The sequence below is a fragment of the Falco biarmicus genome, chromosome 1 (genome assembly GCF_023638135.1).
Source record: "Falco biarmicus isolate bFalBia1 chromosome 1, bFalBia1.pri, whole genome shotgun sequence".
Lineage (NCBI taxonomy): Eukaryota > Metazoa > Chordata > Aves > Falconiformes > Falconidae > Falco > Falco biarmicus.
The window spans coordinates 4,669,292-4,726,456 of record NC_079288.1 but is presented as its reverse complement, the minus strand read 5'-3'; the positions used below and the strand labels follow the sequence as shown (position 1 = coordinate 4,726,456).

General features: G+C 38.6%; 2 protein-coding genes across 2 annotated transcripts; one reads left to right on the top strand and one right to left on the bottom strand.

Moving 5' to 3' along the window:
- Window positions 1-918: 918 nt before the first annotated feature.
- On the bottom strand, window positions 919-13,913 carry UTP6 (UTP6 small subunit processome component). The gene is made up of 19 exons (XM_056334295.1): window positions 13,754-13,913; window positions 13,568-13,652; window positions 12,858-12,899; window positions 12,682-12,774; window positions 11,986-12,033; window positions 11,124-11,187; window positions 10,448-10,566; window positions 9,777-9,854; window positions 9,293-9,374; window positions 8,039-8,120; window positions 6,603-6,784; window positions 5,256-5,335; window positions 4,574-4,651; window positions 4,225-4,404; window positions 3,242-3,322; window positions 2,297-2,406; window positions 2,144-2,210; window positions 1,780-1,852; window positions 919-1,211 (listed from the first exon to the last, which is right to left on the bottom strand). The coding sequence occupies exons 1-19, from the start codon at window positions 13,843-13,845 to the stop codon at window positions 1,054-1,056; spliced, it is 1,794 nt and encodes a 597-aa protein (XP_056190270.1). The 5' UTR covers window positions 13,846-13,913; the 3' UTR covers window positions 919-1,053.
- An 11,714-nt stretch (window positions 13,914-25,627) lies between these two features.
- SUZ12 (SUZ12 polycomb repressive complex 2 subunit) lies at window positions 25,628-56,955 on the top strand. Its single transcript, XM_056334283.1, has 16 exons — window positions 25,628-26,092; window positions 28,954-29,000; window positions 29,086-29,150; window positions 33,926-33,994; window positions 37,153-37,202; window positions 39,986-40,071; window positions 41,489-41,720; window positions 42,491-42,593; window positions 45,009-45,114; window positions 46,756-46,933; window positions 51,596-51,687; window positions 52,139-52,282; window positions 52,945-53,102; window positions 53,575-53,773; window positions 54,308-54,387; window positions 54,710-56,955. Exons 1-16 carry the CDS (start codon window positions 25,771-25,773, stop codon window positions 55,053-55,055), a joined length of 2,277 nt encoding a protein of 758 aa, XP_056190258.1. The 5' UTR covers window positions 25,628-25,770; the 3' UTR covers window positions 55,056-56,955.
- The last annotated feature ends 210 nt before the right edge of the window (window positions 56,956-57,165 follow it).

Sequence of the window (57,165 nt, the reverse complement as noted above, 5' to 3'; positions counted from 1 at the left end):
TGGAGTGATGCCAGACACAAGACAGCTGGACTGGTGGGGAGGTTGAAAAGGGCCTGGCTAAAAGCTTAGGAAAGATGGAGCTTCAGATGTCACCGGAGCAGTCGTAAGAGGCTGTTGCTCCAAACCTTGCTTCCAGCTACTCAAAAGTTACTGGAATTCATTGCTTGAGAGAAGCTGCAGTTTCTACTTGTGTGAAAAAATGTTAAATATTTCTCTGTATTGTCATTATGCCACCAGTCACTGGGAAATGAGATAAAGGAATTACTGATGCACGTTCCTGTACTCTCCCCTGGGTATCTTCTACTGGTCTAAGGATAGCATTTATGCTGATTTAATGGGTCTGAAACAGGAAAACACAGCTCTGCAAACAGCCAAAGACAGTACTGTCTCAAAAACCTGTTACCCATTTCTCAAGCATTGTGGACATGAAGTGTAGATCAGAACTTTATACTGTCACATGAGGGACATTTGTAACCAATTTCAGCTCCCCTCTACATTTCAGTCACTCAGAATTACAGGTTAGGATGCAAACACCAAGGTGGTTGCAGAGGTTGCTTCTGTTTTTGAAAAAAGGATTACAGATGTCTTCAAGGCGAGGAAGCAATAAATGCCATAATTTTAGAGATTGTTTCTCCAGTGTTCCACTTTGCATTATTCAACTTAGTAAGATAAAAAGATCTCCCACAGGTGTAGTTTCCATAGGGTTGGAGGTTTTTTTGCATTTATGTGCTGTAATATTAGCTCTCCAGAGTGTTAAAGCTGATGCATGATGACTATTCCATCTGAATGATTAGGCAGGTGGAAGAGTTTGCTCTCAGAAGTCTCAAGGAAGAACACCCTCAGAGAAGCCTCTGCTTTCTCTTGTAACTGTGCACTTGAACTTGCTCCTGGCAGAAGCAATACTAGAAACAACTGCAATAGGGTAGATTATTCTTTTTTTCCACATATACATGAATGTAAAGGCGGCAGACTTTAATAAGACCCAGAAACTTATTTACCTTTGCACAGAGGAATGAAAAAAAAAAAGCACAGTCATGTTGTAACTATAGTTTTTCATAAATGTCCTGTTTGCAATAAAGTGTATTTGGAAACAAAGTCTTCCACCAAGTCTCCCTGTAACATCTTCATAGCTCTCCAGTGAATGTTCCCACAGTTTTCTGGTTTGCCTTGGGGATGACTTAGCTCCTCTTTGATATAATCCAGCCAGAGATCTTAAAAAGAAACACAGAAATTCTGGCGTTAGATTTTGATTGGATATTACTTAACAAATATTCCAAAGCTAACCTAGTAACTCTCTTTTTGTAAGTGTCCTTGATGTTAATGCACTAAGGCTTACTTTGTGAAATTACAACCATCTGCCCCTTGAGGACCAAAAGCCTGGGTTCTATTCCCAGTTGGAACAGTGATGTCTTAAGAAATAATGCAGCAATATTGACCTGTTTACTTTCTTAAAAGGAATACTGCAGTAATCTTGATTATAAAAACATAGCTCCATACTGTTGACAAACCCAAATAAAAGGTGATACACATTTCTTACGCCAATGTCAAAACCTTATTTGCTAGTAGTTCAGCTGAAGCCACCCCACTGTGAACAACAACCCTGGACTGAAAGTGAAGGGTCGCTCCAAAGTGTCATGCACTTAACAGCACAGAAGAAATAAGCTCCACGCTGCATGACAGCAATCACAAGGACAGAACAAACAGCTACCTTTTGAAATGGATGGAAATAAAAGAGGCAGGAATGAATGAATGAATAAATAAGTAAATAAATCCTCTTACCAGAATCTGTTGAACCAAACTCTCTCAAGGCACGTTCATAGTATTCTCTCAAATGAAGCATTTTGCAGGATTCCTAACAAAGGAAGGTATTAAAAGGCCATTTATTTTGTACAGAAGCGAATCTGCAGCTTGATTAGTTTCTTACAAAGAGAGAGAGTCATGGTAATTACACGCGCACACGCACACTGCCAAAGATTAGTTACCATGGAACTTGGTTTTGTGTTACATGCTAGACATAGAAGACAAATATGAACTCATCACAAACTAAGGACGCTACTCATAAGCCCTCTGTTTCCTATTTAAATCCAAAGTTTGCGGTGTATTTTACTAATACAAGGCAGTAATTGGATATTCAACAACTTACTTGCTCCTTTTCTATTTGGATCATCTTCCTGAAGAAGTCAAGTGAAAATGGACGATTTTCACACAGCCTGTAATAAAAACCTAATTAACTTTAGACTTCAAGCCTTTTAACATACACCCTAGAACAACCTGGTTTGAAGGTTTTATTTGTCACCTGGTAAAGGCTCTCTTAACTTTCTTATAACCGCCATTTCTGTAAGTCCAGTCAAGATACATTTCTTTCATAGTCACAGATTCAGCAGGAGTTGTGGCATGTAAGGATCTCTGCAAGTTTAAAAGGGAAAAACCAAAAAACAAACCAACCACATAAGCTACAATTAAAAGGCAACAAGGGAGAAGAAATCAAATACTACCTTCTCCCTAATTAGGCATCTGACATAAAGTAGATCTCATAAGTGAGACACAGTACTGGAAAAAAGCATCCCAAAGGGTGTCTGAAAGACAGCATTAGGTAACACATCCAGTATTTTTCAAATTAAAATATTAGTTGTAACCTAAAATACGTGTCTCTTCCACTACTTCATACAGCTGGTAAATGGCATTTCCCTAACATCCTTCAGGTGGAGGGTTTCACAATGCTCTACAAACAACTGAATTCAAGCTTCCACCTGAAATAGATGGTTTATGTTGTAAACAGGGAGGAAAAAAACCCACAACCCAACATGCCAGGCAAAGAGGAAACATTTTTCCCTAAGCTATTTCAAGAATTTACAGAGATTAAAGTCCCAGTTTGTCCTTGAGTTTTCTGTAACGAGGCTGATGTTTATACAGATAGAAAAAACACTTTTCTATGTTCAGACAGGCATCTGAAAACGGAGCAAAAGTTCTAGACCACAAAGTAAAAGAACAGCAAGAGTCCAACACTGGTTGCGCTTACAAACATCTACATGTCTTAGAAGCATGGGGACAACGTTTGTGCTGATGAGCCCATATCCAACTGAATTTTGGTATCGTACAGAGTTCTACTTGAAATTCTTTGATATCAATGCATCCATGAAAGAACTGCAGTATAAACCATTTGTTACATGTTCCATCCACACACATTGTTCCTGTTTATTTAAATGCTGTCATAAAAAGTAGATTTCTATTAGCTAAGTACCTGGTAGAGAGCTTCTGTGTCTTCCTTGCTGTTTGTGCCTTCACTCCATTCCACCCAGAGGATCCACAATGGCAAACTGCCCTGTAAGGTGAGCAGATAAATCCAATGACTGAAATACAGGGATTCTGATTTACAGGAACAGCACACATCCACCGGGTTCTGTATTACAGCTGCTGTAAAAAAAGTCCTTTAGACATAGCTCTTAGAAAGACAACTTCAGATTGAACATTAAAATCACTTCTTGTTTCCTTCCTCACAGGACAAATACTGCTTAGCTGGATAACTGCAAGACACGTTGCAAGGGATGACAGAGAAGTAGTTCTGCGTCACCAAACACTCCAATGCAAAGGGAACTTCCAAGAACAAGGAGGAAAGAAACAATCACCTCCTTGTTTCCTCTCCTCACTCCTCATGCCCACAGTTTGAAATGGAACAGGAAGAAAGCACATAGCTAACTCAAGGCTTGAAATACCACACAGACAAACTGTATCAGGACAGTGAAGAACAGGAGACACCTGACTGCTAGAAGAGTACACAAAATGTCACCTGTGAGCCATTCAGACTTTAAAACTGTTAATTTGAAGTGAATTTACAATTCCCAAATGCTCCTGAATGCAACATGCATGTGAAATGTCAAGTTATTATTTTTTACTTTTAAAATGGTTAGGGACTTTGAATGCCTTGTAAAGGAAAAAAAAACACCTCAAATAAATACACTGGAAAATAAAAAAAATAAAACAAATAAAAACACCGGAACAAGTTTCCCAGAGAAGCTGTGGAAGGCCCCATCCCTGGCAGTGTTCAAGCCCAGGTTGGATGTGGCTTTGAGCAACCTGGTCTACTGGAAAGTGCCGCTGCCCAAGGCAGGGGGACTGGACTAGAAGATCACCTTTAAGGTCCCTCCCTATCCAAACCATTCTATGATTCTATGAAATATCAGAGGTTTCCAGCCCAAAACTAATGCATGCAAGTCCAGCACAGACCTTAGATTTGACGTGCTTAAGCGCTTCTTCAAAACACTGGGTCACATCATCACTCTTCAGTTGGATCAGCACCTGCAGCCTCATCTGCCATGTTTCCACTGACAGGCGGAAGCGCTCAGTTGCAGCTTCTGCCAGCTCCGTAGCCTCCTCAGGGAGATTGGACTCCAGTAACAGTTGAAGCTAAAACCCAGCAGACACAGCTAATCACCACAAGAGATTTGTAGTAGATTTGTTAAAAAGCAAGGTGTTGAAGACAGTATTACCTGCTTTTCTATCTACTCAAAATGTGAAGATAGGCATGCAAGCAATGCAGGACAGTCTCACAATCTGTATTTCTGTCAACTCTTACCCACTGTTTATAGAGAGCTTCTGGCAGCAAACTGGATTCATGGGTTTTGTTGAACACACTAAGTGTCCTCTCCAGCCTCTAGAACCAACAGAGAAGAAAAAGTAAAGAAAACAAGCATTATTCCTGCACATATCAGATCCCAGCATTACAAGAAGCCCGGCGGATTAGTGTATCAACATGTCACTGAAATTCAGTACAAGTAACTTAAATACTTTAGGTACCTGCATACATTCCAAGATAAAGGGGAAATTTGAACATTTGAATTACATCTGTTCCTTAAGGAACAAAAAACAACATCACAATGCTCTTTTACTGTATTAAAAGGGAACCAAACTGCACAGGATAATTAGTTAAGTCAGTCATACCAAGCACAGATGCAGATGCCCACGTGCCAGCACCACACGGCTCAGACTTATTTGCAAAAGTCATTTTAATTCATCGCTTTCTTTAAACAAGCACAGGTTTGCAGGACTGACAAGGCTGGTTTATGCCCAAGTTATTCATGTTCCAGCAGGCCACATGTGAACTTGACAGTCAAAGTGATCCCCTTAGATGAAGGCTAATGACGCCCACAGGTACTTCTGATAAAATGTCAAAACATATTTGGTTCTTGTCTGATGCATTACAGAAGTGAGTTAAGATACAGATGACTTGTTACTATGATTTCCAAATCAGCTTTTACCTTTTGCTTTAATTCTTCACTGTTGGTTTTCCTGTTGTATCTCTCTAAGCAAAAGGTGATGTAGCATTTCCACATGTCCTCTGTAGAATCAAAGGCATAATATCACACTTCATAGAATTACAAGAGTAAGCACAAATATTAATCTTTAAGGAATAAGAGAATCCAAGCACTAACGGTTAATGCCTATTTTGTTTTAAAATGCTGTATTATAAAATAGGCCCTACATTTATAACATTTAAAAATTACTTCCTGATACAAACTGCAGACAGCTACTCTAGTAACGAGCATCAAGCTTAGTTCAGCTGAAGTTTCAGTGCATGCTGTCACTAATGCTCAGTGCACCCTGTGCCTGCACTTCTCAAAGGGCCTGCAAGAGTAAGGACACTCACAGGCAACTGAGAAAATCCTTCTTTGCCTGACTTTAGGGCCACAAAATCAGACTGATGGAATAGCTCTTCTATGAGGACAGGCTGAGACTTGAGGTTGTTCAGCCTGGAGAAGAGAAGGCTCCGGGGAGACCTTATCGTGGCTTCTCAATACTTAAAGGGGGCTTATAAGAAAGATGGGGACAGACTTTTTAGTAGGGCCTGTAGAGACAGGACAAGGAATAGTGGTTTCAAACTAAGGGAGGGCAGATTCAGACCACGTATAAGGATGAATTTTTTTAGGAGGGTGATGGGACACTGGAACATTTCACCCAGAGAGGTGGTAGATGCTTCAGCCCTGGGAACATTCAAGGTTGTATGGGATTCTGAGCAACCTGATCTAGCTAAAGATGTCCCTGCTCATTGCAGGGGGGTGGACTAAATGACCTTTTAAAGGTCAGTTCCGACCCAAACCATTCTATGATTCTATGACTTCAAAGGCTATATAAGCAGCAAGTTTGAGTCTGCTTCACCAACAGCCCCTTGATAGCTTCCTTTGAGAATAAGGACAATGCCAGATGTTGGGTATCCACTCCACTGGCAACTCAAAACATTGCTTACTCACAGCTAACTAGCAATATACTTGAGCTCTACAGGTTTCCTTTATTTCGGAAATTTTCTCTATTTACAACTCCCAAACTTTTGTTCATCTGTGGGCTTCTAATTCTCCTCATTGGTTAAGTCACATTAATAAAAGCAAACAAAAAGCACTTTCGGTTGAGCAGCTCGTTCAAAAGCAAGAATGCACTGGAAAATAACCCCATTAACACATAAAATAGATCCCCAAAAGGTAGCATCTAAAAATGGCTTGCTTTCTTTTACGTACAGTAGAGCCTGCCAACACCTACTTCAAACCTTTCACAGTATACAGTATGCTAAAGTACCAGGAAAAAAATGCTACAACGCAGGCAGAACTTGTCACCTGTTGGGACTGCTCTCACAGCCTCTTCAAAGACTGCACAGCACCGTTCCTCTCTCTGGGCCATTTCAGATACTTTCATCTGTTTTGTGGTGTGTTTTGTGGACTTCAGGGACCCCAGCTCCAGCTCACGACGGGCCATGTAATCCCATGTAAGAGGATCATCAGCATACTTGGTCTGCAAACTAAACACACTATGTCTGTAACAGTCCTCAACTACCATTCTTCCCTTGTAGACATGTTTAGAAGGGTTATATTGGTATAGAAATGTACTTAATTTCAGAGTACTCAAATGCCAGAGAAAAAACATCTTACCTTTCCACAAATGAAAAAGTATTAGCTTATTTTGGTTTTTTATTTAATATGGATATTCTCCAGTAATAGCATGAACTAGATAGGAAGCTTTCAAGAGACCTTTCTTATGAGAGAGGAACAACTGAAGAAGCTAAAGATCTATGTCCTGGTTTCAGCTGGGGTAGAGTTAATTTTCTTCTTAGTAACTGATTGCAAATCTGTGTTTTGGATTTAGTATGAAAATAATGTTGATACCACACTGATGTGGTTGCTAATTAACGCTTACTCTAAATCAAGGACTTTTCAAGTTTCCCATGCTCTGCCAGCAAGCAGGTGCACAAGCAGCAGGGAGGGAGGGCAAGCTGTCCAGCAAGACAGCTGACCCACAGCCAAAGGGATATTTCACATCATAGAACATCATGATGGGTATATAAACTGGGGGGAGTTGGCCAGGGGCCACTGACCACTGCTCAGGGACAGGTTGGACATCAGTCAGTGGGTGGTAAGCAACTGTATTGTGCATCACTTGTTTGGTTTTTTTTCCCCTTTGGGTTTAATTCCTCTCTCTCCTTTTAATGAAAGGTATTATTATTATATTTTCTTTACTTCAATTATTAAATTGTTCTTTCCTCAACCCACACGTTTTTACCTTTTTCCTATTAAATTGTTCTTTTCTCAACCCACAAGTTTTTACCTTTTTCCCCCCAATCCTCCTCCCCATCCCACCAGGGGGGGACAAGGGGGAGTGAGTGAGCAGCTGCATGATCCTTAATTACTGCCTGAAGTTACACCACAACGATGCAAAAGAACCACAAAATACACTAGCAAAATACATGGTTCCTGCAGTAAATTTATGGAAACTAAGTGTAGCAATTATTCAGCAACAACTATATTTTATCTAAATTTTTCTTAGCAGTTTCTCAAAGCTTTTTCTGAAGTTACAAGTATCTTTCTAAAAGAGCATGCTTGCCTCATGTTCTGTTTTTCAGGGATTTCCCATACACCTTAACATTCTTTTTCCCTAGAGGAACAGCCTTTGGTTGTTAACCTGTCAACCCACTATAAATTAGAGAAGTTATGAGAACATGTTTTTTACAAAACAAAATAATTTTAAAAAAACCCACCAAAACAAAAAACAACCTCACCTTTCAAGAATTTCTTTTTGCAAATCTTCAGTAAAATCAAAGAGCTTTGCAATAGAAAGTACAGCCAGATGGAATTCAACACCTACATTTCAGGAGAAGAAGAATAACCCTATCAAGTGGAGTATTATATCCATTACACACCAAATTTCTGTATCTTTGCAAGCTTTTGTCAAGACACAGATAACATTTAACTGTCTAGATAGATAGCCTTTTCTTTCCTGACTTGTTGCTTGCCTGACTATATTCTTTACGACTTCCATGTTAGGCAGTTACAAAAGAAGGCCATGAGAGACAGGACATTCCAGACTCCAAAGTGATGAACTAGGCCTGTCCTGACACGCTTACAGATCCTTCCAGCACGGTTCCACTCGCAAATGTAATCACCGCCTCCTCTACTCCTTCATTTGACTCTGCCATGAAAATACAGAAGGGTCCGCACCCAAGACAGACCTCTCCAAAGCCGCACATGGTATACATCAAGTAGTTATGTCCCTCCATCTTGTATCTCCACAACTTATCTTTGAAAATGCTAAGTGACATGACTTGACATAATTAGTTCATTGTGAATCCCTATCAGACATTACTCACCTCTTTATTTTTAGGTGCTTACAAATCATTTGTATGCCTATTTATTCAGGATATTTCTCCAGGTATTTAAATACCTGTAATTTCCTCTTATGTCCTTTTCCACCCACTACTTTTCAATGCTGCTGTTGTATTTTGACGATTGTCTTCCAAAATATCCTCATCGATCATGGTTTACCAAAGATACCTGCTACTACTTTATTATTTTACCCAATTCACTCAATAAAATGGGTGAATTTACCAAGCCTGGTTAATATAATCTGCTTTATTATTAGTCTGAATTCTTACTTCTTTGTCAGTAGTACTAGCTAATTAGTTGTGATCTAATGTTCAGTAGACAAAGCAAAAAAGGTGTGTAATTCTGAACTGTCCTCCCACTGTGGTTTTTTAAACAAAAAAGTCTTGAAACTGTAAGCCCAGCACCTGTGCCACTTCAGCCCAAAAGCTGCTGTACTGGAAGAGGTGTCAGCCAGCAGAAAAGTTATGAAAAACAGAACTATCAGCACTATTTATACTTCAGCATTATCTAGGTTCTACTGAAGAAATGTTATATTCGAAAACGTATCTTAGTATGTACGCTGGAGTTAAGTCTATCTGTATTACCTACTGGAGAGCGGAGTTAAAGGTGACAGCTTTCCTAGTAAGTAAGTACAAAAAATGTTAAATCACCTTTAATTTTCTGAGCAGCATCTCTGTAGATTATGCGAGCCATTTCCCCATTAAGAATCTCTTCAGAATAATTGAATTCCCCCTGCAATTATCAAGCAGAGTATCGTTAAAATGTCTTCCTTTCTCAGCTACCATTTTTGGAAACATTGACAAGACATCAGAAGATGGTATTAATGTTTTGCTTCACCCAAATCTATCTAATTTGTACAAGTCAACTATAAAGAAATAAGAAGCAGTATTACTAACTTTCAAACTGGGGGATGTAACAAAAGACTTTACAATTGTAAAGAAAAATCAATGTATGAAGTATTTGAGCTGAGCATCTCTTGACGCAAACACTTGAAAAAATTGACACAGGACATATACAAAAACTTTCTCTAACCTGCTGTCAAACAAACCATTGCTACAGATCCCTTGAAACTGTGCATTCAGATGTGTGATACACAAGCAGACAATAACTCTTCAGTAAGTTTAGCTGACCTACCAAGTCCATCTTTGCTCGTTCAAATTCTTTCTTTTCCTTCCTCTGTTTTTCAGCATGCATCAGCTCCATTCTGAAATACTGCAGAAGAGAGAATAAAATGAAATGATTGTGGGGGTAGGAATAATCTAAGTCCACAAACGTGGTAAAACAAACTACCTGAAGAGCTACAAATCAGGACCTGGCCAACATCCTATGTATGTCTGAGTGCCTTGGTTTTTAAAAGTGTGTCCGTAACAGCTATCTGCCCTACATATTTACTCAGGAGTTTCCCACATGTAGAAATTACCACTCCCTAGTCATTCTTTAAACCTTAACTTGTCCTCAAAGAAAACCATGTTTCCTAGCAAAGGCTTGGAATGCCAGATCTAATCCATAGAACGATGTCCTAACAGAGCTTACAGTACTTTAAAAGGGAATTCTGACACATTTCTCTTTGAACAGTGTAAAAACCTCATTTCACATAAACACACACAGTGTTTGCTAAACAACTGAAAAATGCTACCAGTACTAAGTTTTTTTGTTTCCAGGGGTTTTTTAAATCCTTCTGACATTTCCCCACTAATGAGAAAACAAGTTTTTTCCAGTTTTCACAGACTGATACGAGAAATATCCCGGACTCATTTGCTCTCATTGATAAAGTAACTGGTTGTAGAAGAAAACCAGGAACTCACTTCTTGATAAAGTTTTGGGCACTCTGGATGGAAGCGCAAAGCGCGAAGAAACAAGTGCCTAGCACTTTCTGATGAGAGTTGTGTCTCCATTTCCCATTTCGCTGCCATAATCCACAGTGCTGCAACAGGTGATACAAATAAATTCATTTTAAGGCAAAGCAAGTGGTTGGTCATGAGAACCCATTCTGAAGCTACTCTCCAGAACGCACAGGTTGTTTTTGTTTGATGTACCCACCCCAACATAATCCATGATCTCAGCAATGGAATAAGACTGATTATCTCCCACATAAAACTGAGTTAAAGGACAGATGTAACCAGCTAGGCAGATCCAGGAAGTTTAATCTGGTATAGCTACAGATCCAATGATGTACAATGTCATCTTCAAAAGCCAAAAAGCTGCCATGAGTATTCAAGATCTACCTCTGAAACATCTACCTAGTCCCCAGTCCACCTGGGAAATGGTCACTCAAACCCCGAGGACTCCTATTTCACACCACCTTTTGATTGCTCAGCACAATCCCTGTCAGAGCCCTTTTCTCCGAAGTAGCAGCAAAGCAAAGCAAAGCGAGTAGCAACTTTTACCCTAATAGCTTGAAACAGAGATCTGCAAGAACTTAAACCAACACTATACAATATATAGAGTCATTTATGCAGCATTCACCATTGTTTTATTTACCTGGTTTATTGGGATGAATGGCCAACATGGAAGAAAACACCTTACTAAGCTGATGTTTTGCATTCTGTAAAAGAAGTTTTGTTTTTAGTACCAAATTGAGCCACCAGCAAAGTTTCATTATGAACGGTTACAATTTGTAATGCAATTCTACTGGAAAAGACACTTCTCTGCTACTTTATTTTCAGTAGAAAGTTTCTCAGATTCAATGCTGACCAGCTTTTAAATGTGACCAGACTAGATTAGCATAGTTAACTCAAACCATTCTGAACTACACAGCTAACACAAATGTCACCTAACTCACAAATCCATAGTCTCACAGACACTTTTTTGAGTTAAAGACTGCATTTTAATTTGGCCACCTGCATTACTATGACAAGGTCACCTTCTTCAGTACAGGAAAGGCAATGACCACATGGTAATAATAATAATGTGAAGACTTGCACAGGTAAGTTTACAAAGCACACAACTGCCAAAACTACACTTTTCAGCATTGCCACTATAAGACATGTTTGTAACAAAATCACAATTCACAAACAGGTGATCCATTCATTCCAGAGAAGGTATAACCAATATTATCATTCCTCCAAACCAAACATTACTCCAGATTCTGTGCAATTAGCCTCACCTTTACCACCTGCAAGCATCAAACTTCATACTAATTCATTCTGACTCATACTCTACATTTATATGTATCAGTGAAAATCCCAGGCAGCTCCAATAATGCTATCAAAATCGTTTCAGTATGACAACATGGGGCAATAAAGTTTGTAACCCTGTCTTGTAATTCAAGTTCCAGATGCCTGATTATAAACACCAATCCAGTATCACAGCTCTGGTTAAGATTAGCATCTTGAAAACTCACCCACTGCTTGCAAAATGCAACATGTGAAAGCCAAAGCTGGACATCTTCCTGTCGGAAATGCAAGAGGGAAAGAATCAACCATACAGTAAGACAAGCACAAAATCACTTGCACATTGACAAGCAAATATGCCCTTGGTACAACAACTTGGCATGCAGAGAGAAGGAATTCTGAATCTCAAGTTGCCTTCTTTTTTTCCCAGATCTTCAAATTCCTGCAAAACACCCAAAGAAAACCAACCCTTCCATCTCATCATACACTCTGAGCCTCTCCAATCAGATCTACGTTACACTGAACTCAATAGAGAACTCACTGTCATGGTTCCTGAGGCACCTCATTTAGATCTTACCATGAAATGTATATCAAGACAATCTTTTCCCAAAGCCACTGAAAGTTCTTTTCATTCCGTTTCTAGACCTTGTAAGGAGTCAGACCAAACTCACATTGCAATATGTGGTTCCAGACAGTTGAGGACTAACAATTTTGAAAGCACAAAATATCATTTGTATACAAAATACATCTATCCGTTATGAATGATCCACTTCTAGGCTACTGCTAATTGTAAGAGCAAACATACACTTAATTTTTCTACTACATTATTCTGTATTACTGCAAGTATTTGGTGGCAACGGTATCCAGGTAATTTTACATACCAAAAGGGCATTTTTCAACCTACCTGTACAAATAAGCAAACTTACTTTCCATTTTCCTGTAGCACGGTTGAAGAGGCAATGGACTCTATGCAGAATAGAGTTCTCAATTTCATCCTTCTTGAATGAATATCCAATGCGCTAGGAGAGAAAAAAGCATTGATTTTATTGCAATAAAAATTTTAGCCTAAGTATTCTGCACTCTAAAGAACTGATAAACTTACTGCTCTTCTCTTCTTGATCAGTTCCAGCAGATTAATTTCATACTAGAACGGGGAGAAAAAAAAAATTAAAAGCAAATGAGAAGACAAGTAAGGAAAAAAAAATACAGATCAAGGCTTTTTTTATAGCTAATCAGGTGGACAATACAAATTACATCCAGGAAAACACAAGCAATAATTTTTTGGCCAGACCACTACATTTCTAAGGCTGACTAAAATTAAGCTTGAGTATTTGTATTGAACATATTTCAGACTTGAGCTGTTAGCAACCCCTATCTCTAGAATCATAATACACAAGGCAAACTTCTAACAGCACAAAAAAATTAATTACGCTTAACTACAATCTCCACATCACATCAAGGAACTGGGGTCTCTGCATCCCTAGAGAAACTACAGGAAAAAGTCACGAGAGACCCTCTCATCCCAAACTAAGGCTCCAACTCCTGGCTACACCTCATGCTCTGGTGTGTACTGATTGTAAGCCAACAACCGCTTCATGCGCTGGTGTGTATCGATACAGAGCCTCAGCCCGTAACCGCCCCATGCTCTGGTCGGTCCTGACACACAGCCTGAGCCCGTAACCGCTTACAAGAGCCCAGGCGAGGAGAGGCCTTCGGGAAGCCGCCCGGTTTCCACGTGTGTAACTACAAAATAACTCCTGAGCTGGCCCTACCACGTGAGTTAGGCTCGCTCTGCTCGTCAGTAGAGCCTACCTGAATATAGTTGATGAAATCCTCCTTCCGAAGCGCTCTCCGCTGTATTTTGTACTCCAGAGCCGAGGCTTTCCTCAGGACGGCCCTGCGGGACGGGGGAATCAGCCAGCGGAGAGATCGCGCCCCCGCTGCGTGTGCCGCCACCCCTCGCCGGGCGCCCGCCTCCGCGGCGGCCGCCCACCTCACCTGATCTCCCGACGCGTGAACAGCCCTACCCGCTCCAGCTGCTCCAGCTCCGGGATGCGGTCCTCCAGCCGCTGCTCGATGCGCTCCGCCATGGCGGCGGCACGGACCCCTCACGCCGGTGTAGCCCGCCGCCACTTCCGGCCGCCGCGCTGCCCCGCCCCCAGCCTTCCGGGACCGCGCCGCTCTACCGCCCCCTGCCGGCAAACGGCAACGGCGCAGCGAGGCGACCCCGGGGCGGGCAGGCAGCGCCACGGTGGCTGCTCACACCAGAAACCGGTACCAAACGGAACGGCCCCGGGGCAGCAGAGCCGTTATGGGTACGGACGTCGCGGGGCTGTCGTGACCCGAGCGCAGGGCCTGTCGCCCAGCCTCGCTGAACCTCTTTCACGGTTTAACCCCAGCCAGTAGCTAAGCATCCCAGAGGGATGGGGAGAAGAATTGGAAAGGGATGTGAAACTCGAGGGTTGAGAAATGAAATAAAACAAAACCAATAATAACGATAACAACAAAAACAATTATAATGAAAAGGAGGGAGAAGAGGAGAGGAATGGAATCCAAAGGGAAGGGAGAAAAGAAAACAAGTGATGCACAATACAATTGCTCAACACCTGGTGACCCGATGACCAGCCCCTCCCCAAGCAATGCCTGGCCGGCCCCATCCAACCCCACCAGTTTATCACCGAGCATGATGTCCACGTGTCCCACGGCACGGGATACCTCTTCAGCCAGTTCAGGTCAGCTGTCCTAGCTGTATCCCCTCCCAAGTTCTTGTGCCACTCCAGCCTTCCCACTAGCAAGGTCTGAGAAACTAAAAATTCCTTGACTTACATAAACTTTACTTGGCAACAACTAAAAATATCAGTGTTATCAATGTTGTTCTCACACCAAATCCAAACCGCAGCAATAAGAAAGAAATTAACTCTTATCTCAGCCGAAATCAGGACAGCCTCACACAGTTGGCCTCGGCCCATTGGTCCAGCCTGTCCAGATCACTCTATAGAACATTCCTACCCTCAGATTGATGCTCCCACCCAGTTTGGTGTCATCTGCAAACTTACAAATAGCGACGCTATTTTCCAAGAAGTGATCAAAACAGGAAAGTCACCAGGAAACTGAGAGGCACCTTCCAGTCACAAGACCAAGAACTACAGACTACTGCGTTCAGAGCTCAGTGACTGAGGCAGCTCTGAATCGCAGCTGTGTCATGTGAAGGGATCGGTTACCCACCTGGAAAGGACAATAGCCGTTCCTGATGTAGGCTGTCCACCCTAGAGGCTCCCATGTCCTACACTGAACTGCCACAGTCTATGGTTTTGTATATTACAGTGCTATCAAGTGCTATTACACCTTGATATGCTCGCATATTCACAATAGAATTGGCAAAATCCAGCAGCTGCCTCAGAGTACTTGAGCCACCCCTGCAGTGGAAAGAGGAGCTTCCCACAGCAAGGACAGCTGGAGAGTCAGAGGGGGGATCAGCACAGCCATCCCAGCGCAAGCCATCCCAGCACAAGCCATCCTTGCTTCTGAGCCAAAGCCTTAAATCTCTTGGGACCTAAATTTCAGTGAGTTCACCTCCCATTGAGTTCAGCTTTCAGTAAAGCAGACAACAGATAATCCTTCTCAAAGTGGTGGTGTAAGAGTATTATTCATAATCATCAGCAACACTTATTAATTATATCACATGTGACTTTTTTTTGAGGTGCATCAGCTCAAACAGATTCCCATGTAAGCCCAGACTTTATTTATTTTCATATTTCTGCATCTCATTGCGTGATTTTATATTACAAAAGCATTCTGTATTTAGAGCTTATCTATCATGGTGCACTTAGATCACAACATGTAAATGAGAACACCACATGCAGTGTAGGAGTGCAAAGCTTAAAAGGTAGATAGATGTCAGTCATTACCTGGAAACCTCTGGGATATTCTATTTCTATCTTCTTGCTCTCCTCATTCTTTAAACACTAAGCTCTCCTTTGGTTGAAAAACAGAAGCAGCTGCAAAAGAGAGATACAAACATAAACAGCAGTCTTCTCAAACTTTAAGGTTGATCGTTCTATCAGTCTGAAAACACTGTTTTGTGATCAGCCTACAGTGTTGTGCCACCTGCAGTCAGTTAGGAACTTTGAAACTCAAAGCCCACCACCAAACAATCTATGACTGTTTTAATCTAGATGATAGAGAAGTGTGTGTACCCTAAGGGGCAACAGCAACCTCCACCTTGAATTGTGACTCCAGGAGAATTCAGCCATATACACGTATCTGCCAACAGGTCTTTGATACATGCAAGTTATTCACATACTATCTGCATACCGGTAACAATGTGTGTCCAACAATGCATCTTAGAGTATTAAATCCCTTGTTAGCACTTGTCAAAGCCCCACAATATCATCCGATAGAGGCACACAGTCATAGCACAAACCACTCTGCAGGACCCATCACTGCGGGACTCAAAGAAAGAAAGAATGGTGTGCACCAAAACAATAGACTCCCCAGGTTTCTAGTTTAGAGGACTAGTATTTCCCACTGAAAACACACACACAGAGTGAGTAAGTTTAAAATACTGAACTTGTTGATGACCTCACAGGATTATTTACAAATAAAATAGATCACAAACTGATTGAAAACATTTTCTGTTCCCTCAGATATCCCCCCTTTCCTGTAAATGGAAAAAGTACAAAAATACAAATGCCTTTCCTCTTCTTCCCCCAGCAAAACAACCCTTAGAACAATTAACATAACGGACTGTCAGAAGTGTTCAAACCAAAGTGACAAATGCAGTGAATGGCAGGCAAGCCCAGCCCGACCCACCAGAACACTGCATGCTGGATTTGTCATGCAAATCAAAATGGAACCTGACATGTTCTTTGTTCATTTTCCTTTCAAAAAATCTACTTTAAATGCCTCCCATGTGCCTTGTTTTGGAAGCTGACATTCCAAATGCATCAGTGCAAATTAAGAGAGGGATCCATTTCCAATAAAGACGTTGTGATACAGAGTTTCAACAAACCTTGTTGGGAAGACTGGAGAGACAACTGATGCAGATTGCACCTGTAGGGTCACTCAATTTGCTGCTGCTGCTTCATTTATGAAGCCTCTTCAGAAAAACTCCATCAGTAGGTCCTTGCAGGAGAAGTTCTGGCAAGCTATTGCAGCTTAATATTTATAGAGTCTGCAAGCAATGGATATATTGTGAATTAGGAATAGTAAGTGTTTTTTCTGTAAGTCTTGCCTACATTAAAATGCATGATAGTGAATGTGTGTAAGGCAAATATTTAAATTATAAATAGATATCTATATCTTATTTATTTCTGCTATTTTACTGCCTGAATGCACAAACAATTACAGCTTTTTAGAAGATGCCACCAGATACACAGTATTTTATATATTAACTTATACTATATATGGAGATGCCTTTTAAACAATGAGAGTGATGTTCTGACCTCATGAAAATAATTGGGAAACTTGCACTGACTTCAGCTGAGCCAGTGGTTCATCATTTTTAACAAAACCCTCAAAACATATTACTGAGCATGTGGAGCTTTGGTTTAAAAATACATGAATATATCTGTTAATAAAGCAGCTTGGAATTTACTCTCAAAAAGAAACTAATCCAAACTTCAGACTATATTAACTTCTCTAGTTTTGTAATTAAAGCAATTTACATGACAATTTGGTTTTGCTTCTGCCAAACTTAGCAGTCAATCTGCATAAAAAGTGGTTTCACATTTCCACTCTGAACCTCCAATAATTTATATTTAAGACTATGCAATTGGTCAGTTGGACTGCTCCATACCTACATTAATACTGGTACATGTACCCATCCTACACAAATATTATTTTTTCCATTCTGATAGACAAATGCTTGTCTTTGCCAATGCATTGCTTTACTCTTACTGCTTGGCAGCCCTTACCCTGCAGCATTAGATCTGAATGCTTTCCAGAATTTCATTGACTCACTTATCTCTTCTGCATATCAATCATTGCTAAAAAGAAACCCCCAAAATAGTATTTTCATTCAATGCCTTAACAGAACTATTATGTGACAATTTACTCTTACATATAGTCTCTTAAAAAAGGCAAGACCTTTACTTTCTTCTCTGCATTAGCTCTGAACTTCAATTTTTATGAATCAGATTTTTCCTCCTACTCATTTTGAGGCTTTCTGTTTCATCTCAGTTGCCCCCAGATCTGAACATCCATATACAGGGAATTTTCAGTGAAGGGGAATGACGCTTCTGGAATTGTTTCCTTGCCAGTTCACATCTGGTACTCAATACAAGATCCATCTGTTTATTCAGAGTCTCCAGGGGCTTGTACAGTAGTGGCTACAAGTGTGCCTTTTAATTTGGTTTTGTCATTCGGCTGTAGAGTAGTTGACAGTCTGTCTAAATGCAGCAGGGCAGTTATAACTAGTCAGTCATCATATTCTAGTTGCCAATTCATAATCCAATGGAATGCCAGTCACATTTCAACAATTTAAAACTACATCAGTCATCTCCTCCTACATACTCCCAAACTGTCAACACCATGAAATGTATTGCTTAATTACCTTTAATTTAATTATTCCTTACACATACATTTGCACTCACGATTGTTGCCAGAGCTCTGGAGAGCAGTCTCATGCTAATCTTGATGCACCTCACTAACCTGCCTGGGTTTAAAGAGTAGATGAAATTGTGGCATGTCCTTAGGTGACCTAGATTGGGTGACCTTAGGTTACTAGCATAAGTAACAAGGAAGGTAAAGATAAAACTTGCTCAGAGCAAAGCCTTATATCTTTTAAACACAAAGATGTCAGTACCAGCATCAATTAAGCTGGAAAGACCACAAATTATGCCACATATACATTTATTTCTCCTTCCAAAAAGTGGGATTAGTATTGGTCACAATTTGCCTCCCGCTATGTTTCTCACGTCCTTCTGTGGAGATGCGTTTAGCATGGTAATAGCACTTCGACCACAGTCACGGCAACAACCAGTAAAACTACTTCAAGAGTATGGATAATTCAGATTGTAGCATGCAGAATTATGTATCCCAAGCAGCATTCTGAAAACAAGATAAACCCTTGTAAAAGCCTTCTGAAGCAACATCTAGCACATAAAACCACAGACAACATGTTAACTTTCATTTGAAACACTTAGGTAAACTCTCTTGTGTGTGAATTCTGTATACCTGTGTTAAGTGGAAAACATTGGGGAAATAGTTTCTGCCCTGATCTTATCATTTAAGTAGTTGCTGATGACAAAATTCAAAATTCTCATCTTATTAAGCTGTACTTGGTTTAGCCACAAAAAAAAAAAAGAATTGGTCCTGTTAAAACTTACCTCTTACTTAAAGCTGAAATTAATTTGTTAACTAATTAATCTGAGGTTTCATTTTACTATCTATTGGCATATTCTTTGATCCTCCTATTTTTCCTTTTGATTGACTGAAGCTTTCATTCTTGCCCTGTCATCAGACTTTTTGGTGAGAAACTTCTACTTTCACCTGTAACTGACTTAATTCTCCCATCTTCCATCAGTTTCTCCTCTGTATTTCTCAGTTTAATAATTAAGTTTCCATCAAAAGTTTTTCAGTTGCTGTATCTTTCACAGTTTCCATGACTCCAGAGAACACAATTCCTGAAAGTTCATTTAGAATTATTTTTTGATAGTTCTGCAGCAAGTACTACACATGCTGGATCTCTGAAATTACAGTATGAACTAGCATGAGTCCTGTTCCATTTCCAAGTATTAAGCATTCAAACTTCAAAATCTGGCATTTTTTTATTTTTTCTGTGTATTTTGTTTGGAATCATACATTAAACATAATCCAGTGTAGGTGTTTTTTGTGACCTGGAACTATAGAATCATTTAGGTTGGAAAAGACCTTTAAGATCAAGTTCAACCGTTAACCCAGGACTGCCAAGTCCACCACTAAACCATGCCTTTAAGACTTTATCATATACAGGAGATCTACAGATTTTCTGTCAAAAAGGCAAACAATTCTGGATTAAAATATTAAAAGTCTACAATTCTCTTTTCTGAAGCTCAAGTTTAAAAAGGGGGTTCACAACAAAGATCCACAGTTTCTGAGGTCAAAAGGGACGTGAACTTTTATATACCTCACCTCAAGCACCTTCCATTTTTTGAACACTTATAAATTTGATGAAGACATTCAAAATGAAGGGCACAGACCGACAAGTAAGCCAGATAAAGGTCTATTCCGAGTGTTGCGTGAGCAAAACTGAGCAACAACAGTCCTTCTACACAGAGACTCCATGAGTCCTTTTCCTACGTATGGAGTCTTCAGTGACACATGGAATTTATTCAGGTTTTAACACAGGTGAATAACATTACCTTGTTTTCTTTCAGCAGACACTTCCTTCTGATTTTGATCCAAACTTATATGAATACAGATCTTATTTTAGACTGTCTTTAAAACTAAGTGGATGTTATCCTGTATTTACTGCTTTTACCCTATAAACATTTTTGGTTTATTTCATTGTAGGAGATTTATTTTTCTGTAATTAATGTTTTTACTGTTGGTACATTTCTGGGCTTACACTTAAATTGATGTCCTGCCTTTCTAGAGCAAATTAATATGTTGGGCCTAGGCTTTTCATAATACTTTTGAAACAATTCTGGTATTTTTAGTCTACTATCTGAACAGTAAAGACAAACACTACTGCTATAAAGCTACCAATCAAAAATAAAACATTAACTGAAAATCAGGAAATAATTTTCACTGTAAAGAGTCATGAAAGAGACATTAAAACATCACTAAGAGAACTCCAACAAACAACTCCTGAGCACACACTTCTAGTAAGCAATAATGACAAATAGTTATCACACCATGTGAATGCAGAAGATAGGTTACTCAATGGTGCAAAACATACTGTGCATTCACTTTTCACTCTCTACAATAACTCAAGACACATAAGCAACCTGCTCACTGAAAGCTGTGCATTATGGGTGCATTAAGATTCCCTGAGGGCCAAGTTCCTGGAGTACTGTGCTCCTGGAATACATTTGAACAGCTCTGTACAAAAGCAGTCCTCAGCCAAAAACACATGAATGAGAATCACAAGTGGCTGCTCTGTCAATCTTCCGCACATACCACATTCATAGCTATACGTCAGAACACTTAGACTGCTGTGTAAGATCTTAGCTCATCCCTTTGCCTCGCTTCACTACAGCTGTTCCCTTACAAGTAAAGTTTATTTTCCCTTTTCTTAGTTCCCTGCTTATAAAAACAGGACAGCACTAGACATTAACGTGCAGAAAACCGAAGCGAAACAGAGCTGCCACCCAAACAGCAAATATGATCCTGCCATCCTAAATATACCCAGTACTCCACCTACGCACTCTCACGCTGTTATCCAGACAGCTGTAGCTGCTCCCTTTCTCCGGTTGCAATACTGCGTAGCCTCTGTTGACTACAGACTGGGAAAACACCAAGTGGGAGTTGACTTTTGCTTTCCAAGCAGGTAGGGAAGAGTAGCTTATCTAATTATTTCCATGGCCTGTTACTGCTGATCAACATTAAATTAATGTTGAAATAAAGAAGATGTCTTTATTCTGAAAAATGGTTTAGTAAATACTGCAGTTGGAATTAATTCAGCATCTAGTGAGGTTTGTTCATGTAAGTGAAAGAAAGGGATGCCACTGAAATGGATCTGTATTTGGAGTACAGTGATGCAGCTGTGGGACCCATATCTTCCATCTATGCATGAAGTCTCAGTTCTACTGCATTTATGCATTCTCCTTCTCTGGGTGAGAAACTGTGGAACACCTGGGTTTGGTGGGCTGGACAGAGTGGGAAGGAGAACCTGGAAGCATGAAAACAGAAAGTAGTAAAGTTCGGATGTAACCACAGAAGTGGAGTGTGTAAGGTCTCCTCCATCCTGGATGCCCTTGGATTCCACTGAATGTGGTCACTGGCTCGAGGCCAAAATAACAAAACGGAGCTACCCGGAGACACTTAATGTGGATTTGTTCTCCTCAGCAACACCCTCAATAGCAAACTTGAGTTCCTTACCAATGTGATGTAAGAGTGCTCCCTAATAAATACTGACGCTGGCTTTCATGATGGCCTGAATCTGTAAGCAATTTTTAAAAAAGATTGACCAAAAGTTTATCCCCACCTACTAAGCACTACTCTTTTGTTCCAGTTATATTTAAAAATAAGTTCTCAGAAGATAAGCTAGATCTGTAGTAGTATTTAGGTAGTTATTGACAATATAGACAGACCCATGTTTAAAGATGTGAGCAAAAGAGTATAATTATACTGACAGAACTTTCATTTAGACTGAGCTCCCAAGTACAGAGGTATTTATTTCCCCTTTAGAAAAGGATTTACTTTGTAAATATTCCTGTGCTGAGATACAGTAAGGATTTATTTTGTAAATATTCCTGTGCTGAGGTATAGTAATCTGGAGAACTGGAAGCTGGAAAGTTAAGTAGGATAGCTATAGGGGTACTACAGACAACGAAGAAAAGCATGTTACTATGAAATGAAGAAAAAAGTCATAAAGTACTATAAAACATGTGTGCACTTACTCATACATATCTGAAAAGGTAAAAATTGCTGCAGTTTAGCCTTTCAAGATGACAGGAATGCTGGGTAGGTACAGGCAGCAAAAAGCCTTAGGAAAAAGGGATTTAGAAGTAGCATATGCTGTCAATCTGCAGAAGACAAACCTGATCTTTGGGATATAAAATGCAAATCCCATTAACAGTACATGAAAACAAGAATGGATTGGCCATCTCAAGACATAAAATCTGATATATCATAAAAGCACCTCTGCCAGCTACTTCTGCTTTTACTACCATGGGTTTGTTCCAATAGCAACCCTGGTTTGCAAATGATTGTTTCTGCCATTTATCATATTAAACTAATTAAACTGCCCTTTTTTGCATTATTGTAGGATATTTTCTATACCTATAGCAAAAAAATACACTAGTTGTCATAATCCTTTACTTTTTTTAATTTTATGAGTTAATATCAATTTCAGTAAGGTACAATATATTTCACTGCTTTTTTTTTACTACTTTATTAGAAAACATATTTTTACTGGCTTGTAGCTATCCTGTCATTTGCTAAATACAGTCAACTTCTTTGTGTTACCTGATGTATACATAAACAAGAAAAAAATTTAAAATTATGTTTTTTTAACAAGTGCATTGTAAAATCTATAGGGGTCTATATTATCAGGCAGGTCAAGGACATAACAGTCTTATGCCACAGCTCATTTCTGAAGAAACCATAATGATTTCCACTTTCTAAAAAGGAATATGTATTTTCTTGCTTCTAACTCTGCAAGGTAAGTTACTTGCTATTTTATGCCCTGCACTCTTTCTAGCCATCCATACTATGAAGCCCCAAATATGACATTTCAGAGCTGTTGAGGCTCTTTCAGTTGAACGTATCAACCATACTCTATGCTCTTTAAGTACATATGAACAGCCCAGAGCAGCAGCAGATCTAAACAACTTTAAAAATGAAGGGTCTGTCTATTAACTAAGGAAAATGGGCTCAAGCTATCGAAGCTCTACTGTTTAACAGTTTCCAGAGGGCTCTCTGTATGTACTCATTTTGCGCTGTGATGTCCTGTCCCATTCAAGGCTAGAGTCTCATCCTTAGTTCTTCTGTTCACAAGCATATCCGACTCCAATGCCAGAGATTAATTGCCTAATTATCTTTCTTACTCCTGCTTGGAAAGTTGCCCTCTGGCTCCTCCTCCTGGTTTTGAAATTTAGAAGGATGAGCCACCAGAAGCAGCAGAGGCTTGTAAACAGTGGGGAAGAAACAGGAATAGCTTTTAGGCAATAAACAACTTCCAAGGACAAAATAGGAGCCTTTCTCACACATACTGCAATATTTGTTACCTTTTGTCACTTGGCACTGGGTGTCGCTGGCCCGAAGATCAACCCTGGATTTTTTTTAATTTGGTGTACTGCTGATATCAAGCCTATGAGTTCAGAAGACTGGCAAATACCCAATGCATCAGAAGGCTCACCAGAAGTCCCCTGGCATTAAGAGCAAAGAAGCTACACATAGGGTCTGCAAAAATGTACAGTGCATTAAACACTGCTGCTGCTAGTAAGTAAAAGTATATTCAGCAACAAGAAGTGGCTGTAGAGAAATTTAGTAGGAAATAGAAGATCAAGAAACTGGAATACTAAGCAGAGACAATTAGGAGAAGCAGGCTCTAAAATGTATAACAGTATTTTAGAAATAGCACTTTTTGTTAAAAGGGAAGAAAAACAGAATGTAGGTTAAATGGTACAAAGATTAATTTCTAAAAATGTAATAAAATTAAGGTTTAAGCAAATCACAGAAAAGACTGCGTGTAAAACATTAATGCCTGACAAAAATGTAAGGAAAACGAGTAACAAAAAAAAAAAAAAGCACAAGGGAGGAAAAGATCTTCCCAAAACAAACATGAAAGACAGAAAAGAGAAAAAGAGGGGAGGACACTGAAAAATAAAAAGAAAGTTTCAGATATTAAATAAGTATTGAGGAACTGTAAAAAAAAAATCAGATGGGGGAGGAAATAGTAGCCGATGAAGACTTGTGTATATACGTACATTTTCTTAAAACATAGTAAGGTTAATAACAGACAATTGAGACATCACATTAGAATCCCTCTCTGTTGATAATGTAAGGCACATTTACAGCACACCTGACTTTTAACATATGGTTTTCCTCTTAACTATTATCATTCAGTTCATTTTCCTTAACACTAGAATTAGAAAATAAACCAAGATAGTATAGTGCCAGCATCGCAGTTGTATCTGGTTTGAAAATTCAAGGCTGTGTTTTCACACACAAACCATTTTTCCCCTACCTTGTACTCTCGAAAAGTTTCGCAAAAGAAAGCAAATAGAACGCGATGGCTGTCAAAGCCTTTTACATATCAAGCTTGCCGCACCACTGATAAGGACTTAACTAAACAAAGCCATTGCTGAATTTTCTCATTGCACAGTTGGACTCTATCACATTTTCTCACACAGGTGAGGCAGCCAGGCTTCTGCCCTGCAGGCCCGACCCGAACGCGTGGCTCAGCGTCCAGGGCCAGTGGTCAGGGCTCCGAAGATAGCCACAGCAGCACAACTTTTATTACCCCATGGACTCCGCGGGTTCTCACTAAGCAATGAAAGGTGGGAATAAAACCAGAAACGTTTTATTGCACCTATGGGCCATTTCTTGTGCTGTCCTCTGAGGAAACCTCACGGTTAACTAAAGTTAAAACTACGGGATACCAGCAGCACCTCACGTCTGACCCAGCGTTAACCATTTTTACCAAAAACGGATACCGACTTACACCCAAGCCTCTATTTCGAATAACTTGGCTCTTTCAACGACGGTGCCGCAGCTCCTGCGGGCAGCTGAGCGCTCCCTCGGGGACGCCGTCCGCAAGGGGCAACTCCGCTCAGGCGAGAGGGGCACCTGTACGGCCGCGGAAGCAGCGGGACATGGCGCTCGGAAAGGGGCGCAGCCACGGGCAGGGGCACGGACAGTCCAGCTGGGGCACGAACGGAAAGCCCGGCGGGGGCGGGCAGAGCCGCGGGGCCAGGGCAGGAGCCGGGAGCGGGGAGGCGAGGGACAACTCCGGGCGGCAGGCGTAGACGGCCCGCTCTACCCAGCATGCCCCGCGCCGGAGGGCGAGCGGCGTTTCCCGCGAATTCAGTTCAAAGGAGGGGGAGGGGAGAAGCGCCAAGCGGCGAAGCGCACCGACCAACCAAACTCTTCCAGAACCATCCGTGCGTCACGCGGGGGCGGGCCCCGCGCCGGCCAATGCGGCGGTGCGGCGCCATCTTCGGAGCCAATGGGCGAGTGGGGGAGGCGGGCGCGTCGTGGTCGTCGGGTTCGGCTGGTCGTAGCGCCGAGGAGAGCGGAGCGGAGGAGACTTAGAGGAGTTGGAGCTCGGCGCTTCCCCTCCCCCCTCCTCACCCCACCCGCCCCAGCCGCCCCCTCCCTCCCCGCTCGGTCTCCGTCCTGCCGGGGCCCTCTCGGGGGCCAGGCCCATGGCTCCTCAGAAGCACGGTGGAGGTGCGGGGCCCAGCTCGGGCTCCGCTGGCGGCGCCGCCGGAGGAGGAGGCGGCGGCGGAGGCGGCGGAGGCGGCGGCGGCGGGGGGTTCGGGGGCTCCGCTGCGGCGGCGGCTCCCGGCGGTAAATCCGGTGGTGCCGCGGGCGGCGGCGGCGGCGGCGGCGGAGGAAGCGGTTACTCGGGCGGCTCCTCGGCCTCCTCGGCGGCGGCGGCGGCGGCGGCGGCGCTGCCCCCCGTGAAGAAGCCGAAGATGGAGCAGATCCAGGCCGACCACGAGCTCTTTCTTCAGGCCTTCGAGAGTGAGTACCGGGCCGGGGGAGGAAGTAGGGGCCCGAGCCGGCGGGACCGGCCGGGGCCGCCGCAGAAAGGGCGGGAGGAGGAGGAGGGGAGGGCTGTGGAGAGTAGGGGCTTCCGGGGGTAAACACGGTCGGGGGAGGGAGGGAGCTGGGACCGGAGCGGGGGCGCGGGGCCGGCAGGGGGCTCGGCCGGGGAGGCGGGGGCCCGGCGGGCCTGGGGCGGAAGCGAGGTCCGGGGGCCGGTGTGCGGGCAGGGCGGCGAGCGGCTGCCGGGGCCGGGGCCCGCTGCCTGCGGGGCGGGGGCGTGCGGCTGCGCCCAGCCCGTGAACTTGGTGTCTCAGTCGCAGTTCCCGTCGGGCTTTCGGGGCGGCCGGTTCCCTGCCCTCCTCTAGCAGCCCGCGGGGGAGCCGGGAGCCAGGAGGCGCTTCCCTCCCTGGCGGCTGCCATTCGAGCCCCTTTCGGGGGCAGGATGTGATGAAGACTTCACTGTACTTGGCTCTTTGTCTGGCAATAATTGTCCCTTAGTTGAGATTTTGTATTGGAAATTGACCTTTGCGACCTACTGATCACCCTGTGGCGGCTCCAGATAGGAGGAAAAGCCCCTTGGATGCACCAGAAAGTTGTTTTTGGAGGTCTGATTCAGAAGCACAGTGTAACAGTAAACTTACAGTAAAAGATTTCTGTTCAATTGCTAGGATCTGAAGGAAATTTTTAATGCCCTACTGAATGTACGATCCTGTTCTGGTGTTGGTGCTGTCACAGCTCACACTCCCTTGCTATAGACAGTGACGGTGAGAAAGCGTTGGAGCTTTTGATGGTGACTCAGACCCTTAATAATGTGGGGTCCTTTGAACCTTAGCCTTGTTAACAAAGCTCAGTGTTCAATACATACTGTATTGCAGATAGGTGAAGTGCCGAACGAGTTTTAAGAGGCTTGCACCGTGTCGGTGTCCGAAAAGGGGGGAAAAATTCTCTTGCCCACGCCTCTGTCAGACAAGGGAAGCACAGAGCAGGGCAGGTAGTGATCAGGAGTAACTTACAGTATAAATGTGTCGTAGTGTGTCAACTCTATATCGTGGGAAGACTGCAGTAAGTAAATAGTGGATTAGAAAATCTGAATACATGTAGTATGTATTGAATCACGTTCTTCCCGAATGTTTTTGTCCTTTTTCAAGGTCATATGCTAGAAAAAGATAAAATATTTATTTTAAGCTTTTGCTAGGTAATACGAACTTGTGAAACGTATGTCTGTCTGCAGGTTGAAATGCGTGTTTCAGAATTTTGCTGCTTGGGAAAACTAAAGTCGGTGCAGCAGTGCACTGTCTTTGAATTAAATTGCATCCTTCTGAATCTAATTTAACGTTTTCAAACCTCTCTAGATTATAATTGTGTCATGCTCTTTTGACCACTAAAAAAACCTGGGGTATTTCTTTAAAAGTGGTGACTATTCTGTATTTTCGGTCTCTAGCAAACTGCATGTTTCTTAGTTCCTTTCTTTCCTGTCTTTTATCTTGATTTGAAAAGTAGAGATTTTATTATGATAATTTGCACTAAGAGAATTTTACTGGTTTTCATCAGACTTCTAAAAGGAAATACTGGGATAATTTTAAGATTTTCTTCTCTAATAATAGTATGTCTCTAATAATAGTATGTCTCTAATAATAGATTCTTTGGGGTCTTGTAATTGTAAGTGTAGAAATAAGGCTGCATCCTATCTTTAAAAAGGGATAAAGGACATAAAATGCTGTCGTCTTTCACTTTAATCATGGAATTCCATAAATCACAATAAGGTTTCCAGCTATTTGCAATAAATGTTTTGCAGTCATATGAAAATAAAGTTTTATATTTCTTTAAAATATAGTTGTTTGTTTTCTTTATGTGGGAAGTGGAGGCAGTGTTAGCAGCCTTAGCATAGGCATCAAGGCATTGTCCATTCTCTTTTTCTCCACTAATGTGTTGTATGCAGTCATTTCTAAGTTTCTTGTTGACATTACCTAATGAGGCTGGCTTTTATTTCAGTTAAAAAGGGTGTATTTCAGTTTAGGTTGGAGGTCTTGTTAGATACAGCCTGATCCAGACAAAAACCTTTTTTTGTCTTGATTTCACTGAATTGGTTAAAACCGAACTTAAGGTCCTCTTTTCTGTAGGCAAGTCTTGATCTTTTCAACTTCAGTTATTGCACCTATTTCAAATGATGCTGCTACCCTTTCGTGTTGGCATGGCTGTATTATCCTCCCTTGTTTGTGCTTTGAAACTGTAGTTGCTTTACCAGGTTCAACAATTTCCTGATCCTATGAGTGTGAAAGGTTTGGGGAATTGATTTCCTAGCGTGGTCTGTAATGTGTCATAGTCAACTGACAGTCCCTGTTCTTGTTTTGATACCTTGTAGAAGTGACCTTGGTATTTTCCAGAAGGATGAAACTGAATCAGAGACAAAATTGTCTGACTATGTAAACTTAATATATACAGTTTTGGTATTATATTGGTTATGTTTGTTAACTTCGTGAAGGAAACTTTACCAATTCAACAGTAGGTTATAATGTGTTGAGGTACCTTTTTCTGCCCTTTTATGATATAAAGCCAGTAAGAAATGTATTTTGTGGAAAGCAGGAGCAGTCATAGTTGAGTTGTGACTACTGATTTATGGTAGCTTAAACAAGAAGTTGCTTTGTGTTATACAGTAGGTGGAGTAACCTTTGACTTGTTTACTTGGAGTTCTTTGGACACAGTGATGCTTCACTTAAATGATGTGTAAACTTGTTTAACGAAATAAAATCAACATGCTATATTAGATGTCTTTTATCATTATAAGGCTGTATTTAGGGGGTATAACAAGTTGGATAACATGTGTTTCTTTTTCTTAGAACCAACACAGATATACAGATTTCTACGTACCCGGAATCTAATAGCGGTGAGTAATTGGTCTTTATCACTCCTTTACTTCAGTCTTGTAGGAAATTTTAATTTGAGCATAACCTTTTTTTTTTTTCTTGCAGCCAATATTTTTGCACAGAACTCTCACTTACATGTCCCACAGAAACTCCCGAACAAATATCAAAAGGTAAAATTGGTTTTGAAAGGTATTCCTAAAATGTTAAGCAAGTAGCAGAAATCCAGAAAATAGTGAAGGGTGACTTCTTTTCATGTGGTGTGTAAAACATTACCTTTTCTTTTTTAATAACTTAAAAAATGTATACATCGCTTTACAGTTGATTTCTGAAACCAAAGAACTCAGCAATGTTAAGGGTGTGTGTGGCTTCATGCTTGTGACTTCTGTTGATACTGGGAGTGCTTGAATGTGGATAGTCTGCAAAATGCTAACTAACTTCCTTGTTAGTTTTCTGTTTTGGGGGAGAACTTCTTAAAAAAAAAAACGGTCAAGGTCTGAGCTCTGGTAATCAATGATGCTTGATCATAATTATATCAAATATTTTATTTTAAACTGTAACCTAACCACTTCTTTTTAAAAAAAAAAAAAAACCAAAACAAACACAAAACTGTTGGCTTTCTTAATTAGTCTTGGAAGTATCCAGTGATTATTTCTGTAATTATTTTAAAAGTGAATAATGAAGGAGGTCAGTTCATAGCACTTTACAAAAAATCCAGCAACATGTTTAAAAGGTTGCTTTGAACTGGATACATCTGAGAAATGGGCTTCGGTTTTGACATTGCAAAGTAGACATTCCTATCATGTGAGGTGCTACAGCTGCATCTCAATAGACGTTAAAATATATATATACTGCGGCGTGAAAAGTGCTGTGTACATTATTAGCAGAATTGCTAAGTCCTTTCAGTTATTTCCCCCTCACTGAAAACTGGTTGTAACACTTGGGATTTTTTAGTAGCCTGAACACTTATTTTAAAACATTTTAACACTAAAGTTCTTATAGCTTGGAAACAGTTGCTGTGGGACTGGAATATTTAATTGTGAACGTTTAAGGAATAGCAATAAAATCTGATTATGCAGACGATTCTAATTTAAACTGTTTGCATCTAAGGAAGGTCATATTTCAATGATCTGTTGAGCAGTAGAATTTGTATGTTTTTATTTAAATTAAAGAAGCTGTATTTGGCATTCTTGGATGTTGTTTAATGTTCTTGCTGTTAGTTTTAGTGCTACAATATAACTTGTTTTGAAAATTGAACCTGTAACATACAACTTCAGGTACTTGGGTAATGATCAGATTTTATTTCTTTTTTAAAAAAAAACTTGAAGTTGCGGCTTGCTTTTTCTTACGAAAGTTACCGAAGAGAATTGTTTGCTTATTACAAAATAAGGCAGGCCCAAATTTTAAGAATAATGTTCAGGGTGTTTTGTGTTGGTTTTTTTTCTTTGCTTGTTTTTAAACTAGAAGTGTGCAGCAGGAAGTTCTTGCTTACATTAACTTATAGCTGATTGAATTGCGTATGTTCTTTTACCTGAATCTGTTTCTTTGGATATCTGCTGTAGTTGCTGGGAAACAAGAAATGGTACTTTGCATGTACATTGTGCTGTCCACTGTTCCAAATTGCAGTTCAGATTCAGCTGCGCAAGTAATGCTTATTTTCTTTTTGAAACCTACCTACTGATTTTTACTAGTTCCCTTAACACTTTGTTTTAGAACTGTGGTTTTAGTGAGGTGGTGTTCTAATAACAGACAGATTAATAACCGTTTCACTCGCTAGTACTGACTTCCTGAAATCATTCTGGCAAAATACGTTTAGGAAGATTAAGTAAAACATTTCATATGTTTTCTTTGTAAAAACACAACAATGCAACAGAAGTGAGCTACCATAGTTGAGGGGGAGGAAAAACAGAAAATAATTTCGAAGGTGTTCTCTTCTGGGTTACACCCTCCCACCTTTCCATGCTCTGTCAGTGCAGTGGTCCTTCTCTTGCAGCCTAGTTAAAACCACAAAAGCTGGAATTTAAAGGTAGTTTGGACTATTCAGATGTAGTGGCAAAACAGTCAACTGAATTTACAGGGTAGATTAGCAGGACAGTTGTTTGCTCATCTGGGCTTGTAAACACTTTCAAATACGAACAAGACCTTAATTGCCATTCTTCATTCAATAGAATAAGGTGTGTGAGCCTGTTATTCTAGTGAAAAAGGGGGTTTGAAAGAGGAAAAATACCCAAACTAGAGTAGAACGTCATCGTGAGGCTTATATTAGGGAAAAAAAATATGTAACTGGCTTCAGTATAGTGCAAGTGTTAGTAGAGTTCTCTTTGCAAAGAAGTGTCTTTTGGAACTGCATCATGATTAGCTTGCTTATGTGGACCATAACTATACATGTATATTTATTTATTCCCCTAAAACGTCTTAATTCTGCCATTTTAAAATTGCTAATTGTTGTTTTGATTGCCATTTCAGTAAACGGTATCATATGTGAAATATAAAGAACTTATCTCCAAACTTTATAGAACTCACCTATCAAAACTGTAATTATAGCTCCACATCTTTTATCTCTAGCTCTACGGTAGTCTGAGAAAAATGCCAGACAAATTTGTCACTTGGAGGTAGGGAAGTAAAACTGCATTTTTACAAGAAATTATCTGTTGATATTGATCCATGTGTTTAATGCTGTGAAGGTGTTTATAAAAGACGAGAATGCTTAGAGTGCAGAGACATGTTGATAGGAAATAAGTTAATGGGCGTGTGTCAGCTTGGGCTAAAAAAGTACTGAAGTTGCTTATCATTAGAGAGGCAATGTGCTTTGGTTAAGTGTTAACTGATAGAGAATTAAAATGGGCTTTCCACCTGTGGGTCTGTTTTCAGGTGTTACACTACATTATTAGACCAAATGATGGCATTGGAAATGAATTTTTAACTGTTAATAGAAGTTGCTTCCCATACAGTATGTGGATAAAGGAATAATTTTTTTATTTATTGGCATGTTGTGATGTGACTTTTAATGCTTTGTTAATTATTACTGTGCTTCACTGGAGGAAGAGTGGGTGGAGAAAGGAATGCGCAAGATGCGCATACTTGCAGCACAAGTAAATGCTGTCTTGAAAATCCTGGGTGATAGGGATGGTCATTACCAAAAATTTTGTCTGTTATGCATGGGAACATGGTAACATAAAAATAGTAATTCAGTTGAAAGGCATTTCTCTGTTTTTTATGTTTCTTACAAGTTAACTTCAAAGGGAACAGTAGTGATTTAATGAGGGGTTTGGTTACTTTTTTTTAAAAGTTTTTCTCAAACATTTTTTTTTTTTAGGGGGACTCTTGTTTTGACTAATGTGAATTTCAGATTAGGAAAGGTTGTGTCGTTTTTCTTTCTTAGGTCAATAATGCTAAGAAACATTAAATGCAGGCTGTGTCAGTTACTAGTATATTTTATGAAAGATTGTTAAACTTTCCTCCATTCCTGAAACATGTTTGTCTCCTAGCTGCCTTCTGGCTTATATTCCAAGGATGACATAACTTTGCTCTAGAGCTGTTTTAAGCAATTCTTTAGTCTGAAGAAAGCCTACTAAAGAGAAGCGTGCTGCTTTGTGATACTGATGAGCTTGGGCAGAGTGCGGGCAGAGATTTTTTTACCTTCGAGTCTGAAACTTGCCACAAAGTTCATGTTAATCCATGTTTTGGTCTAGGTGAATCAGTTCTTGAATCTGTCATCTGTGTGAACTTTAGGCTGAGTAGAGCTTTGAATCGGTGATCACCACATAGACCATAATTATTTTTCTCCTTGTTATCTGACTGCAGCCCTGCTTAGTGTTTCTTGTCCAGTGTTACTATTCGGTGACAGTGTGATTTGTAACTATATCAATCAGTTGCATTACATGCTGAATGTGAACAATGTTATGACATCAGTGTTTCTTCAGTCAGAATATTTCTGTAGGCGACGCTTCCCACTTCCCCAGAGCACATCATCATCGTGTGTTCCCCCCTGGCCCCAAGAAATCCAGTATTTGGCAACAGCTTATTTTATTATTACTTCATTTCTCTACGGCATAAATGTAAAGGAAGGATGCCTCCACAGCTCTTGCGTTGTCACTCTCGTCTAGTGCAATTTTGTTGGCACCTAGGTCCAGGCATTAACTTTTCCTTTAAAGAAAAACTGAAAGACTATTCTGGGAACTCAAATAACGTCTGTTCATGAGTGAACTTTATTTAGCAATGAACATTAAATTGCACGTATGGTAGAACAGGCTGAACATATGAGCATGAACAGACTGATGTCAGAAGTACGGAGAAAAATGATTTGAAGTGATTATTCTCTGTGACACTCTTGTCATTGGTTGTTGCCCCCCCCATTTCCTGTGAGTGTGCTCCAGAAGTAGCTTCAGAATTTGCTGTTCCTTGTGTTATGTCCATTTAATATAAATTTGTGGAGAAAGAAGGTGGGGTTTTTTTATAATTGAGGTTTTAACTGTTCTGTCAGCTAAGGTTTAAAGTGTTTTTCATTATTATGTTCAAGATTAAAATAGTAACAACTGAAGAGCTGACATGTAAATTCCTAGTAGGTATAAGTGTTACTAAAGTGGGAAGATTTTCATTGACCAAAGCTGAAATGTGGTTAGACGTGTTCATTGCAAGGTTGGAGTATGGTGCTGTTACATGACACTTACGAGCAGTAGGATTACTTCTGAAAGATGTTTTTACTTCTTTGTATTATTTTGATACTGCTTGAGAAGCTGTATTGCAGTTGTATATACCTACAACGTGGATGTGCTACTAAGCCTAAAAAGGTATGAAAAGGGTGCTTTTTGAACAGAAGGCTAAAATCATATAGAGAGACCGTTTTAGATTGAAACTCAAGTCAAAGTTCAGGCTGAATAAATTTTCTTGTTATATGTTATGGGAGTAGGGGCTCTGTGAAACTGTTCTGTCTGCTTTTTCTTCACAGGAAAACATTCAAAGTAGATGATATGTTATCAAAAGTAGAGAAAATGAAGGGAGAACAAGAATCTCACAGGTATTGTCCTGCATACGTATTTGTGTGTGTCTGTACAAATGAGCACGTGCATGTGCTAAATCAGAAGTCATAGAATCATTTAAGTTGGAAAGGGCCTTTGAGATCATGGAGTCCAACCGTTAACCCAGGATGCCAATTCCACCAGGAAACCATGTCATTAAGCACTGCATCTATGCATTTTTTTAATACCTCCAGGGGTGGTGATTCCACCACCTCCCTGGGCAGCCTGTGAGTCTTTTTGACTGATAAAATGAAAGTGATAAAGAGTAATTATTAGAAAGAAGGTATTTGCTGTTTGAAATGTTGCTTCCAAAATCTTAAAATGTGTGTTTGTGTGCTGGTCACTTAAAAACATGAAGAAAGCAATATAAGATAAACTTCCAATATTTGTTTTGCTGTTTCTTAAAATGTGTATAGAAGTGTCAAATAGATATTTGTCTTAACGTTTTTTTTAAGATTGTCAGTTGTGTCAGTAACAAATCTGTGTGTGTTGGAATTAGAGGAAAAAAAAAAAGGGAGGGGGGCAATTTGGGAAAACTACCATGAAGTTAGAGTATTTGGGGTTTATATGGTTGTATACTTGTTATGTTTAACCTTATGTTCATAGTTAGGTTTAAAAAAACCCTACAACAACAAAACAAAACCCCCTGAAACATAACAATATTTAAAAGATCTTGCCTATCTCAAGCCATAATAGGATAATTAGTTATAAAATGTTTCTATTAAAGGCAGTAAAACTTTCAATTTTCCCTTCAGATTTTCTTGTGAGAAATATTGCTTAGTCTGAAATTTTTCTTGTGGTTAGACTTCACATATATCTCATGTTGAACCTTCGCATAGTTCTATTTGAATAATAGTGTTCCCTCTTTAACAAACAGATAATTTCAAGTCTTAATTCCATATGGAATTGTCATTAGAGGGACAGCTTGTTCTGTGAATTCTAATTGTGAAATAGTAATTACCTTTATACTGGTGTACCTATTGGTTTTGTCATGTTAATTTTTTTCTGTACAAGAGTTTATATAACACACTTAAATGTTGGATAAAACTCAGTATTGCATTTTGTGGTCTTTCAAATGTACATATCTAAGGAGATTTTTTTTCTCCCAGAACTTGTATTTAAATATTGGTGATAAGTTAGGCTTCAATCACATACAAATCAAGGTACCAGAGAAGTTGCCATTCATGTACATTTTCAATGGTATAATATTCGTTGGACTCAATCTTGACGGTCTTTTCCAACCTTAATGATTTTATGTTTCTGTATTTTATCAGGTCTTACTTCTGTGCTTCAGAAAAAAATACTGAACTCTTGCTGAATTTGCCATATTGTATTTGGCAAAAGTCAAAGTTCAGCAGAGATGTGAAACTTGGGAGTGATGCATTTCAGTTCATTTGCATCTTAGCCTACCTTTGTAATGATGGCAAAAGAAGGCATAGCAAATGTGCCTGCTGTGTTGTTTCTCGATGTGTTTCCTAGTGATGAAATAAAATGGTATGAAAAGCTTAATCACCAGGAAGTGATGTGGCATACAATGTGTTTGTGATAGATGATGACCATAATCTATTTTTCCCATATTAGTTTCTTTCTGTACAAATTAAACACCTAAGCTTTTTGTGAAAGTATGTATGATGGAAATTAACCAATGCGTTGTAAGACTTTCTGAATATTTTATTTTTCTAATCCATACAGTTCTGTCGGGGATCTAGTTTAGTCCTGCAGTTTGGCTTTGTGTTCTTTTCCGGTAGAAAAACTATAGATTATTTGCTAAAACTCTTCTATTTAATATACCGAATAGATCATGAAATACAAAGCATTCTGGAAATTCTAAAACAAACTCAGATCTTTTAAAGATTAATCTAAGTTGCTGAATGTGTGAAGACCTGTTGAGATGGGTTTTTTGTGGTCTTCACTTGGTTTTTAACCAGCTGTTCTTTTTCCATAGTGTTTGCAAATAATTATAGATTACTCCAGAGGCAGACATGCTAGATGCAGTGTAGTCTGCTGAAACAAATGTATAAATTTTGTGTTCTAAGAGGTTTTATAGATTTACTGGATACTATTTTTCTTAATTATCATTTGCTCTGTATATTGTGGCTACTTGCTAGGTAAATATTCTCTTTTCAAGGATAAAGATAATCTTGAAACAAAACAGTCATAATACTGATTTGTGTGTTGGTTTTGTGCTTTCAAAACTGTCAAAAAATGTTAGTCTGGAATTGGTCTGGAAAAGTAAAGTGGTTGAATGATGAGAGGTGGTATAGATGCAGTGTTTTGAATGCTCAAGATGTTGGGCACTTTCACTAATCATCTCAGTGCTCCTGGGAATGTTTGAGTTGAAAATCAGGCATTGAATGTCAGGTTGTGTCTTGTGGAGAAGTCAGTGAAGGTGCTCAGTACTGTGGTGTTCTAGTGTAACATATTTTGTTCAATATTATATACTTCAGAAATACTAAGTGTTTTTGAGGCTCATTTTGATGTTAGGTTTATGAAAGCTTGCTTTAAGCTGAAATGTATTCTGAAATTAACAATTTGAAATAAAATGCATCTACAGTCAGCAGAATAGTCTAGGCTGTGAGCAGCAGTGCTGTGAAACAAAACATGCAATTGTTATTTTGATTGCATGTGTTGTGGATGACACAGACTTGATGTGACTGCTGATCTTTATTTCTAAGGCTATAGCTTCCTCATGGTAAAGATTCTCCTTGCTAAACTTAATACTAGTTAAAAAAAAAAAAAAAAAAGAAAAATTCAATACCAGGTGCATGGTTGAAGGTGAAGTTCTAGAAAATTTCCACCAAAACTCCTCTCTGTTGCTGATGAATGTCTAGGAAATACGTTTGTTTGTGAAGGCAAGATCTCAGGTCTTCAGACGATGCTTTCCTACTGTAGTGTTTAAACCCCTACTCTTTTTTTCAGTTCATTATCAAGTCATAGAATACACAGAGAGAATCAGTCTGTAAAGAGAAAACTGGTCTACATCTCTGCATCAATTGCAATTGCTGTATCCAGGCAGTTTCCAAGTTAGAAAGATGGATGACTTAATTATAGTATTGCCTCCTGTGTAGGCCTGTCCTAAACAGCGGTGAATGGAGTGGCTGCTGTGAGAAGAAAATATTTATTTGATCTAACATTTCCTTTCTTTTTTTCTGTTTAGCTTGTCTGCTCATTTGCAACTTACATTTACTGGGTTCTTCCACAAAAATGGTATGTTTGCTAATTCATTCATTATACTGTTAATTTGTAGAGCACCTTTGAAATTAATATAGATCTGTGAGGGGAATATTTGAGTATTTTTAATCTCTGCTGTTTGGATGCAGATTTTAACTCATTTAAACTCAGACTGTCCCATTAGTTAACAATACTTTCAGTAGCGCTTTAAATATGTTGTAGTGTAATTGTAATGTTATGCAGATAAGCCTTCTGGGGTTTTAGTCGAAACAGTGTTTTTGCGAAATACTTAAGGTCATCGTCTATTCAAACTGAAACAGACCTTGAGAAGTTCCTGAAGAAAAGTCTTTTTCTAGGAGTGTGTCTTTTGGGATATTTGAAGTAGCTTTAAGATACTCTCAGCCTTCAAATACTTAAAAGGATCAATGTGTTTTATTTTTGAGAATAATTTTTGTCCAGTAGAGCCTAGAAAGGAGGCAAAGGCTGTGTCAGCGATTGTAAAAGCAACAGAAGTCCGTGTTTTAGTGACTTCCAGTCATTCTGTTATGTCTTCTATGCACATAAGTCAAAATAGGCATACTGGAGTTCACGGACCAGCATGAAGGGTTCTGTTCCTTTAATGAAAGCAGAAGTGACGTGTGTTGTGCTGTATAGGCATGGTAAATTCACTGTCTTTTTACTTCCCTGAAAAAAATCAGCTGTTTATCTATCAAAACAAAGTGATGTTTCTAATTTTTTAGTTAAAAATATTCTGAATGGCATATTAGTCTTTGAATGTAAAAGATGATAAGAATCATGTAACAGGTTTTGTACTTTTTTCTGGAAGTTGCTGTGTTCCCTCAAAGTATCTTATGCTTAACTGGATCTATTCAGTAAGATATTTGAAAGTTTTATTTATTTTTATTTGAAAGTATTAAAGTTGCAGATGTCTAGATTTCAGAATCCCCTCTTTATCAAACTGTAGTATTCTGAGAAAGTTCTTAAAATCTGTAGATAGTGAACATTTTGCTTCTGGAACTTCAGGATACTGCTGGTCTCAATGGATAGTATTCATCTTGTTCCTGCTCTCGGGAATGTCATGTTACATGTTGTTGCCTTGAGTATTTAAGCTGGGAAACCACAGGAGACTTTGGGGGCAGCCAGTGATAAGAATAGAGAAGTATAGAATAAAGGTAGAGGAAAAGGTGTGCTGATGTGTCTTAAATTCAGATATATAACTTCAAAATCTGATTCTTCCAGGACAGTATGTAGTAGTAAACCTTGCATATGGAATTTAAAGTACCTAGTGGATAGGGTAGTTGTTCAACAGATTTTTTCTGACAGGCTTTACTGCTTTTTTTATTAGTGTCATACACAGACATGGGCAGAAGTAGGTTTTTCAGGTGTTGATGTAGTTGATGACTTTCTATTTGTTTTTGAACGTTTAGAGTACGTGACACTACTGTTAATTATAAAAACCTCTCGCTTTGGGAGTACTACGTACAGTGAAACCCTGGTGATAACTTGTTCCAAAGAAAAAGATATCACCACCAGAACTGATGTTGTAGTGGATATTAAATATAGGAAATATTTAAATTAATGAAGCTGGTGTAATTAATATACTTATTTGTCTGGATAGAAATTATGTTAGAAACTCTTGAGAGTGTAGTAGACTTTTGGCTGGGTTCCCCCCTGCCCCAGCCTGAATTTCTATGTGTCTTGTGTTTAGAATAAAAAAAAAATCCATTTGTTTCCTAAAACTGCTGGTCTCTCTAGATGAGTTACCAGAACTTTCTCTTAACTGAAACACATCAAGTTTGTTCAATGTGGATGTAGTGTAGGGAGAAAACCTACTGAAGAGATGTGGGTTATGTTGTCTTTACTATGCTAAAGCTTTGCTCTTTATATTCTGATCAGCATAACAAAGTATTTCATTGAATGTTAGATTCTTTGTGACATGGACTAAGTTGAAGCCATTGAGTTTTTTAACTTGAGCCCTTAATGCTGTTTGTAAGATTTTAAAAGAGCAGAAATAACTTCTTATAGATTCATTCAGTTCTGACTGATCCTTGTTTTTCAGGATTTTCTACAAAATGTTTTTTAACTAGATAAAAAGATAAAACTTGGTTATGTATTATTTTTCCGTATGAGAGCATGTTTTTGGGTAAATATAAATTCACATGATTAAAAGTTCTCTTACTATACAGTTAAATTCATTTTGTAAGGCAGTTCTTAATTCGTATTGCTGATCGTACTGCTGGTAGTAGCTGTCTTGAAGATTCCAGGCTCTAGGAAATTTATACTGCAGAGACTGTGAAGGCAAGTCTTTTAATACTTTTTTCAATTTTTCCAGGAGTCCTTTAACAGCTATTGTGCATACACTTAACCTTGCACAGCCTTTAATTTTTTTTTTTCTTTTGCTTGTCTAATGGCATCTGGGTCTTGAAGTTCTGATGCAAACCAAATTCTAGCTTTACAAGCTGTAAAGAAAAAAAAAATACAGGAAATGTTTTGACTCCTCTGAAATTCTGATTTTCCTTAAATCTACCTGTGTCTTTTTTTCTCTCCTATGAAAGTTTGGCAATGCCAAAGGTAAAAAGCATATTCTTTTAAACATTGGAGATCAACTATGCTTTTTTGATCTGCTAGTATTTGAATAGTTAGGTGGGATATGTTCTCAGCTGGGAGTTTGCAGTAACTTTGGGAAGAATTGAAACTTGGAATATGGCTAAAGGTCTTTGTTTAACTCGGGAGGTACCTGTAGTTAAAAAATTAGAGGTGGATTTACACCATTGAATAGATCTTGGCTTTCTCAGAACTTAAAATATTTTTCTGTTTAGATAAGCCATCGCAAAACTCAGAGAACGAACAAAATTCTGTAACCCTGGAAGTACTGCTTGTGAAAGTTTGCCACAAGAAACGAAAGGTAAAAATTATTTGACAAACTGTTAATTTATATTAAATCAAAATATTTATCTGATTCTGGAACATCTAATTAACATTACCATACAAAAAGATGGTGGAATGATGCTTTGTTGCGATTAATTTTGTCTTTAAATTTAAGAACCAATCTATTCAAGTTTTCTACTGACTAGGTAAGGGATTCTTAAGAAGTGTGTACATATATATATGGATTTTGCTCTGCTTTGTGAGAAATAACTGGAAGTTTTTCAAAAAATTCTACTTTATTCACAAAATTCAGCATGCTTGTAAGTCAGATTCACTCTGAACTTCAGCCACCTCTATTTTTTACTTCAGGGTTTTTGTATCACATCATGAAACTAATTCTGTTGTGATATCCAGTGGCTTAAGTTAACCAGGCAATCACAAAATCATAGTCTATGCCTTTTGGACTTGTTCCTTTTTATTTATGAACTCTTAATTGTTTTGAATTCCCCAGTCATGTGCCAAGTCTTGTCTCTTCCCTTGTTTTTTCTGTACGTATGTTTTTTACATTGATAATCTCAATTATTGCAGATTTTAGCTACTATGAATCATAAACAATTTTCATCTTTCTTTTAAAGCATCTTTGAAATTGCTTGCTGTTTTAGCTATGTTTTTCACACCAGTTGGCAAATTATCTTCACAGCTATGGGAATATGGGAGGCTCAGTAATGCAGGCTGTAATTTTTAACCAAAAAGGCAAAGATTTGCAGTCAGAACGCTGTGTATTTTCTCTAAGAATGTTAAGCTGTTTTGACATGTTTTTAAGAGTTAATATTGTTTCTAGCCATTTTGTTACTTGCTATAGTATGGATGAATATGGTAAAAGCAGGAGGTGCTGATGGTTATTTGAAATGTTTTGCTGCAAGTTTCATGCTTAGGCCATCTTGCCTTGTTTTTCCAATGCTTCACAGTATTCAATGATCTATTTGAGAGATACTGAATATAATAAATCCTAGGTAAGTGGTTCTTTATCTCCCAGATAGCGCAAAGTGCACTTTATAATATTGGAGGGAGAAGATAGGAAGCCCTTGAAATATATATGTATAACCAAAACATTTAATTTCTTTAGGTAAACAGAATTAAATTAGTATTAATGACTGTTCTACAGTCTTTCTGAGTGACTCATGTTAGTGTTGTTAATTCAATCACTTAGAGAAAGATGGCTATTGCCAGAAGTGGTTATAAAATGCCAGTTTTATTTACACTTTCAAATATCTGTTTTTGTATTTAAAACCTGGGATTGTTATTCCAGATTTTTTTATTTACATCTGTTACAAGGCTTATTTTCAAAAAGATGGCAGGACAAGTACAGTTCATAAACGATACAAATTTTAACACTAAATGTCTTTACTCTGTATTCTAAAAACCTAAACCTTAGCTTTCTTGTTTTCCTACAGGATGTCAGTTGTCCGATAAGACAGGTTCCTACAGGTAAAAAGCAGGTGCCTTTAAACCCAGACCTCAGCCAAATAAAACCAGGCAACTTCCCATCACTTGCTGTTTCCAGCAATGAGTTTGAACCAAGCAACAGCCATATGGTGAAGTCTTACTCATTGTTATTCAGAGTAACTCGCCCAGGAAGAAGAGATTTTAATGGACTGATCAATGGTGAAACTAATGAAAACATTGGTAACTTCAGTCTTTAAATACGCTTTTACAGGGTTAATCTTGTAGGCACATATACGGTTGTCTTGATGTGCAGCATAGGTCATGCTTTTGAGACGGGCCAGTAATAGATGAGTGACTGAACTGGCTTTCACGTGGTTTTGGTCAAGATGGGGCTAAAATACAGCTGGTAGCTGGAAACTGTGCTTCTATCTTAGTGTAAATTTAACACCAATTTTTACTAGCGTGTGATAGTGAAGGAGTGAGGCAACCCTGTCGGAGGGCGGATAATGTAAGAGAGCCCTGTGGTTGCTGTGAGTATCATTAAACCTGCAGCAACACTGGTCACTACTGACTCGGCTACAGGTGCACTTGTGGTCTCTCATCAAAACTAAATGACTAGCCGATGAAGAAAATACTTCAGTAACAGTTATTTAAAAGCTATTTTTGTAATCTTAGGATATGTTACAGCCTTGGAGAGTTCATGCAGAATGAAAAACTTCCTCACTATTTTATAGCTAGAAGGGGAGGAAGATCAAATCCCAAACTCTTTATGGTGATAGAGTAAAAGGACTAAACTATAAATATATGTGAATTTACATAGAATATGATTACTCAGAAGCTAAGTGCTCTTCCTGTTGCCATCGAGGTGTTCATTAAATACTGTCCTTTGCTATTGTATGACACAGCAGATGTAATCAACAGCCAGTTATATTCTACAGTTGCATAGAAGCTGTTTGATCCTTTGGATTTGTGCTTCTATAATAGTTGAATACTGTATCTCTTATGTATAGATGTCAATGAGGAGCTTCCAGCTAGAAGAAAAAGAAACTCCTCAAATCGTGAAGATGGGGAAAAGACATTTGTAGCACAAATGACTGTATTTGATAAAAACAGGTAATATTATCCAAAATAAATAGTTTGTTATTCATTAGGGATTTCTTTAGTATTAAACTTAAATCTGTTCTTTATTTTCAGTTTTGGCTGTCTTTGGCTGCATTTTCTTAGTTTGCACTTACCATAACAGCTTAGGCTTGTTTTTTGTTGTGTGTTTTTTTGGTTTTTTTAAGCCTGCATGGTTTCATAATGCATACTTTATACTGAGACCTGTTCAGTGATAATAGTAAATAATTCCCTTTTATGAATTTCAGTATTGTCTTGTTAATATGCATCAGTTTGTTTCTTGTCAGTTTTTTGAGAGTTCCAATTTCTGTGGTTCTGTTAAAGATCAGTGACAGCATAATTAGAAGTAAAACAAACAAAAAAATCTCTGAAATATGCTTACTGCTCACATGCTGTTTGGTGGCATAATTTTCTCTGTGCCCAAACTCTTGATGATGCAGTCACAGATCTTACTCTACTAACACCTAAAGAAGACATTAGTTCTTCAGTACTACAGTGAAATCAAAGCAGTAATTAAAATCATAATAGGCTTACTCTGTCATGTACTTTAAGTGTGATGAAACATTTTAATATATGTTATCTTGATGCTACTTAATATATTTTAAAGAAGGTGGAGTGGACTCACATGTAGCTATAGCTTAGAGCAATCCATATAGTTCAGAAAGTCGGTAGCATACCATTTACTAGATAACTTCTTTGTTAGTAAAAATACAAATATAGCTTCAAGAAAAAGTTGCTTAAAATGGCTCCAAGTGATTCAGACAAAATGGTCATTTATCTGAATACGATTTTAGAAGTCTTACATTTCAAGTAGAGTTTTTTTTAATAAATGTCTTACCTTTTTAGAAGTCTTGACAATATTTTTGTTCTTTTCTCTTACTTAAATACACTGGGGAACTTTTGTATGCTAAACATGATACGAACCGTTAGGTGGTTTTGTAGCAGTAATACATAAGCTAGGACACTTTCACCCATTCTGCTGTACATATATATAATACATAATACTATTATGTATATAAAAAAATAAAATTGCATAAACTATTAATTTATGTTAACCTCTTGAAGTTACAGTCTTCTGTTTGATGGAGTAATTGAGAAGATATTTTACCCCAGCTCCAGGCCTGGAAAACTATTATATATAATCATGAAGATCTAGGACAAGTATTGTTTTAAGGCCATTACCTTCTCTATCTGTATGTTTTTTTTTTATCTTTTGAAGCTCTTACTATTCTAACTAGAGTAAGTGGTGGAGTTAGTGGTTAGCAAGATCCTGTCAAGAAACAGAATAAAAGATCTCTGGTGGCTTACTTGGGTTGTTTATAACTTTATTCTGCTGGGGTACTTCTGCTGTAGTATAGTTTATATGTAAAAGAAAAAGATAGGCTGTAGTTTACCTGTTCCAGTATCTCACTGTAGAATACTGAAACTAGAAACAGCATTTTTCTGCAAGACGTAATTCCCAAGTACAAACTGCATTAACAGTTTGCATGAGTTCACACGGAATTTATCTATTTAGAAACTTGTTTGTTTTGAATGATGCTTCTGTAGCTTATGATCTGTTGTCAGGAATTCAGGGCCATTGCTTCAGAAGGTAATGTCTTAAAAAATAAGAAATATTGGGGAAGTGGGCTTGTATTGTAAATGGATATTATTTGCTCATTTTTGTTGATATCTTTAAAACACATGTATCCATGAAACATGTTCCTGAGACTACCTTTGATTCACTGCTTTTTCTTTTCTGCTTCTCCTCTGCTGTTCAGCAAGTGGCAACAAAATACAACTATTTAAGTAACAATCAGAATTTCACAAGCCTCACTGAACAGACTGCTACATAGGAGGAGGCAGGGTGAGATAGAAAGGAAGATGAAAATGTAGCATGCCAGTTAACATGTTTGACTTATTCTAGTTTATGTAAAACAATTTTGTTGGCTTTTTGAGAATGTCATAGTTTATATTTATTATGTTGAAGTCCTCTTCAGGTGACATGTGACATGGCTCTGATACTCAGATAGGATTCTTACGTTTTGGAGGTCTGATCAGAGGTCATACTGGTTTTCTAGAGTAGACTAGTTATTAATAAAGCAAGAATAAATAAGAGGTGATTAGAAGGGGGTGTCATTCAGTTTGAGGTTTATTTCTTCACAGGAAGATTGCAGTCATGGTATTGATTTTGTATTAACAATAGCTTTCCCACATCTCTTGGAATCGCTTGGATGGAGGCTTTTACATTAATGTTTGGTATTGGGCAGCTTTTTTGTGATGGATAGTGTTTACCTAAGATCCATACCTAGTTGCCAAATAAATCTGCCAGAAAATCTGCCTTTAGGTTCATGGAAACCTAGTTACTGTGAAATGTACTCTATATTTTAATAGGCGAGCAATAAAAATGAGCTACTTTTGTCCTGACAGGCGCTTGCAGCTTCTGGATGGGGAGTATGAAGTGGCCATGCAGGAAATGGAAGAGTGTCCCATTAGCAAGAAAAGAGCAACATGGGAAACAATACTTGATGGGAAGGTATGGATTGCTTTAGTGGTTGAAAGACTTGTCTTCACTTAAAATGGTCTGGATTAATGCGGAAGACTATTTGAAATGCTGTCAGTGGCTGTTCCTCTGAAAATGGATTAAATTTAACAGAGAATATACTTCTCTTTCAGGATGTATGGACATAAGTTTCAATTTAGCTCTTGGTTTAGGAAGGCTTTGGCTACGCTAGGTCATTAATACGAACATGTTCACTACTGTAGGTAGGGAAGCTGTCTCTTCCAATGACTTCTGAATTTCTGTCTTGCAAAAATCAGACAATTTAAATGTTTGTTACTGTAATAAATTCAAATGGACAAATCCAAAGGAAGAAACTGCAGAAGCAGAATATTCTGGGGAAAGAAATAAGAACCCAGAGCTTTCATAGGTGTGATTTTATACACATACCTTCAGAAAATGCTGATGAAATTTAGTGATGAAAGGAAGAGGGTGTGTCAGTGTAGGAGTAATTGATGTGCAGGGAGAAATTGTTGACTGAGCTGAATCAACATTTGGTGATACAGTGAATGTAGGTGGTTGTATGCACTTACGTAGTCACATGTTGTTGTGTCCTGGGAGAGTATCAGTTGTGAGGCAAAGAATATGAAAAGACTAAATGTTTGCGAAATAGTGGTGTATCAGCATGATTATACAATTACGAGAAAAGCAGAGATGATCGAAAATATACAGTAAAAACATAGTTGTAAGCTCTATTAGCCAGTTCAGCCTTTACCTGGAATACTGATTCTGTTAAACATTGTTCAAGAAATTAAAATTAAAAATCTAGAAACAGCTTTTATGAAGATCAGAGGAAGTGATCCTTCACATGTAAATGTGCTTAAAAAGATACATACAAATTGCTGTAACTTTGTTAGACACGGTTGCTTTCTGTTGGGACAATATGAGACAGTTTTTACAAGCTGGAGGTGCTACCATAAAGAGAACAGAAAACAGTCATGGCCAGTGTGTTTGTCACCCAGATAAAAGTACATTGTCACTGGTTTTCTGGTTTCGCAATAGCATTTCTGTAAACTAATGAGACCTAAATAAAATAAAGAGCTTTTAGGATGGAATTCTGTAATCTCATTGATAAATTTAGGGTATTATACTTGATAATAGGAGTTTGGATTTAACTCAGGTCTCTTATATTTCTTTATTACGACTGACTTGGTAAGTGAGTGGAATAGAAGAACATATCCACAGGAGAATATTACAATAGCATTTCTACAGCAGACAGTGGTACGTTTCTTAAAGCTCATGTATTAATATACAATACTGCTCTGCAGAATTAGGAGTAGGTGTGAGCAGAAAGAGAAGTGGCAGCAGGGTGGTAGGCAAGTGCTGTTTTCTTTCTAGTTAGAGTCCATGCTGTTTAGTGTTTCACAAAGATCAATGTGTGCCACAGTATGTACATGAAGTTGTTGCTTAATTGCATAGTCATCTTTTTAATCTTTTTTTTTATTTTAGTATATCTAAATGTGTATGTTTATGCTGAAAACACAAGGACTTCAGGTGATTAAAAAATTACATCTGTGCCCATTCTGTCAATATTTTCTCGTGATTGTTTTTGTACAGGGGAAGACACTAAATCTGCTGTTCTATTTTTGATTCCCCCCCCCCACCCCTGCCCCCCAGAGATTGCCTCCATTTGAAACATTTTCTCAGGGACCTACGCTTCAGTTTACTCTTCGTTGGACAGGAGACACAAACGATAAGTCTACAGCTCCTATAGCTAAGCCTCTTGCAACACGAAATTCTGAAAGCCTCCCTCAAGAAAACAAGCCCAATTCTGTTAAACCTACTCAGACTATAGGTAAGCAAAGTTTGGTTTTGCTACTGAATAGTCATCTGCTCGGCACTTCTGTGCTTCAGGGTTCCTGTCTTGCTGGTGCAACTGCTTCAGGTTATCTTAAAAATGAAGAGCAAAAATGAATGGGCTTTGTCGTGTCCCATATTTTGTACATTCTTCAGGTAAGTTTAAAAGCTAAAAATAGTGGAGTCTTTGAAGTCGTGACAACATTGAAGCGATTGTATATAACGCTCACAAATCCTGATGTGAAATAAATTGAGGAGGAAATCTGTGAATAGGACTTCTGGGATTCTGTTTTACTCTACTAATTTTAATTACTGTATTCAGTAGTACTAATCCAAGTATATGGATTTATAGTATTAAGGGGGGTTTTATGCTTTTTAGTGAATATAGTTTTACAATTTGTCTATTGTATGATATATGTTAAGCTCTTGGAAAACATAGCTGCTAGTGTGAAATGTGACAGAAACTGCCTAAACCACCATACGCTGTGTTGCGTGTCTGTGGTATAAAGGCAACTCAGGTTCTTCCAGAATGCTTGTGAGCTGGCACTAATCCCCTGGATGCATAGTTTGATGTCTAGGCGTGATCCCGTGATGGAAGCACTATATATATTATCTAGCTGCATTTTCTGCGTATTCACACCAGTTAACAAAGATTTCTGTTGAGCCTAAAGGTTCTTTCTGCTTTTATTAATTTTGGGCAGTCTGAGGTTGTCTAGATAGAATACAGCTTACAGTTAGTACTGTCTAAATATAATTCTATGTGGGTAAGAGAAAAATGTAGCAAGTCTGCAAACTATTACTAAAATGTAAGGTAAGTCTGTATTTGTTATATGTAAATTAATCTGTAAGTATTATTGAACTTGTTTCTTCCTAGTCATTAGTTAATGTTTAGAGCATTGTCATTTTAAAATAAATGTTTTTTTAATTTTGGACTTTTTCAGTGATCTGAAACATAACTGGTTTTGTTTCCTTCTGCAAGTTAGTTCCTATATATTCTTTCCAGAAGAGTTTACATATTATCAGACTTCATAATCAGCTTTTGAACTGTTTTATCATAACATTAAATATATATCACGTTAAAAGCAGTAGTGGGTAGACTGTTTAAAATTGGGTTGCTTAACCTTGCTTCATGGAAACATTTTTAAATAGTGGACAATTGGTTTTACTATTTCGCTTGGTTTGTATTTAATGTAGCACTGGTACTTCTGTGGCGGCTACAGTGTCATTGAAAATTTAATGTAATTACCATTGTAATCTGATCCACTACGTGGAAGATTACATAATGTTAAATACATTAACCCAGTCTGCTAATATTCACTGCAAATCTAAAATTATAGGTTTTGTTACCTTAATATATCCCATTATAAGTTCAAACACATCATTTCAAGAGCTATTGAAGTGTCTAGAAACTACTTGTTCTGTTGTTGTTACTCAAAAGCTTGTCTTGGGAAGCTGCTGAAAATAAAATTCTATTTATCCTGAATTTACAGAGGTGATTTGAAGCGCTATTTTAGAAAAACTGTAGAATGTCCTTTGGTATTTCTGTAGGTCTATGTTAAAAAAACAGATAAGAGTTCAAGATCAGTTTCTCTATGGAAAGTCTTCTGGGAATATTTCTCTTTTCGTAAGGTTAGCTAACTACCTTGAAAACCTTAATGGGCTTAGGAGGTTTGACCTTAATAATTTTCAAAGAATGTATGATAGCACATTTTTAATTCATGCATGATATAAAAACATTAACTGACACGTACTTGCTGTGTTTTACAGAAGGTTGTAGTATTACAATACGCATTTAGATAAAAAACACAGTCCCGTGACTTTTTCTCCTTCAAGAGTTGTTAGATCTACTTGCAAAATACTGCTGGGGTGGGGGTAGCTGATTGTATACTGAGTCTAGTTACTGAAAACTGCACAAAGTGATGTAGCTGTGCAGCAGGTAGCATGCTGTTTGGTTATAATTAAACCCAAAAGTTAAACTTAATGTAGCTTTTACATTTTTAAATACAAATTTGTGTTTTGGTTGCTTAATTGTGGATTTGTTAATATGTTTCTAAAAACATGTTTCTTCCTTGCTGTCCAACAGCTTAGCTCCAAAAAGCTGCTACTAAAATACTTTTTGATACTAGAAAGAAAAGGCACCTTTGACCATTGTGTCCTTTTTTTATATTAGTAGCAGTTTCCTGTCTCAAGGTCATATTTAATCTAAACTCCCCTTTGATTCCTAAGTGGCAGTGGGGGCTGGCCTAGATGTTATCTTTCTTTTGGCTCACAGTTGTTAGTAAATTTGGCTTGGAATGTTGTGCTCGCAGGTGAGGCCCAAGGACAGCTGGAAAACAAATTGTACGGAAGACAACAGGCTGCTCCTGTTTTTTTAAACAACTGTGAACATACCTAGATTCTTGACTGGCACCCAGTTCACTTCAGAGTAATCAGTATTTCCAAGCTTGTCACCAGATTGGGACTGTGTGATTAAGAAGCTTCTAGGTCCCTATTAAAGAAGTAATTATCTGGAGTGCAGTCATTCTGTCTCCAGGCATGTCTCTGGGGTATGTGGCCAGGCACTGTGTGTGGAGAGCTGTCTTGCTTGAAGTTTTGGGGTTCGTCATTGGTAGTGCATTTGGGGAATTTGTGCAAAATGTTATTTGACTCTGATTTTGTGTTGGATATTTAACTGAGGTTTTGGAGCTGTAGTAGTGATAGCGAGGGAATTACTATGATGGAAAAAACATTGCTTTTACAAGCGTGTTTTTGTGCAGTTGTATTGCAGTATATAGTGGGAAACTTGACGGGTCAGTGATAGCACAACTCTGGGAAGACTTTCTAAGAGCGGCAATTCTTTTCATGACTTCTAGAGCTTTAGTGTGTAGTAATACAAATGTTAAAGCAAGAAGAATTTTCCCCCTGCTTGTGCAGAAGCCACTGTCTAGAATGATCCCTAACAACCTCAGCCAAGCTACAGACATCTTTGTCTTTGGAAATGGTACAAGAATATTTAAATAAGACTGAGTCCTGTCTTCTGAATTGAGTATTTTACTTGAGCTAGGGATTGCAGACCTTAGGTCTCTTAGGTCAGGATGAATGAATGTCACTTAACACACACAAACATGAAATTATATGCAACAGAAGGGCAACAGAAGTGAGGAAGCAGTTGAACTTTCACTGTAAGAGCTGTTCTGCTTTCTCTTTACTTCCTCATACCCGCCCTCCTTGTATTTTACAGTTTCTTGGAGACCTGTATTGTAATTTGTTAGGCAGGTTGTGTGCTCAGACTTGCAGAAGAAATGATGGTATGTTGACTAACTCTAGAAGGTGTGTACTAGTTTACTACATAATAAATACAGAGGTGAGTAGGGATGAGGCACAGCTGCATTTCTAACATACTGATAGAACTCACGTTTTCTTGCATCAGAGAAGCCAAGTATTCTAGTAAATTAATAAAAGTTAGAGCAAGCGCCACCTTCCAAAATAGTACAGCAGACTCTTAATACAGGAATATAGTAGAGCAGTGCACAGCGTTGTAAGGCATTTGTGATGATTGTGCTGTTTTCAGTCTCCAAATACCAAGAAAAGAGGAGAGTGAAAATAGTAGGAAACTTCTATCAGAGGTTCTGCTAGTAAAAGAAAAAGATCCAGTGCATCTTTCCCAAGGGTATATGAATTTGGTGTTGTCATTTTACTTTGGCATCTTTCCCAAGGCAAATCAGTGGAATAAAGGCATCAAAGACTTTCTAAATGTGGCAGCTTAAGCTTTGCTGTAATTACAAAGTGCTCAAAGTAACTGAGCCATGGAATTCTAATTTCTCTGATGTAGTGCAGGCTGAATGTCAGGCCGCCTCTTTCTTTCATATAGAAAGAGGATGAAATTTCCCTTGTTGTCCAAAATACTAAGTATGAAATAAGTGCATCTTCTAAAAGATCTCCTTATGTCAGTAGAGCTGAGACTGTTTTGCCATCTTTTTTACCATTCAGAAGCAAGTAAGTGTCATTATTTGGTCTCTCCTGAGGGTAAATTGATAAACCTGGTTAGACACATATGGTTTCTTGTTAATTGTATGGAAGCAAATAATCTGAGCTGAAAATGTGTGGAAGAGGCTCAGAGGCAACTGAGTGGCACCATTACACACACAAACAGTGAGGGGTAAGAGTTAAGGGTTAAAGTTTGTTGGTTTCATTAAATACTTCATATGTTACTTGCATTTTATACCGTTGTCCATTGTGTTACTTGGGGAACTTGTGAAATTGAATTTAAACATTGTATTTGCAACGCAGCCATCTGAAGGAAGGGTTTCTTGTATTTCCCAGCCACATGTGCTTTTAGGTATAGCTAAATAATTCTGTTTGCTTAAATGGAGTAAGAAAAGTGTTGCTTTTTACTTGACCGTTTTTAAGTTCTCTAAAGAGTTCTCCAAAACTGGAGATACATCTGGTTTTGAAAAGTGGTGGGTTTGTCTTAGATTTGTGGAGGAAGCTGAGCATCAAGACTTTTTTGTTGCTGATTTCAGCTGCTTAGGTCAAAATACAATAGAGCAGCCCATTTCCCTCAGCAGCAGTGTGCCTTTCTCAGAACTTCCATACTGAGGTAAGAAACAATGTCAGGTTGGTTTTTTTCCCCTCTTCACCAGACACGTATGTCTCTACATGGTTGGTTTTTTTTTTTCAGCTGTGAAAGAATCCTTGCCGACAGATCTTCAAACAAGGAAAGAGAGAGATGTTTTAAATGAACCTCGACAAAAGTTGCGAATATTTTACCAGGTATTGCAAATAAGCATTAGAGGGGAGAAACTAGAATCTAAATACTGCATGGAATTAAAATGGTCACTTCTCCTCTGGGTAGAAATTTCCGTTTGCCTCTTTAGTGGATGCCTTAAGGGGTCTCAGATTCACATATTAAGAGCTGTTCCACATATTTCTTCTTGCAGGAAGTATTCTAGAAAGCTAATCTTCCTGGGGGCATGTCTGACGTTCCAAAATACAAAAGGCATCTCTTATTAGACATCTGGAGGGGGACAGGTGGTCTCCCTGTGGGGGAAAAAATGCTTGACATACCGATGTTTCAGTACACTGAGCTGATGCAGTGTTCCCAGGAACTTATTGTTGCTGTGGAGGTCTCCTGAAATGACATCCCACTTTTTTTTGGTGGATGAGAAATTAGTGAATGAAACGTGTTGGATGTTAATGCTACCCGTTTCTTTGTTTGCATCAGTTCCTTTATAACAACAACACGAGACAGCAGACTGAAGCCCGAGATGACTTACATTGCCCATGGTGCACACTGAACTGTCGGAAACTGTATAGTTTACTCAAACATCTTAAACTTTGCCACAGCAGATTTATCTTTAATTATGTTGTAAGTATATTTTTGGAGTTTAGGACTATGAAACGCTATACAGTCTGTCACAGATACTAATAATGCAGTGATTTTGTTACTAGCCTGTTCAGTTGTAGGACCATATCTACAGGTTAAATGCAGCTTCCTTTGAATAGTATGTGAATGTTTGCATGTCACGTGGCGGGGGGTGGGGGGAAGAATTGTGGGTTTGATTTTTATTATGTTTTTAAATATATATATTTTTTAAACAACGCTCCATCACTGGAGCGTGAATTCTGACTGTAGCTGCTACTTTTGTGTTAATGTGTTCTTTTTATGTGATGGAGGCATAATAGAAGGCAATGCAATCTATGCTTGGAGCAAGAAGCTTTAAGAGATTTAGAAATGTTCCAATTTCTAGGGTGCTTCTTAGGAATCTTGCTGATATTTTCCTTAATTGTATAATTAGTTCCATTCTGTGTGGTTTTCTGTAAAACGAAGTGGTACAGAGCAGGGGAGCTTTAGTATCATTTGTTTCTAGAGGTTAAAAATTATTTGGATGTTGTGAAAGGTGATTAGAGCTGTCAGGTTATGGACAGGGTGATACTTAAGGTATTCAGAATTGAAAAGGTTACTTACTTGAACTTCCTGATGAATTGGCATTAGTGTTTGCTAAGTGTATTTGCAATTATCTGTTTCAGTATCATCCAAAAGGTGCTAGGATAGATGTATCTATCAATGAGTGTTACGATGGCTCCTATGCAGGAAATCCCCAGGACATCCATCGTCAACCCGGATTTGCCTTCAGTCGCAATGGACCAGTCAAAAGGACGCCTATCACACACATACTTGTTTGCAGGTGGGGAGGTGGAAAACAGTCGGTCTCTATTTGTGTGATACCACATATGGACCAGATTTATGAAACTTAGGGATTTCTAAATCTGTAGGTGAATGTAAACAGTGTTACATTTTACTTATCATTAAAGTACAGTGGTCTATGACTAAATAAAATGTTACTGAAGAATGATAACTTCACCTGTGGTTTTTCTACATCTTTTCAGTTGAGGTATCTATTCTTAGTGATGGAACTCTGTGTAACTGCTTTTTCCTAAAATTTTCTTCCCCAAAAGATGGACTGTGGGTTGGAGCAGGGTGTTAAGTTTTTTAATGGGGTTTATTTCAGTGCTGGTGATTGACCCACCTCCCCCAGTATTTTTGCAAACTATAGCCTAGAAGAGTAACTTGTATTAATGAGTTACAGTTCTTAGTATTTGCATATTTGATATGATAGTTGAAAGCATTTACTTTCCCCCCCCCCCCCCTTCTGCTAGGCCAAAGCGTACGAAAGCAAGTATGTCAGAATTTCTTGAATCTGAAGATGGAGAAGTTGAACAGCAGCGAACATACAGCAGCGGGCACAATCGGCTGTATTTCCACAGTGACACGTGTTTACCTCTCCGTCCACAAGAAATGGAAGTCGACAGTGAGGATGAAAAGGACCCTGAATGGCTACGGGAGAAAACCATCACTGTAATTACTGCATTTACACAAAATTAAGTGGATTGTGGTTTTTAAAAGATGGTCTGCAGTTGTTGTAGGGAGCAAACAGGGCATATGTTGCGAAAATGCTGCATTTACTTTAAGAGCAAGTAGAAAATTGTGTGATGCTGAGCTATAACGATAGAAATTCATGGAATCGAAGATTGTATTTTCAAGTATGTCTTTAGTTGCCAAGCTAGCTCTGTCCGCATGTGCCCTAACAAGTTTTCATTGTTGGTGGCTGGTTTTCTCCTACAGAGGAGTGATGCTGGTGTCGCAGGAGTACACAGTGGGGTGTGTATATAATGTGGAAGTAATTTATCATCACAGGTCTCTACGTGATAGGACTTTTCCAACCTTTTTGACTGCAGTGCTGCAGTACCCGAATTTTCAGCAGTAGTTATTTCTGTGACATGTAGGTGGCATAAGTTGCATTTTAGGTGTGCTTTCAATACTTGTTAGCAGACATGTGGTTCTCATGGGTGTGTTTGTTCTGTCCTTTCTCCCAATCCTTTATCTCTCCAGCAAATTGAAGAATTTTCTGATGTTAACGAAGGAGAGAAAGAAGTGATGAAATTATGGAATCTTCACGTTATGAAGCACGGGTATGTTACTGTGCTTAGTTTTGATACAAATAAATTATGGTATAGATTTGGTTGGCCGTTTTGCATTGCAATTCACTAAGTACTTAAAACTCAGCTCAGTTTAGGGAAGGATCATTGAAGGATAATTTGGTAAGGAGTGTTTTAAGGTTTTAAAAATGTTCTTGCACCTAGTAGCGCTGTGGCTTTGAAAAGAGCACTACTGCAGATGTTGAGGCTATGTAATAGCTGGACTATGCATTTACATTGATAAACCATGTTGTAGGGTATCTTTTTGGTCTTGAAAGTGTCCTGCTTGCCTAATGATGGCTTTCTAATTTGACAGGTTTATTGCTGACAATCAAATGAATCACGCCTGTATGCTGTTTGTGGAAAACTATGGACAAAAAATAATTAAGAAGAACTTGTGTCGAAACTTTATGCTACATCTGGTCAGCATGCATGACTTTAACCTCATCAGCATAATGTCAATAGACAAAGCTGTTGCCAGGCTCCGAGAGATGCAGCAGAAGTTAGAGAAAGGAGAATCAGCTTCCCCAACAGATGAGGAATCTTCTGAGGAACAAAGTGGGACAACAAATGGATATAGTGAAAATAATATGAGAGAGAGAATTTCAGAAATGGATAGCATCTCAGGTGTCACAAAACAGAGCAAGAAACAAAAGCTCTGAAGTCAAAAGTCAATTGCCATTCAACGGACAAGCATTGAAGTGACATTCTAGGGTGCATGAGCTCTATAAAGAATTACACACAAAAATACAGAGGTTCCAAACAGGCACTGCTGGATGGAAATAAATGATTTCAACAAGGATATTGTTTTAACAGGGTTTCTATTCAGTTAATTATGCAAGTACATGTATATTGGTTTTGGTGATGTAATGACAATATTCTAAGAGTTTGAGCATGAAGAGCAATATGAAAATCTTTTTGTAATTTTAGTAATTAGTGTCTTAAGAACTTTATGGAATTTACATAATTTAAGTATATGTAAAACCGTTTTTATATTAAGATTTTTGCATCTGTATCTGGCTGTTTTTCCTACCATGAAGTTGTGAAACATTGGGGAAGGGGGATTGGGATACAGTTTCTGCTTTTCTTAGAAATTCTCCAGTTAGCTTTTTGTGAAAATAACGTCTCACTATTTAAAGTTTAACCTTGATCCTTGTATTTGAAATCATTTACCAATTGATCATAAATTACAAATTAACTCTTTTTTTTTTTTTTTTTTTTTTTTTTTTTTTTCCACACTAAAATTATTGAAGTTGGCAAACTTAGCACTTCCTTTGTCTTGTGCCTGTTTGGAAAGAACTTGGCTTTTCATCTTACAGACACAGTGAAGTACCACCTTGGCTTTTTGAGGTTACCAGCAGTTTGGTTTTCGTGGATAATTCTGATGTATTGATCACCCAGTGTACCATTTTAAACTTGAACATTAGCTCCTTTATATTTTTATTCCGCATTTACACAGCTACACAAATGATTTGATGGGAACCCTCTTTACTGGGGTTCCGCATCGTAGCGTGCCATGCTAAAGCCGAGAGTCTAGAGTCAGGAGGTAGGCATTGCATCGATTAACTTCTTTCGAAGTTCATGCCTGCTGTTTGCCTGAGTACAGACTGCAAGTCCAGGCCATAGGTTTAGCTTTGGCTTTCGAGATGCCACTCTTGAGGGAAAAATGCACTGTAAAATTGGACCAGAAAATGTGTTGCACTTCTTATGTAAGTATTCTGTGATGTATTGTATTCAATACAGATACTAAGATGCTGACTAAACTATATTTGAGCAGTTTTGCACTGCTGTTAACACATTTTATGCATACGTTTACAGATTTTTTCCAATGGAAAGTGGTTTCACTACTGGTACAGTATCAGCACCGAAGGGTTTATTCCAGCAAGCACTGTGGTTGAGTGACATCACCTCAATTTTTTATTATCCTTAAAATATTGCATTTTTCATATTCTTTATTTATAAAGGAACAATGCTGCTGTAAATACAGGTATTTTTAATTTTTTATTTCATTCCATCACCATGAGATGCAGTTCCCTGTTTGTTTAAGGGGTATATAAGCTTTCTAATGGTGTCTTCAGAAATTTATAAAATGTAAATACTGATTTTGATGGTCCTTAAGATGTGTTTAACTGTGAGACTATTTAACTAATGGTGTGGATGTGATTTGTCATCCAGTATTAAGTTCTTAGTCACTGATTTTGTGTACAAAATAGGAAGGAGGGAAACTGCAGCTTTCATTACAAACGTCTTGAATTTGCCAGCTGTCTGAGTTTTAGCAAACTCTTAATTATGCCTCTGGATAGTACATCAAGCATTTCTCTCTGGCTTTAATTTGCTAAAGCTGTGCACATATGTAAAAAAATAGATTATTTTAGGGGAGATGTAGTTCTAGAATTATTGCTTATGTCATTTCTTAAGCAGTTATGCTCTTAATGCTTAAAAGAAGGCTAGCATTGTTTGCACAAAAAGTTGGTGATCCCCCCAAAAATAGTAATGAAATTACTTCTGTCCAGTAAACTTTGTATGTCATGTCAATTTATAATAAAAGCTGAAAAAATCCCATTGTTTTCTATTTATAAAGATGCCTTTTCTATATGTACCTTTGATAGATTTTGAAGATTCCCTGTAAGCTGGTTAAAAACAATTTGAATGGTACAGTAGATGTAAGAAGAAGAAGAAGAAAAAAAAAAAAAAAAACAAGCAAAAAACAACCAGTTCAGTTGTTTAAATGAACCATTGTTTTTACATTAAATGTTTTCTTTGAAATCGGCT

Coding starts and splice junctions, on each gene's coding strand:
- UTP6 (XM_056334295.1), bottom strand. CDS start 13,845: ATGGCGGAGCGCATCGAGCAGCGGCTGGAGGACCGCATCCCGGAGCTG. Junction 2,211..2,296: donor GTTAAGAGAGCCTTTACCAG/GTGACAAATAAA, acceptor TTTTTATTACAG/GCTGTGTGAAAATCGTCCAT. Junction 1,212..1,779: donor GTTTGGTTCAACAGATTCTG/GTAAGAGGATTT, acceptor TTTCTTTTTAAG/ATCTCTGGCTGGATTATATC.
- SUZ12 (XM_056334283.1), top strand. CDS start 25,771: ATGGCTCCTCAGAAGCACGGTGGAGGTGCGGGGCCCAGCTCGGGCTCC. Junction 51,688..52,138: donor AGTTGCGAATATTTTACCAG/GTATTGCAAATA, acceptor TGTTTGCATCAG/TTCCTTTATAACAACAACAC. Junction 53,774..54,307: donor TACGGGAGAAAACCATCACT/GTAATTACTGCA, acceptor TTATCTCTCCAG/CAAATTGAAGAATTTTCTGA.